Source organism: Phodopus roborovskii, unplaced genomic scaffold (genome assembly GCF_943737965.1).
Source record: "Phodopus roborovskii unplaced genomic scaffold, PHOROB, whole genome shotgun sequence".
Taxonomy (NCBI): Eukaryota; Metazoa; Chordata; class Mammalia; order Rodentia; family Cricetidae; genus Phodopus; species Phodopus roborovskii.
Window position 1 is genome coordinate 16,982,099 of NW_026126480.1, and position 72,089 is coordinate 17,054,187.

A 72,089-nucleotide genomic window follows, 5' to 3' on the forward strand; every position below is an offset into this window, starting at 1 on the left:
AAAACAAACTGGGCTGGTATTAAGTAGTCACCAGTACTCCAGATCCTATCTCCCTGCTACTTCCTAATTGTCAACACTCAGTGTTCCTTCTTTTCAGTAGAGAGAAAGGGAAGAACATACACACTATGCCAGCAAGAAGTAAAGTTCATTCTTGTAGATTAGTTTGGCCTTATGAGGACCTCATGGTAAGAACTTCAGCATGGGCTGAGATAAACATAGAAACAACTACCATGCTTAATGGAAATGGTCAGAGGAAATTAAGCAGATAAAGCTTCAAGTTTGGAAACACTTTTGCACAAGTTCCCTTCTCTGTGTCACTGCTCAGAGTGGTCACTAATTTTAATTGATTTCAATTAGCTTTTCTGTGTTATTTTCATACAGGAGACTTCAAAGTAACATTATATAGCCCTATTTTGTGGTGGTTTTATTCATTCAGGATTCACATCAGACTCCAGAAATCCAGGAAAATTCAGCTGAACCAAAGGTAAGCATTCACAGTTTTATCAGGAACCAGCTTGGGGAACTCTCATACTCTCATAACTCAGTTGTGACCAGAGGGAAAGAATGATTTCAAGTGTCCAAAGATGTAAGAACAATTGTGTTTTTAAGTCAGAGGAACCAGAAAGTCTGCGACAAAGAAGTGTGCATCTGATGGTGTTTCTCAAGGCGTTTGACCCCCAACACATTGCCTGAATCAGAGACAGAGCCCTTACCTTTAATACCAGTAGGCACAAATTCCAAACAACACCAAGTGCTGTGAGTTCCTTTCAGTGCTGAAAAGATTCTCAATGCTGAAGAGAATAGATATGCTTCTTGTAGCAGTAGTCATTAGGATCATAAATCACATAGTCCTACAGTCAGTCACTGCCACTGCTGGTCATTCCTTGCTGTGAAGGATACGGGTGCAAGCTGAGATTTAGCACAGAATCCTGAGGAAGGGAGTGACTGAATACTTTAGCATGGTTCTCACCTTTTCTGAGCCCTGAAATAAAATGCTGACTCAGGAGGACTCACGTTCAGTGTCCATAGCTGTCAGTGAAGTGTAAGTTAAGACTGCACTGAGATTCCATCTTACTATAGTCAAGCCATTGCATATCATATAATCAGCTGGCATCAAAAACCAGTAATCCCATCTGGTGTTTTTAGTCCATAAACTGACTTTTATATCTCTTTTCCTGCAAGGGTCCATGATATAAGATAATCACACAAGGAATTTTGAGAAAGAGGACTAGGCAAGGCTGTTCAAAGACCAACCGCTGCGTAGTCTGATTGTCCCTGGAGCAACAATGAATATTATACTTGTCCTGAGGGAGATTTAACTGTCTTCATCCCAAGCGGCATGACCTTCCCTGAAAATGCTACCCATGGAAAGTAGATTTAATGAATCCTCCCAGGCACGTCCCCCTTGCCTAGAATTTCTGCATACTTCTTCCTTTAAAGTAGCTTAGGCTTGGCTTTGCCCAAGATCCCCTGACTAAATATACTGCACTAGAAAGTCATAAGCATCAAGAGAACACATTATAGCCTCTCTCTTATAACAAAAGTATCTTACTCCCCATGTGAGGGCTCCATTCTCTACTTCCCTCATGTGCTTCTTGAGTTAGCCAAGCAACCAGCTGATAATAAGTCTTCCTTCATTGATCTCTAAGTAGCATCAACACTCTGATAGCTTCCATTCTATTATGTCTCATTTCTCCCCTCTCATGCATGTACTCAAATGAATGTGTGCCTGTATAGCCTGCAAGCAAAGATCCATTGCTCAGAATTCCCAGGTAACAGAGAGCACAAGCTCTCTGGGCTGTGGGTCAGGCCATTCTCCTCTCTCAACCAGTTCTTTCCTCATACTAATCCTCTTTTCTCAGTCTTTAATCACTTGTTCCTCTAGAAAGTACTGGAAATGGTTCCCAGAGACTCTGTGGCTCTTTATTTCCAAGTTATAAAAAGTAAATGCAATCATTTACTTGCTGATTACAAACATGACTGCACAAGGTCAGTAGAAGAATATAAAGTCTGTGGCTTTATCATTTTAAAACTGACATAGTCTTTCTGATGATTTTTTTCCTGCTGTGATTATTAAATTCTGTCAGTTCTGTGTTAACTCCATGTCTGATGTTTCTTCTTAGAATACCATCCACATTGCTAACCTCAAGTATAGTAGTCATGTAGCTCTGTCAGTTTTAGAGCATTTGTTTAGAGGGTACATTTATTTCCTTTGTGAAATTTCTGTTGTATATTTATTGGATTTAAAAATGTTTTATACAACATGTTTTGATCATATTCTTTCTATTCCTCCAATTCCTCCCAGATCCTCAAACCCTCCTCTCCTCCCTACCTACCCAATTTCATGTTCTCTCTCCATCTTTCTCTGTTTTAGACACACACACACACAACAACAACAACAACAACCCAAAATTCAAAGCAACAAATATATAAACAGAAACAAAATAATAAGAGCACATAAAAACATGTAGTCTGTTTTCAGTTGGTAAATTACTGCTGAGTATGCATCCTCCCCTGAAGTATAGTTGATACGGATATTGATATACTTAGTGTCACTTTATTAAAGAAAACAGATTTATATTCTTCCAGCATGTATTCACTGCAAATAGCTTCTTGGTCAGGACTGGGAATTTGTACCCACTTTCCCATCTTTCGGATTTTTTTTCCTGCCTTGAACTTGTGCATGCCCTGTGTTTGATATCACAGTCTCTGTGAGTTCATTTTGTGCATCAACCCTATTGTGTTCTTTGTAGTCTCCTTTCACCTTTAGCTCTCTCAATTTTTCTACCTCCTCTTCTACAGAAAGAAAATATATTGCTATACCCCTCAGAGCCACTCATGTACCCCCTTTTATGAATAATTTGCACCTTTAGTCTCATCTGACAACATTATCCCATACGTCATTTAGAACAGTGTTCAGCTGAAAACCCCTCTCCTTTTCCTACTTTGAGTCTCCTACCTACCTGCATCTGTGTTTCAACAGGGTGTTTCCTTCATGACAACCATCTATCAATGACTAATATCCTCTATGATCTTGGTTCTAATTTTCACTGATTTCCCCCAAAATTTTGCTCCTTTACAATAATTTTCCCCGAAACTGTTTCCTCCATTGCTCTTAACTATAATTATTAAAATATAAAAGTGTGCTAATTATCTCAGTATCAAGCATCAAAATTCCTACAACCTTTCAAATATTGGAGGACTTTATAGAGTTGGATAAAAGCCTGATGCAAGGGAAACCCCCATGAGTCTACAAGGATGACCCTAGCTAAGACTCCTGGAAGCAGTGAATGTGTAGCCTGAGCTGGCCATCCCCTGTGATCAGATTGGTGACTACCCCAATTGTCAGTAGAGAATCTTCATCCAGTGAATGATGGAGGCAGATTCAGAGACCCATGGCCAAACATTGTACTGACTCATGGAGCCGTGCTGAGGAGAGGGGGAAAGAATTGCAGGCACCAGGGGGATCAAGGACATTGCAGAAAACCCGGCAGATATGGCTTTCCTGGCTCAAGGGAACTCACAGTCTAAATCAACAGGGAACCTTATGAGACTGAACTAGGCCCCCTGCATAGATGAGACAGTTGTTCAGCTTGGCCTATTTGTTGGACTTTTGGTAATGGGAGCAGGGGATGTCCCTGGTGCTTTGTCTGGCTCTTGTGAACCTGTTCCTTATCCTGGATTACCTTGACCAGACTGGAGACAGGAAAGGTGTTTGTTCTTACAGCAGCAGATGCTTCACACAGCTGAGGTCTGCCCTTTCTGAGTCAATATGCAAGACAGGTGTATTGCTAGAGGTAGAAGAAAGGATGGGGAAGGAGTAGGAAAAGAGGAAGGAAGGGAGGCTGTGATCAGGATGCAAAATAATTAATTTTTAAAAAGAAATATCACAAAATGAATTTATATCCACTTTCTTCTCCACTGATTATCTAGTTCACATGAACTCAATCCCAAGGAAGTTCTACTTTTCTTTTACTTCTTTCTAATTTTGTTCTTTTAACAACTTCATAATACAGATATAGTACATCCTTAGTACCATCACCTACAACCCTCTTTTATTCTCACACCTATCCTCATTATCCCCATCCCCCAAATTTCATCTATACATTCATGGCTTTTTGTTTTGTTTGTGATTCGCTGAGTTTAACTAGAGATCTGCAGGTTTGCTACTATTCATGAGAGCATGGTGAGTACACAACTAAAGACATTGTCTCCTCCTCTCTCAGAATTCATTAGTACTTCAGTTTAGCAAGAAATGGTTTAGCTTGACTGGCCAAGTACTGTCCAGGTTCATTGTTGTCAGTAGCTGCTGCTGTGGGGGTCATTATTTTATTGGCTCTATTCTGCACAGAAGTTAAAATACCATACTGCAGCCCTCCCTCTATTCCTACTATTACACTCTTCCTGCCTACTCTTCCATACTGTTCCATGAAACATAGAATGAGTGGTATGACTGTCCTATTGAGGGTTGAGCACTCGACTTTAACTTATGCTCAATGTCTACAGCATCCATGTGTCTCTACATTCAGTGTCTTTCATTGCAGAGAGAACAGTTTCTCTGATAAAGGCTGATAGGAGTATTTGTCTATAAGCATAAATATAAATATTTCAAAGGCAAATGGGATCTACGACAACTTATCTAAACAACAATAGTAAGTTTCTTCTTAGAGGCTAACATTCCCTTAGCCATGCTATGGGTATATTTTTGTATTTTTAAAAATAATTTATGTTCATGAGTGTTTTATTTGTGTGTCTGTGTGTCTGTATGTCTGTGTGTCTGTGAGCAATCATTATGTTCATGCCTAGTGTCTGTGGAGATCAGAAGAGGATGTTGATTCTCTTGGGCTAAAATTACATATGACCTTGAGATACCATATAGGTGCTGGGATTAAAAATTCATCCTCTGAAGTAGTTTGGAAAGAACGATGCCCAAATTCCCAAATATTGTGTATAAATGTTAGTTTTCATTTAATTGGACTTTGTTATAAAAAAAATTAAAGAAAATAAAAAAAAGAAAATATTGAACTAAAGCCAGACATAAATCCAGGAATACAAACTCTAAATTCTGCATTTCAATGTCTGATATAAAATATCTAAAGAACTTCTCTTCCTTCCAGCTTTATTGATTCCAAAACTCTTCTCTCTCTTGGCTTGATGGCATACTCTGTCTGAAGCTCTCCTTAGCAAGGCTCTTGGATCTCCAACATCTTGGGGTCTCCAATACAAACCAGGTTTTACTTTCACCAGTTTTTATATGATGGCTCTTTTTTTTTTTTTTTTTTTTTTTTTTTTGGCCATTCATGAATGAACTCCCCTGCCACATGCCTGACCTCATAACCCTGGAGGAATATTATACAACCCCTTTCATGTATCCTTCTTGACTCTGTATTTAGAACCATTTTGGCAGTGTTCTTTTTGTTTCTATTTTCAAGAATAATTTGAGGAGCACTGGCATCTGGCATTCTCCTTTGAAGGTCTGGTAGAATTGTGTACTGAATCCATCTGATCTTGGGCTTTTTTGTTTGATAAATTTTCAATTACTGCTCTATTTCCATGGGAAATATGGGTTCATTTAAATTGTTTATCTGATCATGATTTAACTTTGGTAGGTTGTATTTGTCAATAAATATATCATTGCTTTTTTAGGCCTTCAAATTTGGTGGAGTACAGATTTTTAAAGTAGTTCTTATGAGTGTCTAGGGTTTTTATCTCTTAAATCTTTGGCTATCATTCATAGATTTGGTCCCTTTATAATGTCCCAAGTTTTCTAGATGTTTTGTGCTTGAAGTATTTTAGATTATGACATATGCATCCATTTCTTCTACCTTGTCTTCAATGTCTAAGATTCTCTTTCCATGTCTTATACTCTGTTGGTGAGGCTTACTTCTGTGGTTTTTTATTTGACCTCATAAAATTTTTATTTCCAGTTTTAACTCATTTTGAGTTTTCTTAAGTGACTCAATTTCTATATCCATGTCTTGGACTGTTTTCATTAAACTGTGTGTTTGTGTTTTTATGGACTACAGAAAGGAATTTATTCATATCTTCATTAAAAACCTTAAACATAAAAAAATTCATCCTCTGTAAGAAGAACAGCTCTTAATTATTACCATTATTATTATTTCTTATTTTACATATGGATCCCAGTTCCCCCTCCCTTCCATCCTCCCACGTCTCCCCCAAACCCCTTATACCATTCCCTACCCATTCCACAGGAAGGGTGAGGCCTTCCAGGAGGAATCTCAAAATCTGTCAAGTCATTTGGAGTAGAGACTAAGGCTTCCCTCCTGTCTCTGGGTTAAGGGAGTATCCCTCCATGGGGAATGTGTTCCCGAAGTCCTTTCATGGAACATCCTGGTTCCACTGTCAGAGGTCCCATTGACTGCCCAGACCTTCTAACTGAGACCTATGTACAAGGGGTCTGGGCCGGCTCTATGCTGGTTTCCCAGCTATCAATTTGAGGTCTATGAGTTCTGCCTTGCTCAGGTCAGCTGTCTCTGTCCATTTCTGTAGCCTGATCTTGACCCCTTTGCTTATCACTCCTCCCTCTCTGCAACTGGGTTCCAGAAGTTCAGCTTAGTGTTCAGCTGTGAATGTCTGCTGCTGTTTCCATCAGCTACTAGATGAGGGCTCTAGGATGGCATATAAGATAGCTATCAATCTCATTATCAGAGAAGGGCATTTAAGGTAGCCTCTCCACTATTGTTCAGACTGTTCATTGGGGTCAGTCTTGTAGGTCTGCAGACATTTCTCTAGAGTCAGTTTTCCCTTCAAACCTATAATGGCTCCCTCTATCAAGCTCTCAATCTTCCTAGCACCTCATGTTCTCTTCTCCCCTTCTCTTTCTTCTAACTTCCTCACCACTCACTGTCCCCCCACCACTCCCAATATGCTCAGGAGATTTTGTCCCTTTCCCCTTCTCTCAGGAAACTTGTATGACTTTCTTAGGGTCCTCCTTGTATCCTAGCTTCTCTGGTGGTGTGAATTATAGATTGGTGATCCTTTGCTCTGTGTCTAAAATCCATATATGAGTGAGTACATACCATGTTCCTCTTTTTGTGACTGGGTTACCTCATTCAGGATGGTTTTCTCCAGTTCCATCCATTTGCCTTTGAATTTCAAGATTCCATTGTTTTGTTTTGTTTTTTTCCACTGAGTAGTACTCCATTGTGTAAATGTACCACATCTTCTTTATCCATTCTTCAGTTGTAGGGCATCTAGGTTGTTTCCAGGTTCTAGCTATTACAAATAATCCTGCTATGAACATAGTTGAACAGATGTCTTTGTTGCATGGATGTGCATCTTTTGGGTATATGCATAATAGATCAGTATGGTGGTTTCTCAGGAAAATGGGAATCAGTCCATCACAAGAACAGCAGCTCCTAACCATAAGCCTACTCCATATCTCACCTGAGATGTATGTGTGCAAAGAATATCTTACTTATAAAACCACTGAAATGAAGGATTTGTTGGTTTGAGTTGCAGAGATGGGGTAAGCCACTATGGTAGAGAGGTGATATCAAATCTCTCTATTTAAATAAAGTTTTGGGATATTTTTAGATTTGTTTATTTTATTTTAAGTGTATGAGTGTTTGTCTACATATATGTATGACCACCACATGCACATGGAACTGACATATGGAAGGTTGTTTGCTCCCATGTGAGTCCTCACAATGAAATCAGAGTTCTCTGCAAGTGATCTTAAATGCTGAGACATATCTCTACTTTTATTCTGACATATTTGATTTTGTATTGTCTGTGACCCATAGTTGACCAGATATTGGGACAATATGGCCCAGAAAGCTTTAAATGTTTATTTTCTGGTATTTAACAGAAAATTTTACATTACCTATATTCTAGAAAGTATTAATTTTAGTAAAATTAAAAATGTAGAATTTTTTATTATATTAATTTACAATCTAAGGAAATTTTATCCATAAGAAAATAATTACATACTTAACTTTTGTCCAAAGTTTTTCAATTTAAACTAATGACAAATTTTAATTATTTGATAATTTTTAGTTAGGATGTAATAATTATACATCCTTATAGCTGATACTAAGAAGGAATATATACAAAACATATAGTCACCCCAATTCTGAAATTCAGTATACTGTAGTTGTTCACATAAAACATTAACTTATATTCTCATATTTTATTTATTCTTTAAGAAATTTATACAGTATATTTTTAACATATTCTTTCCCAGCTCCCAACTGTTCTTAGATCTTACACTCACTGCATACCTATCTATCTTCATGTTCACGTCATTCTTCATGACCAGAGTACAGAAAATCTCTCCCAGTAGCTCAGATTGCATAACACAATATTACTGACCATATTCAACACCGAGGTAACAGATTAACATGTATTTCTCCCAAGTATGAACTATTATATAATATTTTATTCTTTGAATATTTTATACATCTGTTCAACATATATTGGATCATATTCCTCCACCACTAATTCCCTCCAACTCCCTATAATACCTCTTCTCCAAAATCCTTCCCAACCACACATCTTCTTTTGTATGTTATTATCCTTGAATAAAATCACTGCTACCTAATGTTCTTGTATATGTGGCCATGGACTGGAGTATGAGCAACCTATTTGCAGTAATAATTACATTGGATTTGTTTCAAACACCAATTTCAAGGGTCAATTGCATCACCTTGTCCTGTTTTAAGAAATACAGTTTTTAGTAATAAGCTGAGAAACCACTATAATCACATTATGTACTCCATGATCTTTTTAGTATACAATGTTTAAAAAGTCAGAAAGCATCTCTTAGATGTCCATTTCTCAACTTATCTTCTGTCCCACAAATCTGCCAGTCTTCAGCTTTGTTTCATCAGCTGGGCACACTCTGCAATATTGAATTCAATGACCTTTTCAGTTGAGGCCATTCAAGTGTGTTTTTCAGTATTTTCCTAACTACTAACTCAACAATATCAACCATTTTGACAAATCTGCCAGTCTTCAGCTTTGTTTCATCAGCTGGGCACACTCTGCAATATTGAATTCAATGACCTTTTCAGTTGAGGCCATTCAAGTGTGTTTTTCAGTATTTTCCTAACTACTAACTCAACAATATCAACCATTTTGATCATGTGGTGCTCAATGGTAGAGCAGCAACACAACATTCTGGGTTTGACTACCAGCACTGTAAATAAAGACCAATTCTCCCATATAATTCTTATCATTTAGATGTGTTCTCTCTCCAAATGCAGAAATCCTTACATTGAATCTTTCAGAGAAGAGATGTAGGAAAATACATTTTAAAAAGGTAGAGGAATACCATAAAATTGGTAAGTTTACAAGAAAACACCTTAATTCCAATCTACTTAACTATTTATCATGAAGATTATATTTTCTTCCTTAGAAGTAACAATAAAGAAATTTTATTAAGGTTCTTCTACTCCTGCACTTAATAGTCAACATGGATTAAGTACAATTTGTGAGGTCTCAATATAAATATGAGCTACTCAAAACCTCATGGAATCAGGCTTGCTGTGTTCATGTTTTTTTGAAATCTGCAACCTGAGATACACAAATTTAAAACTAATGTTCAAAGATTCCAGATGACAAGGAGGACAGCATTCAGTCATAGACTCTGCACCCCCATTCATCAATACTCTAAAATATTCCATATTAAAAATTGATAAGATTCCCTGAGTTTTGCCAGGCATTGGTGGTGCACACCTTTAATCCCAACACTTGGGAGGCAGAGGCAAGTAGAACTCTGTGAGTTCAAATCCAGTCTGATCTACAAAGCTAGTTCCAGGGAAGGTTCCAAAGCAATAAATAGAAACCCTGTCTCAAAAGACAAAACAAAAAAAAAATCCTTGAATTTTAAATGATAAAACTCACTTATTATATTTACATTTAAATTCAATAGAACATGTGTAGGTGTCATAAAAATAAAAGGGAAGCAGGTATTTCAGTATAAACTGATTGACTTTTTGTTGATTTGGGGAATTTGCTTTAGTTCTTAAATTATTGTTTTGTATAGATTAAGCAATTTAAGATTAATTATTGTTTTTTACAGATTAAGCAATTTTAGTTTTGTATAGATTAAGCAATTTAAGATTACTTTAGTACAGGTATCAACAATATGTAATCTGTATATATTAAGGTATTTTAGGTTTTGCACTCACAAATTAAAGTTCTCAATATTTCTTACATCTCTTCCTACATATGAATAATATAATAAAGTGAAACCTGATTTATTTAGATAGAGTGTGTTAAATAGTTTATACACCCTTTCCTGTGGACACAGGCACATAATACACTTACCTCGATAGTATGGGCTTCCAAATCTTGAAGAGATTTTTAGTGAAGAGCATATACTGCTCCATCAGAGGATCAAAGTTCAGCTCCTAGCACCAACATTGGTAAGCTCACAACTCTAGCTCCAGGAGATCAGGCACCTCTAGCTTTCTCAGACACCTGTACTTATGTATATATGCCCACTCACACTCTGTCTCACACAGACACACACACAAAATTAAAAATAAAACATTTTAAAAGAATTTGAGTTCCATGTAATTTTTTTAATGATTCAAATTTATTTATGTATCTGTCAGGATATATATATATATATATATATATATATATATATATATATATCTGCATTTCTAGCCTTTCAAAACATTTATACATTCAATTATGTCTTACTTATTTTCCACCTGTAATCTTATGCCACTTTACAAATCATTCAGTTAAATATTTCAACTAGAAATGATATATCCTATGTTTAATCTTTTTTGTACTACAATAATTTAAGTTCTGTGCTTATAACATCAATGTGAACATCTCTCAGATCAAGCATGTAACTGTAATAACACACCTATTATTTTCTTCACGAACTACTTTCTTCTAAAGAAATCCAAACTATCTTCTGTATATCTTTATCACTATTTATAATTAAGAATACAGATTATTGTGAGTAGAGTACTTAGAGGCTACTGGAGACTGCTCAGTTCAAGGCTAATGCTTTGTCTCAATGCTACATGAGATTGAAATAGAAAATGAATGCAAATCATACCTACTTGGTATTTATCTGGGTGCTTCCCAACTACCTATTAAGGCCTAAATATATAATGTATGTATGTATGTATGTATGTATGTATGTATGTATGTATTATGAGGTACACAGTAAAAAGTAAAGGAAAACTTTTAAATTATACATATCATCTCATACACCTACTATAATTCTTTAGCATTATGTCAAAGAATGGCCAAAAATGATGATTAGTTTGGAGAAGAAATGGTGAAAGGCAAGCTATACATCCTCCTTAAAGACTGGGGTGTACTGGCAGAGTGTATCTGCCCAGGACCCTTCTCAAAGCCCCAATAACCTCCTTATTTCTCAGGCTGTAAATGAGGGGATTCAGAGCTGGGGTGACAATTGTGTAAAATACAGAGATGATATTGTCTTGCTTGGTGTTGTGCAATGAACTAGGTAGGACATACATGAAGGTGGCAGCTCCATAGAACATCCCAACCACTGTCAAGTGGGAAAGGCATGTAACAAGGGCTTTCTTTTTCCCTTCATTTGAGGGCATGTGCAGTACAGTGGACAGAATTAGCACGTAGGAAGTAACAATGGCAAAAACAGGGAGTAAGAGAAATGTCACCCCTGTCACATAAACCATGAGCTCATATTGAGAAGTATCTACACAGGAAAGCCTTAGCAAAGGGAGGATCTCACAGAGCAGGTGTCTAATTTCCTGGGACATGCAGAAAGGGAAATGCATAGTATACACAGTATGACCTACTGCAGTCAGAGATGCCAAGATCCACGATGTGGCCACTATGAGCCAACAGATCCTAGGACTCATGAAGATCATGTAGTTCAGAGGATGACAAATGGCCACATACCTGTCATAGGCCATGAAAGCCAGAAGGAGGTCCTCTGCACTGCCTAGCATCAATGCTAGAGCCATTTGAAGGGCACAGCCTCCAAAAGATATGGTGTTGTCTCTCAAAAGAAAATCCATGACAGCCTTGGGAGTGACAACTGATGTGAAGAGGAGATCAATGAGAGAGAGCTGTCTAAGTAGAAAATACATGGGCATGTGGAGCCTGGCATCCACTGTGATGACCAGGAGCAGCAGTCCATTGCTGGTCAGAGCCAACATGTACAAGGTAGTAACTGTGACACAGAGCAGTTCAGGAGATCCACTGCCATCCAGAATTCCAACCAAGATGAAGCCACTTCCCAATGTGGAGTTCCAAAGCTCCATTCCCAGTAGTCTCTGTAGATGCCTAGAAATAGATGGATTCTCAGTGGAAGCCATTCTAAGGGAGTTAAACCCACATTTGAATTATTGCAGGTCAGTGTGGTATGACCAACAGGAATAGCATTTGATGTGTTTTCTATCTTCTGAATTATGATCAACCATTAGATAAATGGACAACAGGCATGTCAATAATTGCAAGTCATGGAGAATTTCCTTTATGCAAGGCATTATAAAGAATAAAACAGGTTAAACCATCTCTGAACTGGAATGGTTGTGGAGGACATGAGTGGTTGGAGGGCCCAAGTGTGAAATTCTTTAAAAATTAAATTAAAAAAGGAAAAACACAACTCTCTTCATATATAACAAAGACATTAGATATTGATTCAAAATTCATCTGGGCCAAAGTTTAAAAACTTTCGAAGAGAAACAAAGCAGGATTAAGTAAAATAGCAATATCTGGAACCCTGGATCCTACCACTACCCTCCCTTCAGCTAGACTCATACAGCCAGTCCTGTTCTCTTCATTGTCCCTCTGACCCCCTAAAGAGAAATACTAGATGGTTCACACTTGGCCAGGTGAAGAAAGCCATTTCTAGGAAAATTATGAATGTATTAGGGACCTCACATCAAGAGCTGTCAACAAAAGCTGAAAAAGATGGAGGACCATTGCTAAATTTCATGAAAATAGTCAAAGGAAACTGAGGAAAGAAGGCTGAAAATTTAGAAGCATGTTTACATAAATATTTTTCCATGTGACTACTCAGTGTTTTTTAATTTCAAAATTTATTCATATTGGCTTTCCTGTGTTTCTTTCAGAGGCAAGTAGTCACGTAGCTCGAAGAAACTCCAACTGGTACTAAGTAATTTTGCTTTGAGGTACTATTAATTTAAGCATCTTCATTAGACTCTTGGAGTTGTAGAAATCCAGATTTATCAAAGGTAAATACTGAGACTCATTATCTGGGCTTAAAATTCTATTAACAGAAGTCTGCTTAGAATTTCACAGTGGCTGAAGTATCAGTCCCCATCCCCCACTTGTACAAGCTGGTGTGCATGCAAGGTGTGTAGAGAACAGATAGGAATAAGTCAAAGGACAGAGAATCTCATAACTGACAGGCCACTGAGATCTTGAATCTATATCTGGACATTCAAAGCCTCCAAATACATTTGCCTAAATCAGAGCTAGAACTCTTACCTACCTTAAAAACCAAAAGGCATAGATTCCAGATCACACCAAGTGACTTGGGGTTCTTTGGAGGATGAAGTTGACAAAAATGCTGAGGAAAAGAGAAGGTGGTGCTTCTGAAGGGCAGGGTGAAAACTTGTTGCTATCACTAAGATCAAAGCACAAATATTCCTCTCTGCTGGCATTTATATTTCTTCCTGGAGGGAGACTGGTGCAGATGATCATCTGAAAGTTCAGCATGAGATACTCAGGAAGCAAGAATATAAATCTTCCATTATGTCTCCCATCCAATCTCTATGTGGGGGAGTCTTATTGAGTCCTGCAGTTCTGGATGTATTTTTGAGTCAATGAATTGAAGTTTTCATGTCTTATCTCCTGGCAGTTTCATGATCTAAGACAAGCAGTAGTAATTAGGGGAAAGAGGTATGGGTAGGGCTGCTCAAAGAAGACCAATGCTGCCTAATCTCACTGTCTCAAGGGTAGCATCGAAGCCCCAGTTGTATTCTGAGGGAGGTTTCACAGTGTCATCCTCCCAGATGACAAAGTCCATGAAAACGCTACTGTAAACTGGATTTTAATGAATCCTCGCAGGCATGGAACTTGCCTTCTACTCTCTACACTTAATTCACCACTTTGGCTCTTGGTGTGAAAACCTATTCTGTCCTACATGGTCTTGATCAGGAGAAGCCTGTGGAAGATCTGGTGTTAGAAGCTGGCCCAAACAAGGGACCTCAGTGGAGCTTTTGTCAAGTTACAAGGGGTTTCTCAAGACCTCCAGGAGGGCTCCACACTCCATTCCCCTCCTGTACCTCATGAGTGGGCTGTTGTCAGCTGCATGGAGGCAGACACTCACTCCTGCTAATACTAAGACTTCTTCAATGACAATAACTTTTTTCCTGCCCTTGTTCTTTCAAGTCTCCTCTCCATTTTTGCGCTCTCACACGTTCCATCTCACACTCTTTTTTTCTTTTTCCTTTTGGTTCCTTTTAATCAATAAGTCTAGCTGTAAATTTTTAGGCTGGAAAGTTTATATATTTTGTTCCAACTTAAGAAAAAACCAATTAACTCTGTTCTTTTATTGTGCTAAAGAGAGCAATACAAGTAATTATTATACAAAAGCAATAGAAGAAACAAGTTAGTTATTGATTTTTGTCACTTTAAAGGCACCATAGTCAAAAGGAAGTATATTAATTAAACTTGAATTTACAGTAACAAAATACCTGAAAATAGCACTTAAAATGGTTGAGTTTGGGTTGGGGATATGGTTCAGTATCTGAGCACATAGCTCAAAGGCTGATCACTTGCCTATCATGTACAAGACCCTAGATCCATGTACAAGACCCTGGTGACACAAGGACTAAGAATAATATAGGTTTATTTTAGTTTTCAGTGACTAATTTCTTAGACTCTGTGACAGTGTGATAGGAGATGCTAGATGGCTACTGTAGCAGGTGTTGTAAGACCCTCAGAATGAGGAGTCTTCCAGGTTCGGTCGATACCCCAAGAACTCAATGTCCAGTCCAGTTGCTGCAAAACGCAAGAGGCTTTAATGAACAGGAAATGTCTGCGCAAATGGGCTCCTCCAGCATGCAGGCTAGGGAGAAGCCCCCTCCCCTGGGCCCAGGTGTTTTTAAAGGCAAACCCACAAGCTTAGGGAGGGGGTGGGACCCTCTGTCCATTGAGTACGTGACCCTTGGAGGCCAGATGGTCTGCTATTAGGGTCAGCAGGCCTTAGGGCCTCAAGTGTGCTAATTAATCTTGTCTGGGCAAACCAGAGTTACAGCTATCTCTTGATCCTATTTACCACCTGTTGACTCACAGGAAAGGAGGGGCAGTGTGAATTCTTATCTCAGGGCCCTGTGAGAGGAAGCTAGCAAATTCCAAGGAACAGATATTGGTTCTAGGTTAGTCCATCATTAACATTACTTTTTAGGTCTTTCAGTGTTAGGGTTCAAATCTTATCACAAGCATGACTGGAGAGAAAAGGCATAGAAAGCAGGCATAGCAATTTTATATCCAACAAATTAATCCCAATACAAAACTAATCATAAGAAGATACTAAATACTCATTGTTAAAAATAAAATCTATGAAAGGAGTATTTCAATTCTAAACATTTATTCAGCAAACACAAGAGAACCCAAGTTCATAAAAGAAATACTACTGTACCTAAAATCACATATTGACCCTCACACAGTGAGAGTGGGTAACTTCAAACCCAACCCTCATGAAAAGGCAGGCCATGCAAGCAAAAATTAAACAGATAAATGATGCAGTTACATATAATGATAAATTAAAAGGACCTAAAAGACATCTACAGGGCATTTTACCCAAATATGAAACAATACATTTTCTTCTCAGCAGCCCATGGAACTTTGGTCAAAATTAGCTACATACTAGGATACAAAGAAAGTTTAAAAGCTATAGGAAAACTGAAATAACCCAGTGTCTTATAAAACCACAAAATATTAAAGATGAATATTAACACCAATTGTAATGGTAAAAAGAACACAAATTCGAGGAAATTAACTCAAAACTGAAGAAAAGTTAGGTCAAGATAAAAATTAAGAGGAATTACATACTTTAGTGAATTGAATGAAAATGAAAACAGAGTGTATGCAAATTTATGTGAAACAATGGAGGAAAGTTCATAGGAAAAGTGAATTTTAATTCAGTATTTTTGTGATTATATACCAGGAAGTTTACTAATGATTTGAAACCACTTTTCAATCCACATACTATTCCTTACTTTTAATTGCTTACAGCCATTTGATTAACTTTATTTTTTAATTTCTCAAATTGTAATATTACAAAAAACTTTTCCTCCTACTCCCTACCTCCTAACTCTCTCATTTTTTTTTTTGAAGAAAATTTCTGCTCTCCATTTCAGCTTCAGAAAGTGTTATGTTCAGGATTACAGACAGTGTTATCAATACAACACTATGTTTATATCTGAAATTTATAAATGTACCTGGAATATTTAATATGCCTTAGAATATTATATATATATATATGTAATATGATATATAATGTTTGACATTTGAAGGAAAGAAAAAGGAAATCACTGCTAATCTAAAACATGTTTGCATTTGTGATGATTGATTGTTACAACTGACTTTTTTGTTTCTTTTTTATTTTACATATCAATCCCAGTTCCCTGTCCCTACCTCCCTGCTTTCCTTCCTCCCTCCCTGCCTCCCTCTCACCTGCCCTCCCACGTCCCCTGACCACCCTCTCATCCCATCCACCCCATCCTCCCCTCATCCCAGACTCCACAGGGAGGGTGATGCCTTTCAGGAGGGATCAACAAAATCTGTCAAGTCATTTGCAATAGGGACTAGGCCCTCTCTCCTGCCTCTAGGCTAAGGGAGTATCCCTCCATGGGGAATGTGCTCCCAAAGTCCTTTTGTGCACCAGGGATATATCCTGGTTTCACTGTCAGAGGTCCCTTAGACTGCCCAGGCCTTCTAACTGAGACCCATGTTCAGGAGGTCTGAGTTGGTCCAATGCTGGTTTTTCAGCTCTCAGTTTGGGGGCCCATTAGCTCCCCCTTGTTCAGGTCACCTGTCCCTGTGTGTTTCTGTAGCCTGGGCTTGTCCTCATTTTCTTATCACTCCTCCCTCTCTGCATCTGGATTCCAGAACAGCTCAGTATTTAGTTGTGGGTGACTGCTTCTGATTCCATCATTGACTTTTATTTACTATTTTATATAGTTACACGCCTAGTTACTCCATCCCCCATTTCCTTCTTTTCTTTTTTTACCTTTGATACTATTTCTTTAGGTCGAACAATACACTGTACTCTAGAAAATCAATCTATTGACCTAGCTGGAAAAGCACAATACAAAAATTAAATTTAAATTAGAGGAATGGATGAATGTGGAAAAAATTAAAAACCAAAACTAACATATTTTGTATCCCTAATGGTAAGCAGCTCAAAAGTCCCCATTCCCTCAACCAGAACTATTTTGCAGTTATTCTCCTGAGAGCCCCTTTGACATCCTTGTTCCTCAGGCTGTAAATGATGGGGTTCAGCATTGGGGTCACTGCTGAATAGAACACAGAAATCATTTTATCCTTTTCATTCATTATCTTGGAGTTTGGTCTCATGTATGCAAATATGGCTGAGCCATAGAAAAGAACAACAACAATGAGGTGGGAGCCACAGGTGGAGAAGACCTTAAGCCTCCCCTCCCCAGACTGCATCTGGATCACAGTGGAGATGATGTTCCAGTAGGAGATGAGGATGAGGGAGACAGGTGCTAGGAGGATTATCACACCCATTGCAAAGATGGCCATTTCTGTGCTGTAAGTGTCTGCTGAGGCCAGCTTCAGCAGAGCAGGAGGTTCACAGAAAAAGTGGTTAATGACATTGTTTCCTCGGTAAGGAAGACGCAATGTGAATGTGGCATCTACCAGGGACACAAATGCACCACTGGCCCAGGACCCTGCAGCCATCTGGACACAAACCCAGTGTGTCATGATGGAGGAGTAGTGCAGAGGCTTGCAGACAGCCACATATCGATCATAGGACATCACTGCTAGGAGTGCACACTCTGTACATCCCACCAGAAGTAGCACAACTATCTGAGTTGAGCATCCAACAAAAGAAATGGTCTTTCTCTTCACCAGGAAGTGGATGAGCACCTGAGGTACTGTGGTGGTAGAAAAGCAGAGATCAGCAAAGGACAGGTTTCTGAGGAAAAAGTACATGGGAGTGTGGAGTCTGGGGTCTGTGTGGATGAGGAGAATGATCAATAGATTTCCCAACACAGTGAGCAGGTAGATGAGGAGAAAGAGGAAGAAAAGCAGGACTTGGGTCTGTGGGTCCTGTGAGAGGCCCAGGAAGAGGAATTCTGTCACTGACGTTCTGTTGTCTTCACCCATGTATCGTCATTTGTCTCTGTAGAAGAGCATCAAGGAAAGAAACACATGTACATGTGTTGTTTCAGAATATCTACATAACTGGTTATTTGATTGATTCAAAATTTGACCAATGAGTTCTCTAAGACTATTTCCATGTTCTGAAAGACTGAATTTTCTTTTGGATTGTGTGGTCTGACAGCACACAATTCTCCTCTTGAATTTTACAGTGGCACCAGTAAGAAAAATAGCATTCTGAGTATGGCATCACTAATGCATCTCTCTTCCTCCTAGGGAAGTGAGAGGCCTGTGGTTCTCCTCAGAGTATACCCAGCTTTTGTGTAGGTCTGAGGAGCCATCATCTTGAGGTGACCTTAACTAGTTCTGTCTGACATTGTGAACTCTGTTATAAGGTTTATGAAGCTTGTCTGTTTCATTGTTTGCAAAATAATTCAATAGAATCACTTCTTAGAGTGAGGAATAATTAGAAAGTTATGAAAAGTGGATTAGTATTATGTGATCCTGTTTATCACTGAAATTCATTTATCTCCAATGTAAAGAAATCTTTGGATTATCAATAAAAATAGCTGCTTCTTTGGCTGTTACACTTTGCATTCATCAAGGCTCCAAAGTCTGTCTTTTGCACAATTTTATTTTTTATTTGTTTCACACAGTCCTTTAGCACTAATGACACCTGTATTCATCAATTGGTATCATCTGATGGCCACCATTGGTAACCATTTCATTTCATTCCTCTCTAATCTATTTTACTTATGTAATATGTAATTAATATCATTCCTAAATTACAGAATATAAAAATTATTCTAAAATGGTCTCATGCTAGTAACTCTGAGCACTTTAGACTCTCTGCATCCTGAGAGCTTTATTCTTCAAGCATTACCTGTATAGAAGGTTAGTATCTTGTGAGCCCTTTCTGCCTATGGTTCATATCTACTCTTGCACAAACACAGACATCTTATCTTTCTTCACAGTATACACCAACCTTTCTTGATGAGTAATCAATAGACTTGAAATAACTGCAAATAACAATTTTGTTTTATTTCCAGTGCTTTAGTGTTACTTGAGAATTATTAAGAAGGCAGATTACAAAATGAGGCAAATGCCAGTTGCTGATCATTTCATTGTAAGTCTTTAAATATCCAAGCCAAATCTAGATATACATGATGGAATAGATCATGGAAGAAATCAGAATGAGAAAAATGTAAAATTATAAAAATAACATAGTTGTGTATGAAATTCACAGAAAAAAATAAAATTTTATAAAACTCTACTACTTTGATCCTTATTTTTTTAAAAAAAAACTTTTTCTTCAATTTGATTGTATCTCTGCAAGACAAATTGACATTATCATATAAACATTAAACTACACATTAAGATTTGCCCAAAGTTAGAAATAAAAAAGTAATCTTTGGGTATATATTATGGATTCCAGTTGTGTTTTTATGGGAATTTTGTGTGCTTCTACATCAGTATGTGTTTATTGTCCTTTATTTGGATGTTTCTTTTAATATTTTATTTTGTTCTAATTTGTTTGTAATTGTTTTATCTTATTTTATTATTATCCTTTAGATACCTGTTTGTTTCATAAAGAGGGACAGAAAAGTTTAAGATTCATATGGAGGGTTGGAGAGGATTTCAAAGGAGTAAGAAAAGGGGAAACCATAATCAGAATATATTATATGAAAAAAATATTTTTAAATAAAAGAAAAATAGGAAAAAACTAAAATATAAAAATACCTTTATTGAGGATCCTTAGAAACTACTCTTATGCCCTAGAAAAATAGTTCACGCATAGTTAGCCAACCCACAGCAAACACTTTGTTATAAAATAGTGATGATCATTAGGGTGGAGGAACCTAGGCAACAGGAGACATAGCATAGGAGACATTTACTCTACTTTGTGCTTATATATAGTGATTACTTTAGTGTCCAAATTAGTATACATATTTTGAGTAAAAAGAGACAAAGCAGCCCTACAGACTACAGCCAGGATTTCTGAATCTTCTTCGGATCCCCCATGACAGCGCCCCTTACCAGCAGGAAGTAGTTTGGAAAGAACGACGCCCAAATTCCCAAATATTGTGTATAAATGTTTGTTTATATTTAATTGGACTTTGTTATATAAAATAAAATAAAATAATAAAAAAGAGATAATATTTTGAAATAAGAAAGCAGTTATAAGGAAAATATAAAATATACAAGAATTAGAAGTACATAGGTCACCAAAAAAAAAATAATGTCAGAGTACTTCAAACAGATGCTGTAAGTTGGAGCAGGAGTCAGTCACAAAAGACTGAGGATTAGGACTTAATTGGTCAGTCACATAGTATGAATATAAATAAAACACCACCAAATTCTATAATTAATGTGGAAAATAAAATACTGTTTTATTTAATCACAGTGTGAGATAGAAATTTTTCTCTGAAAGATTAAAGCTATATTGGCTACATGTACCTTTTAGTCTATGTTTTAACTATTGAATTCATCATGTACACATTCAGTACTCTCTGCTGATGTTTTTATGATGCACACCATATACTTCTGAACATTTTATATCTCACTTGCTCCCTAAGTATACTATAATCATGATCTTTTTTTTAAATAAAAGCAAAGATCTTATCTCATCCCATAGCTTCCTCATTTTCTATGGTGTGAAAACATTTAAAATCTTTCTTAAAACCTCTGCTGCCTTTGGTCACTGGACATCCTGTATTAGTGCCTTTGTTTTTGTAATCTACCACATCTTCAAAATTATCATCTAATATGTCTTTAAATATTTGATTAATGTCTCTATGTCATTTTGTCAGCATCATGATTGGGCAGAATTTTCACTATAAAATGTTAATGGTACTGCTACAAACTTTGAAAATCTATCTGAGGTTATAGAATATTTGAGGCATTATTGAAAACACTGAACTTGTAGTGTACAACATGACAGTGATTAGGTTACTTAATATTCACATAATCGTCATTCCATTTTCCCTCAAGTAAGAAGACTTAACATCCAGATTATAGCACAGAGTAAATTACCTGTCTCTAACATGACAAATAGTAACTGCAAAGAACAACACCCTGTATAAAAGGGGCTTAACACTTTGGTCAGCCTCTTCTACATCTTTTCTCTATTTCATGTCTTGCCCTAATGTGCCAGTTTGTGAGTATCATGACTTTAGACAATAGACAGGGCATAAATGTTTACCTCTCCCTCACTCTCTACCCCAGATAAAAATTCTCTCTGATTCTTCAAAACTGTGATTCACAGTCCTTAAATTGTTTTTTGGGGGGAGGGTCCCACTGGCATTTTTTCTTTACAGTAGACTTTTATATGTCTGCTTTCTAAAGTTTTCTACTCAGCGCACAAGCAAGTTGGCTACTATTTTCATGGAATTCATAGAAATGTGCACATAGTTCTCAATTTCAATTCCAAGACTATCCAATATATGTTTCTATGATCTTAGAATGGCTTGCTGCCTCCACATTATTTAATCATGCATTTATTTCTATCAATTGCAGTTCAACATTGTCTGACACATACTACTGGTTAAATAAAAGCCAGCTTAATGAAGCAATAGATTCTCATGCACAATAGCACACTAATAAAGACTGCACTAGAAAAGAAGGGATGGTGTTTACTAACTCATTTCCTACATGTTTTTCTAGTGTAGGACTATCAGGTTGTGTACTGAACATGTCTGACTCCAAATTCAAAATGGAAAAGAAGGTAAGGAAGGAATATCAAAGAGGAGACATAGATAGAATGAGAGACAGAAGAGAATATGGAAGCTCAGAGATAAAAACCAAGAAGACCAGAGGATAACACCTCTTCCTATGGGAAGGGAATCAAGAATCAGACTCTCTGGAAAAAGTTAATACCCCTCAATACCTTCCCTACCCTCACCTGAAGCACTAGTAGCAGTGAGACCAGTGAAGGATGGAGAGTAACAAATGGAGGTGTAGTTTCTGCAGCCTGTTTCCTTATCTTAATGAGTAACCTTCATTGCTGTTTCCAAAATATGATGAGACTTTTACATCACCTGGGCTGCAAGTCTTACTCTATCCTAATGTAAGGAGTACTGTTTATGAAGAGATTCAACTTCAAATCTACTAAGACCCATCAGCCTGGAGGAGGTTCCTCCAGGAAGTCAACAAACCTGAGGTCCTAAGAGTTGCTATTACCAGACCATTCCCTGGAGCATTTGGGCCGTTGACTTTTTAAAATCATCCTACAGGAAGAGATCCCAAGGGGGTTAAAAATAATCATCTGTGACTGAGTTACTTTAATTTCTTTTGATGTCAAACCAAATCACCCTGTGATCATCTGGAATGTTCAAGTCTTTGAACTTAAAGTAGAACATTCATTGGGATGGTAACATAAAATGCAGCTGAAAGTATTGAGTTCATGCCTTAGTATTTGCAAGGAATTTGTTCCATTGTGTTTTCAGATATCATCTCTTGTATAATTAACTAATATTTTCTTATAACCTGTGCATGCAATCCTTCCACTAATTATTGGTTATAATACATAAAATAATCTTTAAATTTTTTTCGTGTGTGTGTGTGTGTGTGTGTGTGTGTGTGTGTGTGTATAATCTACAAAACTCAATTTGATTTATGGTTGGTGAATCTGTAGGTACAAGGGACAGGTAGTAGACTATTCAAACCCTGGATGATTCTCACAAATTAAGAGCTTTCAGAGAATTCTAAGCATTCATTTTTGGTATCTGTTCCTAAAATTCCCCAATCTCCTTACAGTCATATGGGAAAATCATGCTATAGGTACATAGTACAGAACAAGATGTTCTCACTTTTAGATGGAAGATTCATTTGAGCCCCTGAAACAGATTACAATGAGAACCTGGTCAACACTCAAGCTTCAGTGGTGAGCCATAGTCTGGACAATGTTTGGGTCCACACACATTTAAAACTAGCAAATGACAAGATGAATATGTCGGATCTCACAGAGATGGCTCTGCTCAAATTAAGGTCACAGAGTTCAAACCCACTATTGCTTTTAAAAGGTTAAACAACAGAATGTTTGGCCTAAGGTGTGGCTAAACTAATGGATATCTTACCGTGACAACAGGATATTTGGCTTAAGAAGTAACTAATGAAAGTCTTACTTTAACAACAGGATATTTAGGCTAAATTTATGTGGCTATTGTCTGTCTTGCCTTGACAACAGAACACTTGGTTTAGGGTGTGGTTACTTGATGTTTCAGGTATTGAGAAGGTAATTGAAGTTACTTGTTTTTTAAATCTCAGCAAGAAGTCTCTTTGCCTTCCCCCACTTTTAATTGTGGCATATAAAGACGGTTTATAATTAAATTGCAACTTTTTCCCAAATATTCACTGGAGCTCCCTCCCAATTCTATCTAGTGTCTCTGTCTTTTCTTTAGCACCTATAGTTTTTTACCTGCCATTTTTAATTCACATGCTTCCCTACATGTGACTGTACAAGTAGTCACAAGCAAGGACTGGATATATAAAGTGGTCTCCCATACTACATGAATGATACCATCCTTGGTCACATTAAGAATACAGGAAAATAGAAAAATTAATTAGTTCCAAATGAAATGTTAATATAATAAACAACTATAAATTCCAAGGAATGATCAGGGGAGAGGTCCCATAGGAAACAAAAAGCACAGAAATAAACAAGAGAATTGAAAAATGAGGTGAAGATTTGAAAATGAAAAGACCAAAATCATTTTCCCCACAGCCAGTAATTTGTGCCACATAAAGACAGCATCCAAAATATCTGGGTTAATCACTACTATTGTGATATTCAAAATATTACCTTAATTTTCATTCTAACTTTTACTTCTCTGGTAGTACCATCATTTACCCTGTTGTACACTGTGTAAATCAGAGATCTCTTGAACTTATTAAGCTTATTGTGTAGGATGGCAGCAGTTTTATTAGCTGTATTTCAAAGCAGTGTAAGTCACTAAGAAATAACCCAAATAAAACTAGCAGAGATATCCAAAGATGAAACATCAAAAATCTTCACTGTGACTTCTTCAAAAGATCCTTTTCACTCCTCAACTAATAAATTCAAAGATGCCAAGATGTGAAAAATAATAAATGAAAGTCAGATGAAACTCAAAAAAGTTTAGTACTAAAAGTTACCTATGTATGATATGAGAGGGGTATAAATTAGCACATGAATTAAGTAAGGAAATTGGCCAATGATTGAGAGAACAGTCAGCAAGTAAAGAAAAGCACTCAGAAAAACTGATGTGAAATCAAAAACAGGAATGGAAAGACAGAAACAACTGAGAAAAGTAAACAAGGATATTTAGAATTTGAAAACAAAACAGGAATGTTGTAAATAAAATGGCCTATGTGATTCAAATAGAAACCATAGTGGAATCATGACCAATAAACTCACCCAAGTTAAAGATTGTAACTATGAACATACACATGAATTCCTGCCTTTACCAAACCTACCACACTTACCTTGAGTGATGGGTAGACTTCCTAATACTACGGTTACAAAAGTAAAATTCATACATAATAGCCTAGAAGAAAACCTAGATTAGGTTCCTATCAAGAGATGAAGAGGTGAAGAAATTCATATAAACATAACAGAATTTTACTCAGCCATAAAGAAAGATGAAATGATGCCATTTGCAATAAAATGCATAAAATTTGAATTCATGTATTAAGTGAAATAAGACTAACTCAGAAAGACAAATGCCGCATGTATTCAGTCCTCTGTAGAACCTACATTTGATAATGTGACACAGCAGAAGGTGAAATAACAGCAATGAAATGTGTTAGAAAAACAAGAAGAGGACAGTAGAGAAAAGGAAAACAAAATGGCTGCATGTTTTCTTTCATGTACAAGTGTGTGTGTGTGTGTGTGTGTGTGTGTGTGTGTGTAAAGCATAAGGTGAACTATTTGTAGGCAAAAAAGATCATTACGAGAGGGAAGTGAACAGATGGGGAGATTTGGTGGTGAACTTGAGTGAAGTGCAACGAAACTGTTATAATGGAACCCATTAGTTTGTATCCTAATTAATAAACTTTATTGTAAAAGTATCAAGACGAAAACAATGTTTGTTCCACAGTTGTCAGATTGTGTGAAATGTATATTGTATATCCCAGTCCAGGGATAGTCTGCAATCATCAGCAAGGAACATATGAAGGTTACATTCACATGCAGGCACATGAGACACAAATGTGCTCATTTGCTTTTGTTGGTTCATTTGCTTTTGTTTACCTGTTTTTTCAAAGTGATAGAGAAATAATAGATATGGAGATTGGTGAGTAGGGAGTGGGGAAGACTAGGAAGAGTTGGGGGAGGTAAAAAGAATGAACAGGATATATTTAGTGAAAAAATGCAAAACAATTGTAAAAAGTAATTGTCTACATTGTAATTTCCAATATGAGGTTTTTAATTAATTAATTTTAATTTCCTTTTGCATTCAAACCACAGTTCTCCCTCTTGCGTCTCCCTACCTCCCCTCAGCCCATCTCCTATCCACTCCTCCTAATGAATAATGGCTCCCATGGAGAGTCAACAAAGTCTGACACATTAAGTTGGTGCAGGACCAAGCCTCTATCCCCTGAATTAATGCTGAGTAAGCATGACATCCCACCTTAGGGAATGGGCTCCAACAAGCTAGCTCATGTACCAGGGTTAGATGCTGGTCCTACTACCTGGGGCCCCTCAGATAGTCTGAGTGTCACAACTGTCTCTTACAAGCAGAGAGCCTAGTTTGGTCACATGGAATCTCCACAGCTATTGGTCTAGAGTTCATGAGTTTCCACAAGCTTGATTCAGCTATCTCTATAGATTTTTTCCAACATGATCTTGACCTCTCTTGCTTATACATTCCCTTCTCCCTCTCTTAAGCTGGATTCCCACAGCTCAACCTCATGCTCAGTTGTGGATCTCTGCATCTTGTTCCTTCAATTACTGTATGAAGGCTCTACGATGATAATTGGGGTGGTCTCCAATTTGAGTATAGGGGAAGGCCAATTCAGGCAACCGCTCCACTATTGCTAGGAGGCTTAGCTAGAGTCATACTTGTGGATTCTTGGGAATTTCCCTAACACCAGGTTTCTCATTAACCCCATAGTGGCTCTCTCTATCAGTGTATCTCTTTCATTGCTCTCCTACTCCACACACACATAAGACCATCCAGTTCCTTCATGTTCTCATCCTCCTTTCATTTTTTTTTAAATTACACTCCTTTGTCCCTCTTATTACACTTCTTTGCCCCAGTTTACCCAGGAGATTCCAATTTCCCTTCCGAGAGGGATCCATGTGTCCCTCTTACAGTCCTTCTTGCTACCAAGCTTCTCTGGCTGTGGATTGTAGTCTGGAGATCCGTTGCTTTACATCTAATATCCACTTATGAGAGGGTACACACCTTGTTTATATTTCTGAGTTTGGGTTACCTCACTCGGGATGTTTTGTTGTTATTGTCCCATCCATTGAAAATTTCATGATGTCTATGTTTTTTTACAACTGAGTAATGCTCCATTATGCAAAAGTACCACCTTTTCTTTATCCATTCTTCAGTTGACGGGCATATAGGTTGTATCCAGGTTCTGGCTATTATGAATAATGCTGCTATGAACATTTTTGAGCAAGTGTCCTTGTGGTATATTCCCAAGAGTGATGTTGCTAGGTATATTCCCAAGAGTGATGTTGCTAGGTATATTCCCAAGAGTGATGTTGCTAGGTCTTGAAGTAGATTGATTCCTAATTTTCTGAGAAACTGCCATAATGATTTCAAAAGAGGCTGTACAAGTTTGCATACCCATCACCAGCACTCTACATCCTCTCGAACATAAGCTGTTCTTCGTATTTTTGATCTGAGTCATTCTGGCAGGTGTAAGATGGTATCTCAGAGTCATTTTGATTTGCATTTCATTGATGATTAAGGGTGTTGAGCAATTTCTTAAGTGTTTATTGGCCATTTGACATTCTTTGATGAGAATTTTCCAACAGTAAGTTTTTGTTATTGTTGTTTTAATGTTTGCATGATTCTGGGTTGTTATATTTTATTGAGACAGGGTCTCACTTTAGGGCACAATCTGTCTTCAAACGTAAGGTCTGCATACCTCAAATTCTTGAGTTCTGGGATTACAAGTTGTCATAGTTATGTCCCATTCATTTCCTCTTCTATGAGCAAGGAGAATGCTGGATGCTGGATCAATAGAGGCATGAAAATGAAAGTGAGAAAATGAAAGGTAGTAAATGTTTACCATTCCCTTGAAATTGACCTCTCATTCTGAGTTGTAGTCTAGGAGCAGAGCTGTAAGTTGCTCTGTTCTCACCATGGTCTGAGGCCTAGAGCCATTCTAAGGCTTGTTACATTATGATGACTAGACGTATATAGGAATTTCTACATCAACCTATCAGAAAAACTTTATCTTGTAAATGTTATAATTTCTAAATGGTGGTATTTACTTTTTCACCTTTCCTTCTTTTTAAACCTTCATTTTATATTTGAGAAAACAGACATGTGTCTTTTATAAAAGTATGGGTCCATAGACTTGCAATTTAAAAATAGATTGGTCCAACACTGGAAATTTCATAAATGTGTTACAAGTATGTGAAACTAGATTTCAATAAGGTGTAGTCTACTTACCATTAAAAACTTACATAGTGTTGTCTGTGTTTTGGTGGTTATGTCTCAGAAATCATTGCTAAGGTAAAAGACACGGTCAATAAGAGAAAAAATAAACAAATAAATGGAACCAAACTAGTAGATGTAAACCAATGAAAGTGGTTTGTTGAATGGCAACAATCAAATGGGCATCTATAGCATGGTAAATAAGAATCTGGAAAACAATAGGCAGATGGATGTTTATTTAGGAAGAAATCACTTACACTAGAAACAGATGACTGCCTCAGGTTCTCATCCCAAGGATGCCTCCAGATGCTCTCTATCTCTGACCAGGAAATAAGAGAGTGAGCTGGGGTCCTGGACCACAGATTTAGTCCCCCCCAGGTCACGCCCTCAATTGCCCCCCCAACCCCAATGGGTGTGATCAGTGAAACAATTGAGGGCAGGGTGGATATCTCACTAGAGGAACCACCACTGATTTTTAAACCATATATGTAAAAATAGGAGGTGATTTTTATTCTTGAATATAAGAGGAATACTTACATGTTGACAAATAGTTTTCAGTGTTGAACAGAGAAGTGATAAGAAAACACAATTGAGAAGTCAAAAAAGCAATCAGTGGACCAAGTTGTAGCTCAGAGTTTGAGGACTAAAAAGAGAGTATAATAATGGAGAGGAGGTTTTAAGGTAGTTAAGCACATAGGCTGTGTAAAATGAACACAGCTTGTCCAGTCTTGGCCTATAAAATCCATGCCTGATGCAAGAGACAAACACAAGCTAGTTGGGTAGGCAACTAGTTGGGCAGTTCTCTGTTGATTTGTTTATTTGGGTGTGTGCTATATGATGACTTCAGCAGTGATATGAAGCCTCTATTGAAATGGTCAGACTTGGAGACTTCAGATGTCCACAGAGTGTTTAAAGAGACATTGGTGTAGTATAGGGCAACAGAAGAGACTGAGGTATATCACTTAGGAGTTATAATATTCATTGCCATGGGTTCTCTTATTGTGAAATATTTTTTAAGTTAAACACTGGGATTACACCAGAGAGTACCCTATTAGAACAGCACTTAGAACCTCAGGTTTGAAGACTTCCTGGAGGAAAATCTTCCAAACCAAGGCTGGTCATTTTGCAGTAGATTTGGGAATAAATCCCCTTGCACATCAGCATGCTTGCATCAGGATAGAGTAGGACTCAGCCCAGATGATGTCTCAGCTTTAGCATTTTCAGAAGATGCCAATAGAGATCACTTATTAGGTAGGATTAGGACAATTAGGCTACAGAAACCACACTTTGCTTCATTTTTATGCTCTCCATCCCTGGGCTCACTGTCCTATGTTTATACCTATTATAGCTACCTGTGCTCCAGGTGAGAGTGGGGAAAATGCTAATGGGTGATTTCTCCTTCCAATCAGCCTGAACCATGATTCTCTTCACACAGTAAGAAGCTTTTCTTTTGCAGTGCACTCCTGTTTCCAGGGGTCTGTAGAGAATGTGATCTTCATGAACCCTATTCTGAGGAATCTTGAGATGAGACTGTAAGCATGTGTAGCCATGCTTAAATATGATACCATTATTAAAACAAGACATCTTATTACATGGTGAACAACTAATTATTTTCTTAAATTCTTTAAACAGCTTACATTTTATGAATCTTTATATCAACAGTGTTAGATACATATAATTTGTGTTACCATTTTACAGCTGAGTTAAACTAAGCAAAGCAAACTGAGTTATTTGTTGTTGGCCACACATCGACTACATAAATCAATATTGAAAGACTTATTTATTCATTTATTTGTTTATGTGTGTGTGTTCACACATGCATGTGTGCATGTACTGTGTGCGTGTGTGTATGTGTGTGTGCGTGTGTGTGTGTGTGTGTGTGTGTGTGTGTGTGAGAGAGAGAGAGAGAGAGAGAGAGAGGTATGTAAGAAGATGTTCATGTAAGTCAATGAAATTTCCAGATATTCTGATTCTGCTGTTACAGGCAGTTATGAGCTGACAATCAATTCTTCTGGGGATTGAGTTCATGTCCTCTGGATAAGCAGAAGGCCTAAAAAAGCCAGGATCTCAACACAGAAGTTGAGTTATAGAAACCCGATGCTAATCAGTACGTTATGCTGCTTCCTTCATCTTACAGCTGCTCATGGTCATTGGATACTTGTATAAAAGAAATGTGTATAAAATAAATGCATATTGTTAGTGAACATATAATCCCAAACAGATCCATTTACACATCATCTAAAAATTTATTTGATATGTTATATACAGAGTGAAAATGTTTTTCACTTAATATTCCATCATAGTTACCTTGCCATATCATCATAGATGGAAATTACAACATTTAAATTTTTACTAGGAAGGCACAATATCATATCTGATATTTTATTGTTTCAATAAATATATTTGATTCACACTTTCTGTGTGACTTTATTTTTGCAAACGGGAGTTAAATGTTTTACTTATTTACACAGGATTTTTTATATTCATTATTGATATTAATAAATTATTAGCAATTAGGAATATCACAAATTCTTTTTTTTTCTTTCACAAGACATTCTTCAAATTCATTACAGAAACAACAAGTCCAAAGATGAAAAGCACTATTAAATGTGTCATTATATTGTCAGGAAATTCACTCAGCTCTGCATACATGTGACATCCTACATGATTATTGTATCTTTTTTTTATATATATAACAAAGTCCAATTAAATGAAAACAAACATTTATACACAATATTTGGGAATTTGGGCGTCGTTCTTTCCAAACTACTTCCTGCTGGTAAGGGGCGCTAGAATATCACAAGTTCTTAAGTGTATTTGGAAATGCTTTCTAAATTCTAAAACATATTAGGTTGATTTTTATTGTGTTTATGTTAGCACTTTATACTAAGTGAACTGTCATCTACATTATAAAGTTCAAGTGTCCACGTATCTTGCTAAGGTCAAGAATAATTTGCCAGGCTTCGTGCTGTGAAATTAACTTCATTCTCTACCATTACTTCTATGAATCTCCCAATCTACAGTTACTTCATAATTAGAAACTAGTTAGATTCTCTAGGAGTAAACTCAAGGGTCTTCTCATCCAGATAGTTTACATATTGCTATATATCTAGTGTCTTAAAATTATAAACACTAATGATATCTCTTATTATTCTGCTAATATACTATCACTATAATTTCAGAAATTAATATAATTTTTATTAAAATCAATGCCAGAAAGACAACATCAGTTTTCATGTCTATTTCCCAAGTTTTATAACGGGCCTCCCAAAACAGAATATATCTGCAAAAATAAATGTAAATGCATGTATAAATGACTCAAATTAACTTCACTGCCAGAAACAGTTTTTCTTTGTGAACGATTACTATTCCCTTCTCTTTGTTTTGTTTTGTGTTTATTTTTTTACAGATGCTATTTATTGTTTTTAATTTCCATATTAAATATATAAATTTTATAAAAAAGATTAGCATCCCTTTCCCTCTTTTTCCCTCCCTCTTTCTATAACATATTCCACTGCTTCCTTTATTCCAGTTTCTCCCTTTCTCCATCTGCAAATCAAATATTGCCTTTCTCTTTTCTCCCTTTTTTCAGCTAATTTTCCCCCTGGTCTATTTAGATCCCTTTCATTTAAATGACAATTGCATGGAACTGATAAAAATTATGTGAATATAAGAAAATGTAAAAGAATGACATAAAAGAAGAAAAATCTCAGAGAAAATTCCTTCTCTCTATATCTTTGTCATTCTCTGCACAGTTACATTGCCATCTCAGAAAATGTTATCTTGAAGTTATTCTCCTGAGAGCCCCTTTGACATCCTTGTTCCTCAGGCTGTAAATGATGGGGTTCAGCATTGGGGTCACTGCTGAATAGAACACAGAAATCATTTTATCCTTTTCATTCATTATCTTGGAGTTTGGTCTCATGTATGCAAATATGGCTGAGCCATAAAACAGACCAACAACAATGAGATGGGAGCCACAGGTGGAGAAGACCTTAAGCCTCCCCTCCCCAGACTGCATCTGGATCACAGTGGAGATGATGTTCCAGTAGGAGATGAGGATGAGGGAGACAGGTGCTAGGAGGATTATCACACCCATTGCAAAGATGGCCATTTCTGTGCTGTAAGTGTCTGCTGAAGCCAGCTTAAGCAGAGCAGGAGGTTCACAGAAAAAGTGGTTAATGACATTGTTTCCTCGGTAAGGAAGACGCAATGTGAATGTGGCATCTACCAGGGACACAAATGCACCACTGGCCCAGGACCCTGCAGCCATCTGGACACAAACCCAGTGTGTCATGATGGAGGAGTAGTGCAGAGGCTTGCAGACAGCCACATATCGATCATAGGACATCACTGCTAGGAGTGCACAATCTGTACATCCCACCAGAAGTAGCACAACTAACTGTGTAGAGCATCCAACAAAAGAAATGGTCTTTCTCTTCACCAGGAAGTGGATGAGCACCTGAGGTACTGTGGTGGTAGAAAAGCAGAGATCAGCAAAGGACAGGTTTCTGAGGAAAAAGTACATGGGAGTGTGGAGTCTGGGGTCTGTGTGGATGAGGAGAATGATCAATAGATTTCCCAACACAGTGAGCAGGTAGATGAGGAGAAAGAGGAAGAAAAGCAGGACTTGGGTCTGTGGGTCCTGTGAGAGGCCCAGGAAGAGGAATTCTGTCACAGACGTTCTGTTGTCCTCACCCATGTATCGTCATTTGTCTCTGTAGAAGAGCATCAAGGAAAGAAACACATGTACATGTGTTGTTTCAGAATATCTACATAACTGGTTATTTGATTGATTCAAAATTTGACCAATGAGTTCTCTAAGACTATTTCCATGTTCTGAAAGACTGAATTTTCTTTTGGATTGTGTGGTCTGACAGCACACAATTCTCCTCTTGAATTTTACAGTGGCACCAGTAAGAAAAATAGCATTCTGAGTATGGCATCACTAATGCATCTCTCTTCCTCCTAGGGAAGTGAGAGGCCTGTGGTTCTCCTCAGAGTATACCCAGCTTTTGTGTAGGTCTGAGGAGCCAGCATCTTGAGGTGACCTTAACTAGTTCTGTCTGACATTGTGAACTCTGTTATAATGTTTATGAAGCCTGTCTGTTTCATTGTTTACAAAATAATTCAATAGAATCACTCCTTAGAGTGAGGAATAATTAGAAAGTTATGAAAAGAGGATTAGTATTCTATTATCCTGTTTATCACTGAAATTCATTAATCTTCAGTGTAAAGAAAGTTCTGTGAGTTATCAATAAAAAAATAGCTGCTTCTTTGGATGTTACTGATAGCATTATTCTTCGAGTAACCAAAGTTTGTCTTTTGCACAATTTCATATTTTTTGCACATAGTCCTTTTGCACTAATAGTTTTCATCTATTGGTATCACCTGGAGTCTATCATTGGTAACAGTTTCATTTCATTCCTCTCTAATCCACTTTAAGTTTGTAGTATATTGTTTCTATTATTCCTATATCACAGAAATAAAAATAAATCCAAAATAGTCTCATGCTAGTAACTCTGAGCACTTCTGACTCTGGATCCTGAAAGCTTTTTTTCTTTCTTCTTCGAGCATTTCCTGTAAAGAAGGTTAAATTCTTGAGAATCCCTTCTGTCCGTGGTTCTTATCTAGTCCTTGTACAAACACAGACATCTTATCTTTCTCCAGGGTGTACAGCAATCCTGTCTGGCAAAGTACATCAACAGGCTGCAAATAGCAATCAACCATACTTTTAGTTTTATTCCCAATGTTTTAGTGTTGCAATGAGAATTATTAAGAGGGCAGATACTGACAAATGAGACAAATACCAGTTGCAGATAATTTGTTTGTGGGTCTTTTAAAACCCCAAGCCAATTCTAGACGTAAGTGAGGGAATAGGGGCTTATGAGAGCCATCAGCATGGGACAGACATGAAAATTATGAAAATTCTATAGTCATGTATGAAATTTTCAGAAAGATAAAATTCTACAATTTTTATCCTTCTGTATTATTCTGTCTCTGAAATAGAAATCAACATTATTATATGTTTGAAACTAGACATTGATATTTGCCCAAATCCATAATGAAAGATAATCTCTCTCTCTCTCTCTCTCTCTCTCTCTCTCTGTGTGTGTGTGTGTGTGTGTGTGTGTGTGTGTGTGTGTGTGTGTGTGTTCTGCCAGTTGTATTTTTATGGGAATTTTGTTTTTGCAAATGTGTGTGTTTCTGTATCTATGTGTGTTCCTTGTGCTTTCTTTGTCTTTTTGTTTTTCTTCTTCTGTTTGTTTTGTCCTACTGATTTGTTTATTTCTGTTTTATCTTATTTTATTATTATTTCTTAGATGCCTGATTGTTTGCTAAGAAAGATAGAAAGAATGAGTATGCAAAATGGGGAACTGAGATTGGAAAGAACTGAGATTGGAAAAAAACTGTGATCAGAATATATTTTATAAAAAAAATCTATTTTCAATAAAAGAAAAATAAAAAATCAAAAGTTAAAATAATATGATAAAATATCCATATTGAGTGTCCTTGGAAACTACTATTATGCCCTAGAAAAGTAGTGCATGCATAGTAAGTCAACCCACAGGAAGCACTCACTTAATGAATAATGATGATCCTCTGGGTGGAGGAACCTATTGGGAACAGGGTCATAGCTCAGGAGAGCTTTACTCTTCTTTTTACTTACATATAATGATTACTTACAGTTTACCCTACATATTCTGAATACAAAGAGATAATAAGATATTTAAATAAGTAAAGCATTAAAATGAAAATTGCAAGATTTAGAAATAGACATTATAGTCACAATGAAAATAATAACAAAGTACATCACAAAAGAAACTGTAAGTCGCCATAGGCGTTAACCAGAAAATGCTGCCTGAGGATTGAGTTAATGTTAAGATTAGCATTTCAATAAGAAAAATTAATCTACATCATTATGTCACCCTTAGTTAAATAATTTACAAGATAGAGACAAATGAAAAGTGCTCATATGATTTTTCACAGTGAAAACATATCACTGGTTTTCAGAATGTTTACCTATGCATTGCAAACAGAGAAATATACATAAATTGTCTACAAGGAGTACAAAAAATCTAGCCTGACTACAAAAATTCAAATTTCAAAAGGAACTGATAACATTGACTAAAAGGCTTAGGTATATTCTCTGCCACAAAACACAGTGAAATAAAGAAATGAAGAGGCAGGAGGGAGGGCCTAGTCCCTACTCCAAATGACTTGACAGATTTTGTTGACCCCTCCTGGAAGGCACCACCTTCCCTGTGGAGTGTGTGGGGGGAATGGGTGAATGGGATGGGAGCATGGTAGAGGGGTATGGTTTTATTATCGGAATACACAACAATAAAAGAAATTTTTGTATTTGTGATCAGACAATATATAGCATTTCCCACTGGCCCCTTTAGAATCTAGCTTTTGCTTATTCCATCAATGTTCCTCTTTCCAGCCTCCCCTCTACATTTTGAATCTTTGTAAACATCTAGTGCAAAGTTGGTGTTGGGTGGAGGCCTAGTTTTGAACTCTCTGTATCTTCTCATCTAAGAGAAAGGGTAAAGCTATTTATGCTAGATGATTCTTTCATTCATGCATATCTATCTTCTTTTAAATATTGAATCCATCAAGTACATATTTAGCACTCTATGTTGATGATTATAATGCACATCATTAAGTTGTTAAACATTTCAATCTCATTTGCCCTCTAAGTACACTAATTGTGATCATCTTTTTTTCAAAGCAAAGCTCTTACCTCTTCCCATAGCCTCTCCATTTTCGATGGTATTTGGGATATTGAAGGGAAACTACTACTGAAAACCTCTCCTGCTTTTGGAAGTTGCACATCCTATACTAGTGTCTGTTTTTGCAATCTACCATATCCTCACCATCATCTTCTGATATGCTTTCAACATTTATTGATGTTTTTATGTCATCTTGTCACCATCATGACTGGAGAGGAAAATCACAATAAAATTCTAATGGACATAACAACAGACACTGAAAAATGCAGAGTATCTTCAGGTCAAACTTTTGAAAACCTGTACTCCACAAAATTCGAAAATCTAAAGGAAATGGACAATTTTCTGAATAGGCATCACTTACCAAAATTAAATCAAGAACAGAAAAGCAATTAACATAATACAAGATTAAGTAAAAAGAAAAAGAAATCAGTGGCCCTACTATATACAGATGATAAAGGAACTGAGAAAGAATCAGAGAAACATCACACTTTTCAATAGTCACAAAAAAACATAAAGTATCTTGGGGTAATGTTTACCAAACAAGTGAAAGACCTATATAGCAAGAACTTTGTATCTTTAAAGAAAGAAATTAAAAATTAAAGAAAATACCAGAAAATGGAAAGATCTCCCATGTTGTTGGATAGGTAGGATAAACATAGTAAAAATGGCAATCTTCCCAAAAGCAATCTCCAAATTCAATGCAATCCCCATCAAAATCTCAGCACAATTCTTTACTGACCTTGAAAGGATAATAATCAACTTTATATGGAAAAACAAAAGACCCAGGATAGCCAAAACAACCCTGTACAATAAAGGAACTTCAGGAGGCATTACCATCCCCGACTTTAAACTCTATTATAGAGCTATAGTACTGAAAACATCCTGGTATAGACAGGTAGACCAATGGAATTGAATTAAAAATCCTGATATTAACCCTCACACCTCCAAACATCTGAGTTTTGACAAACAGCTAAAAGTATACAATGGGGGGAGGAAAACATCTTCAACAAATGGTGCTGGCACAACTGGATGATGATGTGTAGAAGACTGCAGACAGACCCATGTCTGCACAAAACTCAAGTCCAAATGGATCAAAAACCTCAACATAAATCTAGCCACACTGACCTCTTAGAAGGGAAAGTAGGAGGTATTCTTGAACAAATTGGTACAAGAGACCACTTCCTGAACAAATTGCCAGTAGCACATACACTGTGATCAACAATTAATAAATGGGACCTCCTCAAACTTAGAAGCTTCTGTAAGGCAAAGGACACAGTCAACAAGACAAAATGACAGCCCACAGACTGGGAAAAGATCTTCACCAACCCCATATTTGACAGAGAACTGATCTCCAAAATATACAAAGAACTCAAGAAACTAGTTACCAAAACAACAAATAATCCAATTAAAATATGAGGTACAGAACTAAATAGAGAATTCTCAGTAGAGGAATCTAAAATGGCTGAAAGACACTTAAGAAAGTGCTCAACCTTAGCCATCAGAGAAATACAAATCAAGGCAGCTCGGAGATACCATCTTACTCCTGACAGAACAGCTAAAATCGGAAGCATCAATGACAGCTTATGCTAGAGAGAATGTGGAGAGAGGGAAACACTCCTCCATTGCTGGTGGGAGTGAAAACTTGTACAGCCATTTTGGAGATCAGTGTGTCAGTTCCTCAGGAAAATGGGAATCAGTCTACCACAGGATCTGGCAATTCCACTCTTAGACATATACCCAAATGATCCACATCTATGCAACAAAGACATCTGTTCAACTATGTTCATAGCAGCATTATGTGTAATAGCTGGAACCTAAAAAACTGAAGAATGGATAAAGAAGATATGGTACATATATACAATGGAATACTACTCAGTGGAAAAAGAAAAAGAAACACACACACACACACACACACACACACACACACACTAGAATGTTGAAATTCTAAGGCAAATGGATGGAACTAGAAGAAACTACCCTGAGTGAGGTAATCCAGTCACAAGAAGACAAACATTGTATGTACTCATTTTTATATGGAATTTAGGCATAGAGCCAAGGTTTACCAGCCTACAATCCATACCACTAGAGAAGCTAGGAAAAAAAGTAGGACCCTAAGAGAGACATACATGGTCCCTTGGAGAAGGGGAAAGGGAAAAGATCTGAGCAACTTGGGAGCATGAAGGATGAGAGTGGGATTTAGGAGAAAGAGAAGAGGAAGGGAAAGGAGGACATGTGGGACCAGGAAAATTGAGTTGGGGGAAGAATAGAGGAGAGCAAGAAATAAGATACCACAATAGATGGAGCCATCTATTTCTCCAGATTTAAGAGAAATCTGTAACTAGGGAAATGTCCAGAGATGTACAAGGATGACTCCAACTAACAATCTCAGCAATAGTGGAGAGGCTACCTTAAATATCCTTACCCAGTAATGAGATTGATGACTACCTTAGGTGCCATCCTAGAGCCCTCATCCAGTAGCTGATGGAAGCAGAAGCAGACACCCACAGCTAAACACTGCACCTCTTGAAATCCAGGTGCTAAGAGGGAGGAGTGTTGAGCAAAGGGGTCAAGACCAGGCGGGAGAAACCCACAGAAACAGCTGACACGAACAAGGGGGAGGTCATGGACCCCAGACTGATAGATGGGAAACCAGCATTAGACCAACCCAGTCCCCTTGAATGTGGTTTTCTGTTAGAAGGCCTGGGCAAGCTATGGGGCCTTTGGTAGTAGATCATTATTTATCCCTACTATACGAATGAACTTTGGGAGCCAATTCCACATAGATGGACATTCTCTCAGCCTAGACACACGGTGGGGGGGAGGGCTCCAAATGATATAACAGACTTTGAAGATGACCCATGAAAGGCCTCACCCTCCCTGGGGTGCAGGAAGGAGATGGGATAAGGGGTCAGTTTAGGGCAGGGGAGGAGGAGGAGAGAGAGAGGTATCTGGGATTGACATGTAAAACAAACTTGTTTCTAATTTAAATTAAAAAAGATAAAATTCTAATGGTACTGCCACAGACTTTGAATGTTTATCTGACATAGAATATTTGAGGCATTATTAAAAAGACTGAGCTTGTGGGGTATAGGTTGATAGTAATTAGGTTACTTAATGTTCACATAGTCATTACTCCATTTGTGTTTCAAGTAATAACATTTAACATCCAGATTATGACACAGAGTTAATTATCTCTGCCTAACATGACAAAAAGTAGCTCTCAAGGAAAAAAAAAAACTATGTATATGCAAGAAGTTTAATACTTTTAATCATCCTCACCTACTTCTCTTTTTAACTTCATGGCATCCCCTAATTGTTCCACAGTTTGTGAATGTCATAACTTTAGACAATAGACACAGCATAAAAATTTACCTCTCCCTCACTCTGTATCCCAGACAAAAATACTCTCTGATGTTCCAAACTGTGATTCAGTCTTAATCAGATTTTTCTGGTCCCATTGTTTTTTTCCCTTATAGTCAGACTCAATTTAACTGCTGAAAAGTATACTTAAGTTTTCTACTCAGTACACAGGCAGGCTGGCTATTATTTTCAGAGAATCCATAAAAGCTTGCACATAGCTCTCAAATCCAGTTTTAAGACTGTCTAATATTTTTCCAAGTTCTTACAGTTGGTAGCTTCCCCTACATTCCTTAAACATGTATTTATTTATATCAGTTGTAGTTCAACATTGTCTGACACATACTACCGGTTAAATAAAAGCCACCTTAATGAAACAATAGAGTCGCTTGCACAATAGCATAATTAAAAAAAAACTGCACTAGAAAAGAAGAGAAGATGTATACTAACTCATTTCCCACATGTTTTTCCAGTGTTATAGCGTGTTCCATCACTGGACATGTCTGATTCTAAATTCAAAAAGCAAAAGAAAGTGAGGAAGGAACAGCAAAGTGGAAACATTGACAGAACAGAAGCCAGAGGAGAATATAGGAACTCAGTTGTAAAAGCCGGGAAGAGCAGAGGATAATGCCTCTTCCTATGGGAAGGGAATCAAGATTCAGGAGCTTTGGAAAGCATTAATCGCCCTCAGCATCTTCCCTACCCTCACCTGGAGCACTGGTAGTTGTGAACACAGGAGACTGAGATTGGTAATGAGGTGTTGTTTCTGCAGCCTGTTTCTTTATCCTAATAAGTAACCTCCATTGCCGTTTCCCAAATATGGTGAGGCTGGAACATCATCTGGGCTTCTCATTATACTCTATCCTGGTGCAAGGAGCACTTTTTGTGAAGAGATTCAATAACAAATTCAACCACCAGTCTGGAGGAGGTTCCACCAGGAAACCGTCAAACCTGAGGTCCTAAGAGCTGTTATTGCCAAAGCTTTCCCTGGAGCATTCAGGTTGTTAACTTTTTGAAAATAGTTTTACAAGATGAGTTCCCAGAGTGATTAGAAATAATCATCTATAACTGAAATACAGTACTCTCATCTGATTGGAAATTGAGGCATCCTGTGATCACCTAGGACCTCAAATCTTCAAACTCAACATTGAGCATTCAATATTGATAATAACATAGAATGCAGCTGATAGAATTTTATTTATGCTTTAGTATCTGAGGAATTTTTTTCAGTATGTTTTCACATATAAAAATCCTGGAGAACCCATCTATTATCTAATTAACTAATATTGACTCATAATATATGCATGCACTCCCTTCCTCTTTAAGTTCTCTATTTAACACTTATAATAACTAAAATAATCTTCAAAATTTCCAGATATATATTCAAAAATCAGTTTTTATTTGTAGTTGTCAAATATGTGAATAATGAATATATAGTTAGTAGAGGCAGATTGTAGCTTGTTCAGCTTCTGAATGAATCTTCCCAAATTAAGAGCATTCAGAAGATTCTAACCATTCATTTTTTATACATTTTTTTATATTTGTGCCTAAAATGCCCCAACTTTTTTACAGTCACATGGGAAAATCATGCTACATAAATATGGTACAGAACATGATGTCCTCACTTTTAGATGGAGGATTCACTAGAGACCCTGAAACAGATTAGAATGAGAACCTGTCAGCACACAAGTTTCAGTAGTGAGCCACCATCTGGACAATGTTTGGGTTCACACACATTTAAAACTAGCAAATTGTGGCTTTATGCCAAAAAGTATTGGAAAAGTAGCCTTCTAAATAGCAAGATGAATAGCAACATCCTTGATCACATTAAGAAATACAGGATAACAGACAAATTGATTAGTTCTAAATGAAAGGTTAATATAATAAACAACTGTAAGTTCCAAATCAAGATAAGGGGAGAGGCCACATAGAATACAAAGAGCAAGAAATGAACCAGGGAATTGGAAGACGGGGTGAAGATTTGAAAAAACAGAAACAACAAGAAGTATTTTTCCCACAAACAGTAGTATGTGATATGTAATGCAGACTCCAAAAATACTGTGGGTAATCAATATTTTATCGTAATATTAAAATATTATCTTAATTTTTCATTGTAACTTTTAACCATCATTTACCTTGTTGTTCACTTTGTAAGTCAGAGGTACTCTGAACTTCTTAAGTTTATCATCTAGGGTGACAGCAGTAGTTCTATTTAGCTGTATTTCAAAACAGTGTAAGTCACTAAGAAAGACCCTTGATAAAACGAGCAGTGATGTCCAAACCAAAAGATAAACACAAAAAAGCACTGTGACTCATTCAAAACCCCTTTTCAGTCTTCAACTAATAAATTCATAAATGCCAGCGTATTTAAAATGCTAGATGAAGGTCAAATAAAGTTCACAAAAGCTCAGTACTAAAAGTAACTTAAGAATGATGTAAACTAGCACATGAATGAAGTAAAGTCCATGATTGAGGAGGAAAGCCGTTAAGAAAAACTGATATGAAATCAGCAATAGGAGTGGAAAGTCAACAAGAAGACAAAAAAGTCATTAAGGACACAGAGAACTTGAAAACAGAAATGTTGTAAATAAAACGGCCTCTGTGAACCAAACAGAAAACTTGGAGGAATCATTACCAATAGACTCACCCAAGCTAAAGCCGTAGCTCTGAAAATACCCATGAAGTCCTGACTGAAAGTCGGGGTACCATCCTACCACACTTGCCTTGAAATAACTATACATTTCCTAATGCTATGGTTACAAATCTAAAATGCATTCACAATATCCTAGAAGAGGAACTACACTAGGTACAAACAGAATTTCATATGAACATAATAAAATTTTACTCAGCCATAAAGATGATGAAATTATGCCTTTTGCAATAAAATGCATAAAACTTTATATCACTTTAAGTGAAATAAGACTGACTTATAAAGACAAAATGTTACATGTACTCAGTCCTAGGTAGAACCTACATTTGATAATATGACATAGTAGAAGGTGAAATGCCAGCAATGAAATATGTTAGAGAAACACGAAGAGGGCACTAGAGAGAAGGAAGAGAAAATGCTGCATGTTTTCTTTCATGGGCAAGAATCTGTGTGTATGTGTGTAAGGCAAAAAGAGGGCTATTTGGAGGTGGAATAGTTCAGTAAGAGAGAGAGGTAAACAGGTGGGGAGATTTGGTGTTGAATTTAAATGAAGTGCAATGAAAGCATTATAATAGAATTCATTAGTTTCTATCATAATTAATAAACTTTATTGTAAAAGTATCAAGGACAAAAATAAAAGTTTGTTCCACAGTTGTTATAGTGTATATCCAAGTCTAGGGATACTCTGTGGTCATCAACAAGGCACATTTGAAGGAATATTCACATACAGGCATATGAGACACAAATGTGTTGGTTTGGTTTTGTTAGTTTGTTTGATTTTTTTTTTTTTTGGCCTTGGTTTCTTTCCAAAGAGGGAGTAAAATAGGTATGGAAATGGGAGAGTAGAGAGGTGGGGAACACTAGGAGAAGTTGGAGAAGGTAAAAAGCATGATAAGGATATAGAGTATGAAAAAGATTCCAAAAATATCTATAAAAAGCAATTGTCTACATAGGAATTTTTGAAAGTGATAGTTTTTTAAAACAATATTTTCTTGATTCTGGATTGTTATGCTCTATTGAGACAGGGTCTCACTACATCATATAGTCTATCTTCAAACTTGTGGTCTATGTACCTCAAATTCCTGAGTGCTGGGATTAGAAGTAGGCATGGTTATGTCCAATTCATTTTCTCTTCTTTGACCAAGGAGATTGCTGGGTGCTGGACCAATAGAGGCATGAAAACAAAGTGAGAAAATCAAAAGTATCAGATGCTTATCATTTCCTTGAAACTGACCCTGCATTCTGACTTGTAGTCTAGGATCAGAGCTGTAAATTGTCCTGTTTTCACCATGGTCTAAGGCCTGAAGCCACGTTAAGACATTCTGATGACTAGAAGTACATAGAAATTTCTACAACAGCCTATCAGAACTATTTTATCTGGTAAATGTGATAGTTTTTAAAATGTGTTATTTATTTTACACCTTTTCTTCTTTTGTAATTTCATTTTAAATTTGAGGGATACACATATATCTTTATGAAAGTATGAGTCCACAGACATGAATTTAAAACAAGTACTGGTCCAACACTGGAAATGCAATAAATTTAATATAAGTATATGAAGCTATATTTTGATATAGTATAGTCTACTTATTATTACAAACTTACATAGTGTGGTGTTTTGGTGGTTATGACCCAGAAATCATTGCTAAGATTAAAGACACGGTCAGTAATAGGAAAAACTAAATGAATATATGGTACCCAACTTGTTGTTGTAAACCAATGAAAGCAGCTTGCAAATGACAACACACAGAGACAACCCATAGAATGGTAACTGTTAGTATTCAGGCATCTTACTGGCCTGTCCCTGGGGTTCTGACAAGATACACCCTCAGCTGCAGCCATTGAGACCATCACCTGTACACACTCACTATGTTTCCTTTTAAAAGGGCCCTGCCCACCTCCCATCCTTCCCTCTCTCTTTCTGTCTCTCCCTCACTCTGTCTCTTCCCCCCCTCTCTCTTTCTCCCTCCTTCCTCTCTCTTTCCTCTTTCCTTTCTCCTCTCTCCTAATGCTCCTGTCTCTGAAAGTCATTCTCCCCCTTCCTTTCCCTCTTTGTTTGATCCCTTTCCCTAATTTAAAAAGCGAAACAAACAAACAAACAAAAAACTCTCTGCTTGAATCCTGTCACATCGTATCTTTCTCTCATGAACTGCTTTTCTTAAATTACAACAGGAACCACTGTTGATTTTTTTAAACAATATATGTAAAAATGGAGAGCGTTTTTATTCTTGAGTATCAAATGCATAGTTACATGTTTGACAAGTCATTTCCAGTGTTACACAGAGAAGTGATAAGAAGCCATAATTAGCAATTTTAAAAAAATGCAATCAGTGAGACTAAGCTTCAGATCAGAGGCTGTGGTCTGAGAAGAGAGTATAGTAATGGAGAGGTGTTGATGTGGCTAAAAAATAGGCTATGTGTTTGGTAAAATCAACACACCCTGTCCAATCTCAGCCTATAGAACCCATGCCTGATGCAGGAGACAAAAAAAGCTATTTGGGTAAGCAGTGGGCAGTTCTCTGTTGATTTGCTTATTTGGGTGTGTGCTGTATGATGACTTGGCTTCCATTCTAATCTGTTTCACCAGTGATATGAAGTCTCTATTGAAATGGTCAGGACATCTGGTTGTTTACCATGTGCTCCTAATATGGCTTTCCCATATGGGAAGAAGATAGCTGGAGTGTCTGGAGCACAAAGGTAGACAGAGGCTGTATTCACCTGGGAGAAGCCAAAGGTTTCACAGCCTGTTTCTCCTATCCACATGTTCTGCACCCTTAGTTGCACTACCTAATTGATGTTAGTTTAATTATGACTTTACTGAAAATGTAAAGATATATTAGATATTATAAACAATAACTGAAAGATTTAAAATACAAGAGGATGTATGCATGGATTATATATTAATACTTGTGAAATATTAAGATATGGTACATTTTTTTATGCTGTGGAATATTTAACAGTGCAATAATGTGTTGCAATCTTTTATGTTACATTTCTTTAACTCTATAAATCTATGTTGCTTTGCCTGTCTAAAACACCTGATTGATCTAATAAAGAGATGAAAAGCCAATAGCAAGACAGGAGAGGAGATAAGAAAGGCTGGTAGGCAGAAAGAATAAATAAGAGGAGAAATATGGAAGGAAAAGTTTGAGTAATAAAAGAAGGGGTCAATTACCTAGCTTGTCCCAGACACAGAATAAGAAATGGGAAAAAAAGATATACAGAAATGGAGAAAGGTAAAAGCCTAGAGGGAAAAGTTAGATGGAATAATTTAAGTTCAGAAAAGTGGGGAAAAAACAAGTCAAGCTAAGGCCAGGCATTCAAAACAAGGCATAAGCCTCCCTGTCTTTATGTGGGAGCAGGATGGCCTGCCTCTCAAAGAATAAAGAGTAAAAACAAACAATTATAAATACTAGTTAAGTATAATAAGATATGTAAATATTCATTGATTTGTATATCTATGAAGATCCCAGAAGAATTGCTCCACATTGAGATGAATATTGAGGGATGAATACATTTTTAGCAGCTACATTTTACACTATCAATGTCGAAAATCCTCTGGAATCTATCAAGGCAGACCTGGAGAATGCAAATGTCCACAGAGTGGTGTGATACGCATTGGTAGAGTACCTAGCCACAGATGAGAATGAGGTATGTTGCTTAGTAGTTATAAAACTCAATGCCCATGGGTTCTATTGTTGAATTTTTTTTTAAAAAAAAATTAATCATGGGGATTACTCCAGAGAGTACCCATATTAAAATAGTGCTTAGAGCCTCAGGTTTGAAAACTTCCTGGAGGAAAATCTTCCAGACCAAGGCTGGTCATTTTGCTGTAGATTTGAGATTTGATCCGTTGCCCATCAGCATGCTTGCATCAGTATATAGCAGGACTCAGCCCAGATGATGTCACAGCTTCAGCATTTTCAGAAGATGCCAATGGATATCACTTATTAGAATAAGGACAATCAGGCTACAGAAACCACACTTTCCTTCATTTTTACTTTCTCCATCCCTGGGCTTGCTGTCCTGTGTTTATACCTATTATAGCTACCTGTGCTCCAGGTGAGAGTGGGGAAAATGCTAATGGGTGATTTCTCCTTCCAATCAGCCTGAACCATGATTCTCTTCACACAGTAAGAAGCTTTTCTTTTGCAGTGCACTCCTGTTTCCAGGGGTCTGTAGAGAATGGGTGATCTTCATGAACCCTGTTCTGAGGCTTCTCTGGGTGGGGTTAAGTCTTGATTAAAGGTAGCAGAGTGGATTCAAAGGCTGTGAATAACCACATCTTCTCCATAGCTCTATAAGAGAAACTCTTTTGTTATCCTCTGCATCCTTGATTCAGTGCACCCTTTTTTCACCATTTCAGTTTATTACTGAGAGAGGAAAAATATGTGTGCCGGAGCCTCTGATCCTAAAGAAACAGCAGATAATTGATGACATCTAGGTTTCCTGATGATCATAGAAGACTGTGTGTCTACTGATGCTGTGGCACATACTGTAACTCTGTCCCTTTCCTCAGGCAAACTGAACTTCCATTCTTTCCTGAGATGTGCCTGAGAGTTTATTAGCTCTGTGTAACTGGAAATCAATCCTAGGGTTTGAAGGTCAAGACTTTTCCATCATCCTAGTCAGATGTTCATGTCTCAGTATGCCTGGTGGCTCCTTTTCTCAAACATGGTTCTCTTGGCATTAGTGAGTTAATGTGATATTGCTAGCATGAGCTTCTTTATGTATTCACTGAACCCATTTCTATTACACTATGACCTTGTTCTAGGAGATCTTGAAAAGTACAAATTGTGTGACTAAATTACAGATGTTTAAGAATCCTAAAACAGCAATGCAGCCTGGGATCATACAGACTTTAAACCTAATCTTAATGCTGTATGTAAGAAATGTGTGTGTTGTTTTTTTTATAGATAATACAAAAATAATGGTCAAATCTAATTCATTGTGTGTGCAGAAAACTTTAGAAAGCACTTACATAGAATCTGACTATATAAGAAAAAGCCAAAGGGGATGGAATGTTCCTGCAAAGTCTAAAGAATGGAAGGAGGTTTTTGTTTTGTTTGGGGGGGGTTATTGTTGTTTATTTGTTTGTTTGTTTTATGTTTGCTATTTTTTGCAGAGGCTCATAGAGGACGTAAAGGAAATGTGTGGTTTTCTCTGTACTCTCTGATGATAAGAACTGAATAATAATTAAGTATGTTACTTTTAAAATGCTTAAGATTGTGTATATTTATGTGTATATGTGCAGTGAGTGGACACACTCTAAATGCCTCTGAATGTTTATTCTGTGTAAATTCATATTGACACATGTGTTACCTAACCAATGATCCTAATGTAAATTAGCTAATGATGTTAGTTTTCTGGCTTATGGAAAATGCTATTTTCATGGATGACCTAACTCTTAAGCAGTTTTTCTGATCTTGTAGCTTACCAGACCCAACGTATCTGTTTTTGCTGCAAATCATCATTGTTTACATTCTGAGTTTATATTACCTAAACGTTAATTCCTTCGTATTTTATTTAATATATTCACAAATTTCAAAGATTTTATTTTATCTTTTTAAGTAGCAATTATAGGCTAACTTGTAAATTAGATCAAGTAATACACATAAGCATAAAAAAGAGGAAGTTTCTCCTCTGGCCTTTCCCCTTTCCCTAGAATCCCACTTCCCAAGGGTTACCACTGCTAACCAGCTCTTCTTTGTGGGTTGACAACAACTTTTTTTTAAGTATCCTTACTGTGGTTATTGAATCTTTGAGTTTTAACTTTAGGATAAAGTTTTTTATTTAAGAACTTTGGAGTAATGTTAATCTATTTTTGGAGTTTCAGCAATGGAGTATTTTAACAGTGGGGTTTTTTTTATCACAATCAAACTAGTAAATCAAATGATCAATTAATTCAAACTTATAATCACATCGGAATCTTACTAATAGGTCCTTACAGTTTTGTTTTGTGGTCTGTCTGAGTTTGTGGGCTTAAAACTTCTCATAACAATGCAGTTCCAAAAACAGAGTGAAAACACTGGTTAAATCTGAGGCTTCCCTTTGCTACTCATTATTTGTACATTGAAGTCCTTGGTTGTCCCTTACTGATTTTAACCATAATTTAGAATTTTTCTGTTAACATACTTCCACTCTCAAAGGATAAACAAAAATAAAGGGATATAAATATGAAAAACAACTGATGAAAATAATCCTTGTCCTAAGGGAAATACAATAAATCTGTCTCTCTGCTCTCTACCAGCCATTTTCTCAAGTTGCAATAGCAATGGTATATAGACCTTAATCTTGTTTTTATCATTATTATGTGAAATTTTTGGCACAGGGTTTTACTATGTAGCCTATTTTGGAACTTATTATGTATACCAGACTGGCCTTGAATTCACAAAAATCCAAAGGCTCCTGTTTCCCAAGTGCTATGACTTTTAAGCATGATCCCATTATTATAATGATACGATATAATGTGGTGACTATGCTGACTGATTTTGTGTGTCAACCTAACACAAGCTAGAGACATTAAGGGAAGGAACTTCAGTTGAGAAAATACTGCAAGAGATCCAGCTGTAAGATATTTTCTCATTTAGTGATCAATGTTGGAGAGCTTAGCCCATGGTGGGTGTTTCCATCCCTTGGCTGTTGGTCTTGGATTCTATAAGAATCCAAGTGGGCTAAGCAAGCACTAGAAAGCAAGTCAGTAAGCAACTCTCCTCTATGGCCTCTGTATCAGCTCCTGCATCCAAGATCCTCACCTTTTTGAGTTCCTGTTCTGGATTCCTTCAGTGATGAACAGTAATGCTGAAATGTAAGTCAAATAAACCCTTTCCTCTCCAACTTTCTTTTTGGTCATGGTGTTTCATCATAGCAAAAGAAACCCTAACTGAGACAGTGAACAATTTATTATCATGCTAAATTTTTAAAATATCTTACATTATTAATCTTTATACAAACACTGTTAGATATATATGTGGTTATACCTAATTATATCTTGTTTCCACCCAGCTAGTTAACTTCCTGTCTGTATGTACGGACCTCCAGACCTCTATGATTAGATAGTGCCAAACTCCATTCTCTGACCTTCAGACAGGCTTTATTTGTACAAGCAAGATATCACCACATAACTGTAATTTGCATTACCATTTTACAGCTGAACAAAACTACACAAAGCAAACTAAATAATTTGCTGTTGGCCACCCATCAAGTAGATAAACCAGGATTTCATGAGAGAGAGAAAGAGAGAGAGAGAGAGAGAGAGAGAGAGAGAGAGAGAGAGAGAGAGAGAGAGAGAGAGAGAGGAGAATACCAATGGGTTCCAGAGAAATTTCCAGATACCCTAGATCTGATGTTACAGGCAGTTGTGAGCTGACAATGAATGTTCTGAGGATTGAACTCATGTCTTCTGGATAAGCAGAAATCATGGACAAGCCAGGATTTCAACACAGTAGTTGAGCTCCAGAGACCTAATGTTAATCAGTAAGTTATGCTGCTTCCTTACATAGCTGTTAATGGTCATTGGACACTCACAATGGAGAAATGCCTGTAAAGTAAATGCAAATTATGAATGCACACATACACATAAACAGATCTATTTACATATCATGTCAAAATGTAAGTGACATGGCATATACAAAGTGGAAATACTGGCTTTTACTTAATATTCTGTCATTGTTATCTTGCTGTATCATCACAGTTGGAACTTTCAATCATTTAAAATTTACTCAGAAGGAAAAATATCATATCTGATTTTTGTTGGTTTTGTAAATATATTTTGATCCACACTGTAGGTATGGCATTACCTATTGTGCAAATAGAGGTTTAATCTTTTATATGTTTTCTAGGGAGTTGTGTGTATTCATTAGTAACTTTAAGTAATTGTCATCAATTAGGAATAATGAAAACTTCTCTTGAGCATATTTGCAAATATTTTCTAAGATCTAAAAATATTAGGATGGTCTTTATTGTTTATTTAAGATATATAGCATAATATTTCTGATACAGATAGCACATGTTGGCAATTCCTGTACTCAGAAGGCTCAGGCAGAAGGATCATGTGCTGAAGTACACACAAACTTGGCTAAACAGTGAGCTACGGGTAAACCTAGGTCACAGATTTGGAACTATCCATTAGATAGTAGTGAGGTAACTACTGGCTATACAACCTAAGACAATGAGTGTCCCTTTTCTAGAGTCCATCAGCTGCCAACAACTTGCTAAGGAATGGTAGAGTCTTTTAACACTCAATTATCCATAATAAACAGTCTTTTGCATGTCCTGTTCAGGAAACTGAGGCTATTGAAATAATGTTGGCAAAGGCTATTTTATGCTTTGGCTATAGCATTTCACAGCCACTTTCCTATATCCGAACTCTATATCCTCCTCCTCGTCTTCCTCCTCCTCTTCTTCCTTCTCCTCCTTCTTCTTCATCCTCTTATTCTGCTTCTTCCTCTTCTCTTTCTTCTCCTCCTTCTCTGTCTCTCCCACTCTGTTTCCTGAGACTCACAGAAGTAATATATATGTTATGCTTAGCACACAATAGTCATTCATCCTCAGCACTCTTGTTGGCATGAGTCAACATTCCCCAGGGTTCACTTCAAAGAAAAGCCTTTGACTAAGCCTGATACTAAGATATGCCTATGAGTATACACATAAATATTAAGGGAGCAATTGGACACCATGCAAATTAAGCTAAATGATAGCTGGAAATTTCCCTATAGGGCCAATGACTTCCCTATGCATAGAGTTTTGAAAACGTTTACAATACCAGGCATGTATTCCCTGGATTGGCCTGAAAACCAGGGAGCAACTTATAACATCCATAAGAGTCATGCCACTATCACACCACATCTGACCAGGCAAGTTGGCTTTGTAGATCAAAGTGTTCACAGCTGGGTAAGACCATTTTTTTCTCTGGGAAGCCCGTTCATATCTTTTTTTTATTTTTTTATTTTTATTTTACATATCGATCCCAGTTCCATCTCCCTCCCTCCTTCCCTCTTTCCCTCTTTTCCCCCCCTTACATGCACCCTGACCACACTCCTCTCCCACCACCCCACTCCCCATGTAGGGTGATGCCATACAGGATGGGTCATCTAAATCTGTCAAGTCATTTGAAGTAGGGACTAGGGCTTCTCTCCTGTCTCTAGGTTAAGGGAGTATCCCTCCATGGGGGATGTGTCCACAAGGTCCTTTTGTGCACCAGGAATACATCCTGGTTCCACTGTCTGAGGTCCCTTAGACTGCTGAGTCCTTCTAGCTAAGACCCATATTCAGGGGTCTGAGTCAGTCCCATGCTGGGTTCCCAGCTATCAGTCTGGGGCCCATTAGCTCCTCCTTGTTCAGGTCAGCTGTCTCTATGTGTTTCTGCAGCCTGGTCTTTTCCTCTCCCTCTCTGCATCTGGATTCTAGTTTGACTCAGTGTTTAGTTGTGGGTGTTTGCTTGTTTCCAACAGGTACTAGATGAGGGCTCTATGATGGTGGATAAGTTAGTCGTTGATCTCATTATCAGGGAAGGGCATTTATGGTAGCCTTTCCACTGTTGCTCAAATTGTTAGTTGGAGTCGGTCTTGTAGGTCTCTGGACATTTCATATATATATATATATATATATATATATGTATGTATATATGTATATATACATATATATATATATATATATATATATATATATATCCAAGTCCATTTAAATGAAAACAAACATTTATAGACAATATTTGGGAATTTGGGCGTTGTTCTTTCCAAACTACATCATGCTGGTAAGGGGCACTGTCATGGGGGATTCGAAGAAGATGCAGAAATCCTGGCTGTAGTCTGTAAGGCTGCTTTGTCCAGCTGTTTTGAATGTAGGATCACCTGGTACTCTGTTTCAGGTGGTCTGGCTTGATCAAGCCACATTAGTCTGGAAGGAATCCACATCTTTTCATTTTCTGTGGAAACAAAAATAGAAATCCTTTTCCCCAGTAACTTGTCCTTGAACTTAAATTTTTGAGTCAAAACATTTTTTTAATTTAATTTATTATTTTACATGTCGATCCCAGTTCCCTCTCCCTCCCTCCCTCCCTCCCCCCAGCCCTCCCTCCCTCCTTCCCTCCCTTTTACCCTCTCTGCCCTCTCACATGCACTCTAACCACCCTCCCCTCCCATCCCCCCACCCCAATTCCATATGTAGGGGAATACCATCCACTTGGGGTCATGTAAATCTGACAGGCCATGTGAAGTAGGGACTAGGGCTTCTCTCCTGTCTCTAGATTAAGGCAGTTATCCCTCCATGGGGGATGTGTTCACAAAGTCCTTTTGTGCACCAGGGATACATCCTGGCTCCACTGTCTGAGGTCCCTTAGACTGCTCAGTCCTTCTGGCTGAGACCCATATTCAGGGAGGCCTGAGTCAGTCCCATGCTGGGTTCCCAGCTATCAGTCTGGTGGCCCATTAGCTCCTCCTTGTTCAGGTAAGCTGTCTCTATGTGTTTCTGCAGCCTGGTCTTGTCCTCTCCATCTGCATCTGGGTTCTACTTCGACTCAGTGTTTATGTATGGGTGTTTGCTCCTGTTTCCAACAGGCAATATTTGAGGGCTCCATGGATAAGTTAGTTGCTGATCTCACTATCCAGGAAGGGCATTTATGGTAGCCTTTCCACAGAAGCTCAAATTGTAAGTTGGCAGCAGTCTTGTAATTCTCTAGACCTTTCTTTGTGTTCAGTTTTATCTTCAAACCAATATTGGCTCCCTCTTTTATGCTCTCTCTCTCTCTCTCTCTCTCTCTCTCTCTCTCTCTCTCTCTCTCTCTCTCTCTCTTTCTCTCCTGTCTTCTATTCCTAACCAGGCTCAATCTTCCTAGTCGCACGTGTTTTCCTTTCCTCCCCCTCGTTTTCCCTACTTCTCTCTCCATTCGCTGCACCCCCACTTCCCCTGAGCTCTGGAGGGCTTGTCCCTTCCCAGTTCTGTGAGGGACTTTATATAAATCTCTTAGAATAAACCTTGTATCCTAGTTGCTCTGGTGGTGTGAATTATAGGCTGGTGATCCTTTGATCTAGGTCTAAAATCCATATATGAGTGAGTACATACTGTGTTCCTCTTTTTGTGACTGGGTTACCTCATTCAGGATGGTTTCTTCAAGTGCCATCCACTTGCCTGTGAATTTCAAGATCTTCTACATTATAGAAATAAAAATGATCTCATGTGGACTTCAAATGACAAAAAGTGAATAAAATGAAACTGTTAATAATGATGGACAATAGGTAATACGAACAGACTATAGTTAATGACATTAATACATAGAGACCCTGCAGAAACAAAAGACAGATTGATGAAGATTTGAATTGTATTACCAACTGCCAGAGCCAAGGAGTAAACCTTTTAACTAATAAATTCTTTATTTTTTAAAAAAAAATTAATGTGGGCAATTATAAGGATGACAAAATACTATTCCATTTGTCTTATTTTTCAATATTAACAAGATGGTTCTTCAGAATTAAATCAACATGCTCATTAAATATTATAGAGTTTATAGCAAAAAATATAGCTAGTTATAGTCATAAGAACTTGCTTGCTTCTCTGAGCAACCCCACAGACTTCTCTAAATATGTTTACTGAACCAGATGAGGTTTAGACATTTAGCACATTCCAAGTGATTCTGACTGATAATGCTAAAATGTTTAAGAGAAAAATAAACACTGTGTTTAAATTCATTAGAACTACAGAGAAAACAAAAATTTCAGTCTTTTGGAGTATGGAAGCTACGAAGAGGAAAAACATCAATATGATTGATAAAATGCATAAGTTCCTTAGATGTTCTGCAACAAAATATGTGTGTTTCTTTCCTTGATGGTCCTCTACAGAGACAAATAACCATATATGGATGAGCATAACAGAACTTCGGTGACAGAATTCTTCTTCCTGGGCCTCTCACAGGACCCACAGACCCAAGTCCTGCTTTTCCTCCTCTTTCTCCTCATCTATCTGCTCACTGTGCTGGGAAATCTATTGATCATCATGCTCATCCACACAGACCCCAGACTCCACACTCCCATGTACTTTTTCCTCAGAAACCTGTCCTTTGCTGATCTCTGCTTTTCTACCACCACAGTACCTCAGGTGCTCATCCACTTCCTGGTGAAGAGAAAGACCATTTCTTTTGTTGGATGCTCTACACAGTTAGTTGTGCTACTTCTGGTGGGATGTACAGAGTGTGCACTCCTGGCAGTGATGTCCTATGATCGATATGTGGCTGTCTGCAAGCCTCTGCACTACTCCTCCATCATGACACACTGGGTTTGTGTCCAGATGGCTGCAGGGTCCTGGGCCAGTGGTGCATTTGTGTCCCTGGTAGATGCCACATTCACATTGCGTCTTCCTTACCGAGGAAACAATGTCATTAACCACTTTTTCTGTGAACCTCCTGCTCTGCTGAAGCTGGCCTCAGCAGACACTTACAGCACAGAAATGGCCATCTTTGCAATGGGTGTGATAATCCTCCTAGCACCTGTCTCCCTCATCCTCATCTCCTACTGGAACATCATCTCCACTGTGATCCAGATGCAGTCTGGGGAGGGGAGGCTTAAGGTCTTCTCCACCTGTGGTTCCCACCTCATTGTTGTCATCCTCTTCTATGGCTCAGGAATATTTGCCTACATGAGACCAAACTCTAAGACAATGAATGAAAAAGATAAGATGATTTCTGTGTTCTATTCAGCAGTGACCCCCATGCTGAACCCTATCATTTACAGCCTGAGGAACAAAGATGTCAAAGGGGCTTTCAGGAGAATAACTGAAAAATAATAGGTTTAGAATGTGTGTCATCATTGAGTTGACCATTGTTGGAACAGATTTTTCTTATAATGTTTTCCTGCTTTTACCCTGTTTTTGCAGTTCCTTCTATTTTTCTCTAGGCAGTCTATGGGCCCCTTGTTAATGTAACATTTATACCTAGGATATGAATGGATATTGGGAGCCCACTACCCATAGAGAGATACTCTCTCAGCCTAGACACATGAGGAGGGGCCTAGGCCCTGCCCCAAATTATGTGAAAGACTTTGATGATTCCCCCCATAGATGGCCTTACCCTTTCTATGGATCAGAAGAGGGGTGGCATGGGGATCAGTGGAGGGCATGGGAGAATGAGAGGAAAAAGGAACTGGGATTGATATAAAATAAGATTGTTTCTAATTTAAATTTTTAAAAAGAAAAAACAGCCTATAACTATGTGACTACATTATTCTGTTGTAATAGTTTTTTTCTGTGTCAATAATGCTATGAATAACTATTTAAACTGCCTTTTCATCTATAATGCATTAGGGTAGCTGAGAGTTCCTTCATGGAAAGCTTCTCCAGTTGCCACTAATGAACACTTTAGTTTAATATTTAATATAACTCTTGCTGCACTGAGGTTAACTATTCTTCATCCCTTTGCAATATTGATAAACCCCACATTTTTTCTTGTACTTTTCCTCATGGTCCTTCAAGTATCATCTAGGACTGACTCATAAAATAATGGTAGGATGCAGTATATATGCCTCTGTGTTGCGCAAATCCTAATTGGCCTTAATAATAAAAACATAGAATAAGACATAGGGGTTAATGCTGTAAGATCAAAGAAGCAGAGAAGCCAGCCACTAATTCTTACCTCTAGTGAATCCTCAAACCAAAGAGGAGATCCTGTCCCTACTTTTCCTCAGACTGAATGCACAATCCTGTCTCTAGTAATTCTCAGATTGAAGGCTGTCTCATTGAAATCTCGGGATGAAAGCTCTGCATGCTTGTCTCTTCTCTCCTTATACTCTTCTGTCCTCCAAGCATTATCTTTCACTCCTATGTCTACCTTCCTAGTGCTGGAATTAAACATGTGTGATCCCAAGTGCTTGGACCAAAGGTGTTGAGTTCTGCTTATCTTTTAGACTTAATCAATCTCTTGTAGGACAGGGTGGCCTTGAACTCATAGAAATCCATCTATCTCTGTCTTTTTAGTGCTGGGATTAAAGGTATGGGTCACTACTGCCTGACCTCTATGGCCAACTAGTGTGGTTGGTGGGATTAAAGGTGTGTGTGCCACCATTACCTGGCATCTATGGCTAACTAGTATGGCTAGCACTGCACTCTGGTCTTCAGGCAAGCTTTATTTGTTGCAACACAAACAAAATATTAACACACTTCTAAAATTAAAAAGGTACAACTAATATAAAATTATATATAATAACTATATATAATATGTACAGACAATAAATACATCAATGCCTATTCCATTTGCATTTGAAAAATTCAGAGAACCCAAAATCTTGTACCTAATTCACTTTCTATTCTAACTTGCTATATTTCTAACATTTCTATATCCCCCCTTTTCTTTTTACAATGAGACCCATGAATCTAATCTCTTTTGTTCAGCTTTTTTCTTGACCATTACCAATAACAACTTGTACACGACCACCCTTAAATGATAATAAATATCCATGACCCATCTTTTGGAAATGTGAGTCAGTTCTCTAGACTACTTCCTACTGATTGAGGGTGCTGGTGATCTTTGGAGGACCCTGAGAAAATTCAAGATTATGGTCAAGTCCTGACTGGAAAATTCTGTGAGGGTGGATCATCTCAGCCAGCAACCTTGAAGCTATTCTAGATGTAGAATACAGAGGAAACTACAACAGAGGCACTCTGAAATGTTGGATCATCTGGACCATTCACTCCCACTGGAGATTTTTCAGGGGGTCTTTCTCAATCAAACCTGATTTTTCTTAACCCATAATTAATCCAGAGTCTCTCATTTCCTCTGAAAATAAAAGCAGAACCTCTTTTCCAAATAGCTTATATTTTTAAATCAAGACATTTTCAAAAATATATAGGTTAGATTAAACCAGGAACATTTATAATCAAATGTCTCTTAGCAGTTGTTGCTCCTTCCTCAGAAATCAAACAGTTCAAAGATAACACAATAACATACAGTATCCAAAATTTCTGTGCATTTTTCATCTTTATGTGGCATTTTGATATTACTTTATCCCCTTTTCAAGGACTTTGTTTTATTATTTTAAAACTTAATATTTCCTATCAATGACTGTCTATACGTTCTCTTTACTCTACCAAGCCTATGTATGTTTTTAAACACACTGTAAACCCAATTATAGGTTTTGTAACTGAAGCTACTTTTACTGCATATCTGTTTTTTCCTGATTACATAAGGTCTTAAACTGCTAAGAGATGTGGCTGGGACTAACGCTGTGGCTTTAGTGTCTGGTTCCAACCTGCTCCTTGGTTCTCTGAGAGGTTAGTCTCATGGGAGATGTATGTTTACAGCCAGCTCAGGGAGCCATAATTACCTCCCCAACTCTGGGAAGCTTCTAGGTCAATGCCACCACTGAGTAGCATGCCATCCACTGCTCATAAACCCCACTTAGGTATTTGGTGGCAAGGCCTCTTAAAAGAGCCATCTGTTTTTTCTCTAACACTGAGTCAGGAAGCCATTTCTTAAAGGATCACTGCTTCTGCTGGCCACTAGCAAGCAGAACCCACCCAAGAAAAAGTGGTTACCAAAAAGCCAAGTTTGACTCCATTTTTTTTTTTTTTTGTGTGTGTGTGTGTGTGTGTGTGTGTGTGTGTGTGTGTTTAGAATCCTTTTTAAAGCTTTTCAAGACTTTTTTTGGAAACTTTGACCCCACATTGGAATACCAGATGTAGTAAAATTTCTAATGGGTCTTAATAATAAAAACCTAGAATCAGATATAATGGTTAATGCTGAAAAATCAGAGAAGCAGAGCACACAGCCACTAGTGTTCACCTCAATTGAATCCTCAGACGAAAGGGGCGATCCTGTCCCTATGAATACCTAGACTGAATGCATGATCCTATCTCTAGGGATCCTTAAACTGAAAGCTCTAATGCTCCTATCTCCTCATGCCTTACATCAGGCATGAATTCACAAAAAAAAGCCACTTACCTGTGGCTTTGCAGCCACTGGCATAGGCCAGAGTCACTGCCCTACCAGCTAAGTGTTAAGAATAAGGTTTTTTTCCTTGCCAGTCTTGACCCACCGCCTCGCCAGCCCCAAATAATACATAGAGACTCTGTATTTGATATAAAGCTGTTGGCCAGTTACTTGTTTCTTATCGGCTAGCTCTGTCTTAATTATTAACCCATTTCTATTCCTCTAAGTACTTCCACGTGGTCTTATCTTACTGGAGAGAGGGGCTGGCGTTCTTTTCTCTCCATCCTCCATCTTGGATCTCCTCTACTACTTTCTCTCTCCTTGTCTCCTGGACTGGTGAGGTGGTGGGTCCAGACTGGCAAGGAAAAAAACCTTACTATTAACATAATGGCATCCAACGCAGACCAAAGAACTTCCACTTAAAACTTAACAAAAGCTTAAAAAATGGTTTTTAGAAACAAAAGAACAGAGACAAGCAACACTTCTTGGTACCAGCATTTTTCTCAGTTGGACTCTGTTTTGCTAGAGACAAACAGAGACTTGCACAGATCCTTTAAGGGAGGTTTCCTGACTCAGCATAAGCAGCAAAAAAGAAAAAAAAAAGCATGGCTTTTAAGAAGCACTGGTAACAATTCATTGGTGTATACCAGAGATGGAAATGACAGTGACCACATCTCCAAGCTGGCAACACGCTGCTGGATGGCAGCACAGCTCTCAACAGCTCTCAGTTTGGATGGTAAAAGTACCCGCTGCCATCATGGATAGACCTCTGCTGAAACAACTGTGGCTTTCATTTTAGCAATGTTGTTTAGCAGATAAAAGACTTGTGGTCAGAAAAAAAAATAAAGATATACAGTAAAGACACATTCAGTATAAGGAAAACCTCTAAAGGTATACACTGTGTTTTAAAATATACATGAGCTTGGGAGAGAAAAAGAAACAGGATAAAGTGGTTTAAAAAAATAAAGAAAGAGTAGTTTAGTGTGGCAGGACATGATTTTAATTCAAGCACTCGGGAGACAGAGGCAAGCAGATCTCTGTGATTTCAAAGTAAACCTGGTATAAAGAGTTAATTCCATGACAGATAAAAGTTACACAGAGAAACCCTGTCTCAAAAAATGAAAAAATAGAAGTAAAACAAATAGAGTAATAAAAAAGCCATGTAAAGATGGAAAGCACAGAGAAACTTTGGCTACTATATGCTGTTCTGTTACCTTTAAATTGTTTGACTGCTGAGGAAAGAATAACTGTTAAAACAAATGCTGCTGGATTAATTCAATATATATATTTTAAAAATGCTTTGACTTCAAAATTTAAGTCTAAGGACAGGTTACTAGGGGAAAGGATTTCTATTTTTATTTCCACAGAAAAGGAAAAGCTATGGATTCCTTCCAGACTAATGTGGTTTGATCAAGCCAGACCCCCCTGAAACAGCAACCCAGGAGATCCAACAGTAAAAATAGTTGGGAAGAGGCAGCCTTGCATACTACAGCCAGGATTTCTGCATCTTCTTAGGATCCCCATGCCAGCACCCCCTACCAGGAGGAAGCAGTTTGGAAAGAATGACACCCAAATTCCCAAATATTGTCTATATATGCTTGTTTACATTTAAATGGTGTTGGTTATAAATGGTTAATGACCACAACCAATCTCTTTAAAGGTAAAAAAGGGGATTATGGTATAGATATGAATACTTTGTTTTGGAATGGATTTTCATTTATTGATACAAATTTAGGGTCAATTTTGTGATAAGTATATTTCTCCTCTTGTTTAGGTATTATGTTTATATAGTTCATTTAAAATGTAATGTATAATTTAGTACAGATTATAGCTAGATACCTATAATAGTCAAAAGTTGTAGTTAAGTTAGTTAGGTTTTTCTATATACAGATATATATAAAATGGATAAATATTCTTCAAACCTTTCAAAGACCTACAGTATATGGCATTTAAAATGGCTTAGGGTTTTCTTAACATTGAGACACAACTGCTCCTGGCAACACCACCTGCATCAGAAAGAAAGATGGACCTTGAAGAAATGTGTTATGGAGTTTGCTTCCAAAATAGCAAGACTAGCCATTTAGACAAGATAGTGTTCTTCTCTAGACTGTTTGACTTTATTCTGTATAAACTGGACAGGCAGGACCCACAGGGAAGTGACTGCTGATACAAGATGGACATTGCTACAGGGTTCCTGCTTTATGGAAGAGTCTGCCAGACATTCTGCAGGACACAGAGAAAAGTGACTGACAAACTGCCAATACAGGTGGACAGTTTAAAGTTTCCTGCTTTGCTGAGGAGTCTGCCAGACACACTATGGCCTATAGGCTGAAGATGGAACATTACCAAGAACTTAAGGTGCCTGATCTGGCAGCGAGATGTCTATGTCATTTCTAGAATTTACATATTAACCTTCTGTGGTCTTTGATGGAGTTGAAGACAGATAGTTATGGTTTTCCTTAGTTAGGATTAAAGATAAATTACATATAGGACTTTAGCCTCACAAAGATAGGACATGTGATGAAATATTTTCTTTAAATCTTGCTAAATGTTAATGGACTAAACATTGTTGACTGTGGTTCTTATTTAATAACTGTTGTGTGATATATCTTGCTATGCTAAGGTTAAAACCCTTCTTTTTATTTTAGACAGAAAAGAGGAGATGATAGGAGATGTCATTCTGTAAATATGTTTCTCTTATTGGTTAATGAATAAAGCACTGTTGCGCAGTTGGAAAGCAAGACGTGCAGGACTAGGAGACAAAGAGGAGAGAGGAAGTAGTAGGGAGGAGATCCAAGATTGAGGACTGAAAGAGCAGAATGCCAGCCCCTCTCTCCAGTAAGATAAGACCACGTGGAAGTACGTAGATTAATAGAAATGCGTTAATATTTAAGACAGAGCTAGCCAATAAAAAAACACTAGTACCTGGCCAACAGCTTTATATCTAATACAGTGTCTCTATGTGTTATTTGGGGCTGGCATGGTGGTGGGACCAGACCGGCAGGGAAAAACATATTCGTAACAGCTAAGTTTTCCTTTCTTCTGTCCTGGTAGGCTTTCTCTGGACCCCCTTCTCTGGGCCTGCCAAACCCACTTGGCCTTCTACTGTTCTGCTCATAATTGATCAGTCACCAATGACGGCTTATCCTGGAGAGGATGTGGAGAAAGTGGAACACTCCTCCACTGCTGGTAGGAGTGCAAACTTGTAGAGCCATTTTGGAGATCAGTATGGCGGTTCCTCAGAAAAATGGGAATCAGTCTATCCAGCAATCCCCCTCTTAGGCATATACCCAAATGATCCACATCCATGCAACAAAGACATGTGCTCAACTATGTTCATAACAGCACTATTTGTAATAGCAAAAACCTGGAAGCAACCTAAAAGTCCCTCAACTGAAAGAAGATATGGCACATCTACACAATGGAATACTACTCTGCAGGAAAAAAAATGGAATCTTAAAATTCGCAGGCAAGTGGATGGTACTTGAAGAAACCATCCTGAATGAGGTAACCCAGTCACAAAAAGAGGAACATGGTATGTACTCACTCATGTATGGATTTTAGACATAGAGCAAAGGATCACTAGCCTATAATGCACACCGCCAGAGAAACTACAGTACAAGGAGGATTCTAAGAGGTTCATATAAGGTCTCTCAAAGAAGGGGAAAGGGACAAGATCTCCAGAACACATGGGGAGTGGGGGTGGGCAGTGAGTGGAGAGGGAACTAGGAGAAAGAGAAGGGAAGGAGAGGAAAGCACGTAGGACTAGGAAGATTGAGTAAGGGGAGGAATAGAAGAAACAGATAAAGAGGGAGGGAGAGAGAGAGAGAGAGACCATAAAAGAGGGAGCCATCATAGGTTTGAAGAGAAAACTGAACCTAGAGAAATGTCCAGAGATTACAAGACTGCCCCCAACTAACAATTTGAGCAACAGTAGAAAGGCTACCATAAATGCCCTTCCCTGACAATGAGATCAATGACTAACTTATCCACTTTCATGGAGCCCTCATCTAGTCGCTGATGGAAACAGAAGCAAACACCACAACTAAACACTGGGGCAATCTGGAATCCAGATGCAGAGAGGAAGAACAGGACCAGCCTGCAGAAACACATAGAGACAGCTGACCTGAACAAAGAGGAGCTAATGGACACCTAGACTGACAGTTTGGAATCCAGCATGGGACTGACTCAGACCCCCTGAATATGGGTCTCAGCTAGAAGACCTGGGCAGTCTAAGGTACCTTAGACAGTGGAACCAGGATATATTCCTGGTGCACAAAAGGACTTTGGGGGCCATCCACTGTGGAGGGATACTCCCTTAACCTAGAGATAGGAGAGAAGTCCTAGTCTCTACTCCAAATGATTTGACAGATTTAGATGACCCCTCCTGGAAGGCATCATCCTACATGTGGAGTGGCTGGCAGGGGGGAGGGAATGGGAAGGGAGGGTGGTTGGGAGGCATGAATAGGGTGGGAGAGATGGAAAGAGGGAGGGAGTGAGGAAGAGGGAACTGGGATCGATTTGTAAAATAAAAGAATAAATTAATATTAAAAAAGAATAATCACCATGGAGGGATAACTGCCTTATTCTAGAGACAGGAGAGAAGCCCTAGTCCCTACTTCACAGGACCTGTCACATCTACATGACCCCAACTGGATGGCATTCCACTACATATGGAATTGTGGTGGGGGGATGGGAGGGGAGGGTGTTTAGAGTGCATGTGAGAGGACAGAGAGGGTAAAAGGGAGGGAAGGAGGGAGGGAAGACTGGAGGGGAGGGAGGGAGGGAGAGAGAGGGAACTGGGATTGACATGTAAAATAATAAATTAAAAAAAATGCTTTGACTCCAAAATTTAAGTTGAAGAACAAGTTACTGGGGAAAAGGATTTCTATTTTTGTTTCCACAGAAAATTAAAAGATGTGGATTCCTTCCAGACTAATGTGGTTTGATCACGCCAGACCGCCTGAAACAGAGTACAAGCTGATCCTACATTCAAAACAGCTGGACAAAACAGCCCTACAGACTACAGCTAGGATATCTGAATCTTCTTCGAATCCCCCATGACAGCGCCCCTTACCAGCAGGAAGTAGTTTGGAAAGAACGACGCCCAAATTCCTAAATATTGTGTATAAATGTTTGTTTTCATTTAATTGGACTTTGTTATGTAAAATTAAATAAAAAAATATAAAAAAAGAATAATCAAATAAACCAGTTATTTCAGAATATCTGAGCAACTTAAAATATTTTATTCATTCTCCCCAATATCAGTCTATATATTTAAGTCTTAGGTTCATTTTAATTAGTATCTTGACAGTTGGAAGTTAGTTTGAATCTTTTAGATCTTGTCATAGCACCAGTAAGAAAAAAATCATTCTTAGTATGTGAAACCATTGGCCAGATGATTTACATTTCTCAAAACCCACAGTGTTGCTGGAAGTCTTCTTGTCCTTTTAAACAAATTGGTCCTAGGTAAGCAAATTGGTGTGTCTGCAAACCAGTTTATGTTTCTGTACTGTAAAGTGACAACATTTATGAAAATTGAATTTTTCATAGTTACAATAAAATCTTAATAAGACTGGGAAAAATGAAAATTATAGTGATATCTGTGATTCTTTCTTTGCCCAGCATTTATTTTTACTTTGAAGTGAGCACTGGAGAACATTAGAAATAGCTTTCTCTTCTAAGGTTTTACTCAGTAATATATATTGAATGGTACCCTATTTGTGCCGTGTATTCATTCATCTTTTTTTTTCACCATTTGACAAAAATAACACAAACTTAATTTCTCCTAACAGCCAGTCACTAACAGTATCTTTTTTTCACTTTTTAAAAATCCACCTTTGTCTTCAAAATATTTTATAAACTTTATTATTAAAAACTTACAAATGAAAATCACATCACACTAAAATTAACCAAAAGCAAAACCTGTACATCAAGTGAGTTTCTAAACTACTAGAAAGACTATGAGAGAGGACATATAGTTAATTGTTTTTCTAGTCGTGGCTTTGTCAAGTATTTTTTTCATTTTTAGTCATAGGTAAAATATATTCAATAGTGAAGTTGAAAATTCCAGTGTGAAGCTCCATTGCTTCAAAATGTTATTCACATTCTCTTTAGAGCCTCACAAGGCTATTATTATTACCAGTATAAAGATGACAAAAAATTAGAGGTATCATTAATCTGGCATCTCTAATGCCAATTGTTATGTTGAATGGATAAAATATAGTTGATATCGAAGATAGCAAGTCATTCAGAGGAATTTCTGTATTTGAAGAAAAGTGTTTGTAATCAACCTAGCTAACAGAAAAGAAAAAATATATATATAATTAAATAGAGTTGAAAAATCCCATATGGCACTATTAAACAAATATTTGTGTATGAGTATTCTACCCCAAAAAGAGAACAGAAAAAGCATAGGAATCACATTTAATGAGGTAATAACTGAAAATTTTCCATGTCTTGAGGGAAACATAGACATCTAGATTCATAAAGCTCACAGAATCCCAATTGGCTCAAATATAAAGAGATTGTCTCTGAATCTACGAATAATCAGGCTGTCAAATACCAAAACAGGAGGGAGAATCAATCCAATTAGCAGTAAGAGACAAACATCATCACAAAAAATACAGTCCCCATGAGACTACAGCAGCAAGCAGCGGGACTAGTTTATCAATCTGGGACTCTACATGGTTTGGGCTATGCACATATACCTCCTTTAATAATGCACTCTGTATTCTAAGTTTGTTGTCTGTATTGCAATACACACTCACACACACACACACACACACACACACACACACACACACACACACACACACCAAACAATGCCCCTTGAAACCTGTTAGCAGCCTAAGTTCCCCATCTGCATCAAGTTGTACAAACACTACTTTCTGAACAATTGGGTTTTTTTTCTCCTCTTTTCAATGACCATCAACCACAGCCTCTAACCAGTTGTATACCATTCATATACAGATAACTGGAAACAGGGTTAATGCAGCCCAATCTGATTAGGGGTGCATAAACTAGAAGACAAACTATTCTGCAAGTGAACTTTTTTTTATGTTTATTTTTATTTTTATTTTACATATCAATCCCAGTTCCTTCTCCCTCCCTCTTTCCCTCCCTCCCCCCTCACATGCACACTTACCACCCTCCCCTCCCATTCCCCCCCACACTCCACATGTAGGCAGGTAGGATTTGCTGAAGGTGGCAGAGGCAGGAGGATCACGAGTTCGAGGCCAGCCTGTGCAAGTGAACTTTTATGAAAACTCTTCTATTTTCAATCTCACGCATATGTGTAATACAGCATGGATGTAACTAAAATCAGATGCACTATGGGAAGGGACATGAATAGTGGCAAAAAAAAAAAGACTTACATAATCCTAATCTTTCAAATCTAAATAGAGACCCATTCCAATTAAACAAACTCCACCTTCCTTTAGAACGCATAGAAGAAGCCACTGAGCCCCACCCCCAAGAACTCTCAATCATATGGCCTGGTGACACATTTGACAGTGTATTTCTTTCTGACCTGTACTATTGTCTTAGTTTTTAATGAAGTGTCCTGGTTATTTTGCTAATCTGTGTGCACTTATTTTAATTCCTTGAATAAGCTTCTGTGAACCTGAAAACACTCAATTAATATGACAACCATCATTATCAAAATGAGCAAATAAAAGGATGATATATTCAGAGAGATAGAAAGCTGGGGGAGGGAGGGAGGAAAAAAAGAAGGAAAAGATAGCTGCAAGTCAAGAATATTATATTGAATCAGCTTTCTATTGTTGTGGAAAAACTACCTGAGATAATCAACTTGGAAGGAGGAAGGTTTATTCTGGCTCCAGGTTTCAGGCCATGGTTCTTGTTGCTTTGGAACTGTGGTGGCAAGGTTCATAATGAAATCATGCAGCAGCTTCTTTCAGGTATGCATGTATGGTTGGTCATGTGGAAGTCGAGGGTACAATAGTGCTTACCAGAGTGTGGGAAAGAAAGACATAAAAAAGGACTGGTTAACACATACAAAAATACAGTTACACAGCTGGAACAAGTTCTGGGTTTCTGTTCTGGGACTACAGTTAATAATTAGTCATATATTTCAAAACATCGAGAAAAAAGAACTTTGAATTTTCTTCATAAAAATAATGATGAAGATTTAAGGAGATTGATTATTAAGTACTTTTGATGTTTTTATTTGTGTATCAGAGAATTGCACTGGATTTGTTAGATATGTATCTTTCAAGTAAAAATATAAAAGTAAAATCTAAGATTGGTGTAGAGAAGAACCACATGTAACAAGATTTAAAGTATCATAATTTTATATTTTAATTGTCCTTATTTGATGTAATTATACAATAAGAAGACATAAAATATTTGACCAATATATACAGAATTTCAAATGCAAACTTAATATAATAGATATATATGCATTAATGATTTAATTTCTTAAACATTTGCATATTCTATGAAATTAAATATTCTACATATTTGTCTTCCATTGGTCTATTTATCCGTCTATTCTTGCAGCTTTGATGGTAAAAAGCTTCCCTAAGTATTCACCAAAACTGAAGAATAAAGAGAAGGTTAAGAAAGCTAAAGACTTTGAGAGTTAAAATTTACATTTCTATAAATAGTACTTTTCTATATGTATATAGTAATAGATGCTACTGTTAAAAATAAAAATAGAGGGAAGGTCCACGGGTCCCCATCTGACCAAGCAATCCAGAGTCTGCTGGCATCGCAGTACTAGTCCCGCCTCCACACATCGGAAGAGGGAGTGTGTCTGACACACCAGCACCATCCTCAGACCCATCAGAGTATTGGACCTGCTTGCATCCACTGGAAGAGAACCTTGGACCCGTACCCACTAGAAGAAGAGACCCCACCAGCACCCACTGAAAGAAGAAATGGGAGGACAACAATATCAGAACACATTGAACAACAGAAAAACCAATATGATGCCACCAGAATCTAGGGACTCAACCCCAGCAAGACCTGAATATCTCAACACAGATCAAACCAAAGAGAAAAATCTTAAAACCAACTAATAAATTAAATTTTAAAAAAAATGCTTTGACTCTAAAATTTAAGTTGAAGAACAAGTTACTGGGGAAAAGGATTTCTATTTTTGTTTCCACAGAAAATGAAAAGATGTGGATTCCTTCCAGACTAATGTGGTTTGATCAAGCCAGACCACCTGAAACAGAGTACCAGGTGATCCTACATTCAAAACAGCTGGACAAAGCAGCCTTACAGACTACAGCCAGGATTTCTGAATCTTCTTCGAATCCCCCATGACAGCGCCCCTTACCAGCAGGAAGTAGTTTGGAAAGAACAACACCCAAATTCCTAAATATTGTGTATAAATGTTTGTTTTCATTTAATTGGACTTTGTTATATAAAATAAAATAACTAAAAAAAAATCAACTTCATGAAGAAGATACAAAACTTGAAAGAGGAAATGAGAAAATCCTTTAAAGACAAACCAAAAATTGCAAGAAAAAACTTCAAACAATGCAAATTCACAAAATCAGAAATAAAAAGGGAGACATAACAATGGACACAGAGAAAATAGAGAGAATCTTCAGGTCATAATTTGAAAACCTATACTCTACAATTTAAAATTTTAATGGAAATGGACAAATTTCTAGATAGATATCACTTACCAAGATTAAATCTAGACCAAATAATCCATTTAAATATACTTATAACCCATAATGAAATTGAAGCAGTTATGAAAAGTCTCCCAACCAAAAAAAAGCCCAGAGCCAGATGGTTTTAGTGCAGAATTCTACCAGAAATTCGAAGAACAGTTAATACCTGTACTCCTCCAAGTGTTCCATACAATAGAAGTAGAAGGCTAAAATTATAAACACCAATGACAGTTCATGCTGGAGAGGATGTGGAGAAAGGGGTATACTCCTCCATTGCTGGTGGGAATGCAAATTCATACAACCACTTTGGAAATCAGTATGGCGATTCCTCAGGAAAATGTGAATCAGTCCACCTCAAGATCCAGTAATTCCACTCTTAGGCATATACCCAAAAGATTCACATTTATACAACAAGGACAGCTGTTCAACAATGTTCATAGCAGCATTATTTGTAATAACCAGAACTTGGAAGAAACCTAAATGCCCCTTAAATGAAGAATGGATAGAGAAAATGTGGTACATTTACACCATGGAGTTATACTCAGCAGAAAAAAAAACAAAGCAAAACAAAACAAAACCAATAGAATCATCTTGAAATTCACAGGCAACTGGATGTAACTAGAAGAAACCATCCTGAATCATGTAACCCAATCACAAAAAGACAATCACAGTATCTACTCATTCATATACAGATTTCAGACATAGAGCAAAGGATTACCAGCCCAGAATCCACACCACCAGAAAAACTGGGAAACAAAGATAACCCTAAGAGAGACATACATGGTATCCCAGAGAAGGGGAAAGGGACAAAATCTCCTGAGCAAGTTGAGAGCATGGAAGAACTTCCTATACTTTTATAACATGTTCTATCAAATCCACTCATTCCCTCTTCTCTGATTCCTTCCATTCTCTCCCACAACTTTTTCTTTCAAACTTTATGTGCTTTCTTTTCATTACAATAAAATTTAAAACAAACAATATTGAGTCCACTTAATGATACCTTCTCTGCAAGGATATAGGAACATCTACTAGGGTATTGGCAGGCTTTCAGAGCTCACATTCCTAAAGAAATTATTCTCCTGTCCCAGAAGCCATCAATTTACAGTAGTTTCTAAGTGAGGAATGTGAGGATTGGTGTCTTGAAGTCCTTGAAGATGAAGTCCCATCTATACCAGGATTCTGACTGAGTTGATCTTGTACATATAGTCCCAGTGGCTGTAGATTCCTGCGCACAATTATTGTCTAGTAAACACTGTTTACACTCAGACACCCACCACCTACAGCACTTACAATATTTCTGCCCCCTCTTCTACAATGGTCCCTGAGCATATGACATATGACCAAATGCCCCATTTATAGTAAGCATTCCATATTCATATGAGTTCATTTTGAACATGCTCTCATATATTACATTTGATAATTTCAGTTATAAATTGTTACAAGACCCATTCGTCCTAAATTCATTCAGAATACTTTGGAAATATTAGTATAAAATAAATTTTAATTCTTCTGCTTTATATACATATTAGTTACATATTAGTAGATTTACATTTTTCAAGATCTTAACTGTGGGGAGCAAGACTGACCCAAGAGTTTCTCAGAGACCCTGATGGAAGGACAAAGGGAATTTTAGTTCTCTGTCCTTGTATGAATAGACTTGGAAAGGCTAGTCTAAGGCTAGAGCCAGAGCATCAATGTAGTCTGACTTTGGCTTTTGGGTACCTGACTCTTTCCCCTAGACTGTTGTTATCACTCCAAAGACAGTTCTGTCTGAGGTATCTTGTGTTCCCTTTGCCAGCATTGTCTCACTTAACTTTCTTCTGACCTTGGGCATTTTTCTTTCTATCTTTCTTTCTTTTTTTAAACATGAAATAAGCTATTTATCAAACCTTAACCCAAGGAGGACCAGACTAGTAAATCAGTCTTCAGATGTGACTGCTTACATATTTTTCCACCTGTGGTTTTGGAGGCTGTTCTGAAACTAACTCTTGTAAACCAGGCTGGTCTGGAACTCACAGAAATCTGCCTGCCTCTACCTCCCAAGTGCTGGGATCAAAGGTGTGCGTCACCACTGCCCAACTAACATATTCTTTTTTTTTTTTAACATATCGATCCCAGTTCCCTCTCCCTCCTTCCCTCTTCCTCTTCCTCCCTCCCTCTTATGCCCTCCCCCCACCACCCTTGCCTCCCACTCCCCCCCCCACTCTACATGTAGGATGATGCCTTCCAGGAGGGGTCATCTAAATCTGTCAAGTCATTTGGATTAGGGACTAGGACTTCTCTCCTGTCTCTAGGTTAAGGGAGTATCCCTCCACAGCGGATGTGCCCCCAAAGTCCTTTTGTGCACCAGGGATACATCCTGGTTCCACTGTCAGAAATCCCTTAGACTGCCCAGGTCTTCTAGCTGAGACACATGTTCAAGGAGTCTGAGTCAGTCCCATGCTGGATTCCCAGCTATCAGTCTGGGTGTCCATTAGCTCCTCCTTGTTCAGGTCAGCTGTCTGTATGTGTTTCTGCAGTCTGGTCTTGTTCTCCCTCTTTGCATCTAGATTTCAGTTGGACTCAGTGTTTAGTTGTGGGTGTTTGCTTCTGTTTACATCAGCGACTAGATGAGGGCTCTGTGATGGTGGATAAGTTAGTTGTCGATCTCTTTATCAGGGAAGGGCATTTATGGTAGCCTTTCCACTATTGCTCAAATTGTTAGTTGGGGTCAGTCTTGTAGGTCTCCGGACATTTCTCTAGGTTCAGTTTTCTCTTCAAACCTATAATGGCTCCCTTTTTTATGCTCTCTCTCTCTCTTTCTCTCTCCTCTCTCTCTCTCTTTCTCTCTCCTCTCTCTCTCTCTTTCTCTCCTATTTCTCCTCTTACTCAATTTTCCTAGTCCCACATGCTTTTCTCTCCTCCCTTTCTCTTTCTCCTAGTTCCCTCTCCACTCACTGCCACCAACCCACTCCCCAGATGCTCAGGAGATAGATCTTGTCCCTTTCCCCTTCTGTGAGGGACCTTATATGAATTTCTTAGAATCCTCCTTGCATCCTAGTTTCTCTGGCAATGTGAATTATAGGCCTGTGAGGACATGCCCATAAAAGTACAGGACCTTGGGCATTTTTCATCTTGCAAATAGTATACAAGATGCTGTACTTCCTTTTTCATCATTCTAGGTTTTTTCTCCTTTTATTAAAAATAGAACCCTTTCTATTGAAATGTACTCTGACTACAATTTCCCTTCCCTCAACTACTGCCTTTTCCTCTCCACCTACCCTCCATGTGGATCCACTTCTTTTTGCCTCTCCTTAGGAAAAAAAGAGACTGCTAAGAGATAACAATAACAACAAAACATAACAAAATAAAATATAAAATAAAACAAAAACTATCATATCAAAGTTGGACAAGATAAACCAATACAAGGAAAATAACCCAAAAGAAGGCACACAAATCATAGCCACACTTGTTCACATACTCAGTAGTCCCATAAAAAATACTAGACTGAAAACTATAATATAGACACAGAGGACCTGGTGCAGACCCATGTAGACCCTGTGCTTGCTACTTCAGTCTCTGGGTTCATATTAGCCTTGCTCAGTTGATTCAGAGGGCCCTCTTTTCCTGGTGACCTCCATCCCCTTGTCTCTTGCATTCTTTCCACCTCCTCTTCCACTGGGTTCCCTGAGCACTGAGGGGAGGTATTTGATGGAGACATCCCATTTAGAGCTGCTGAAAGAAGCTTCTCTGATAATAGCTGAGCAAAGCATTGATCTGTGAGCATAGCAGAATATCATTAGGAGTCATTTTTATCATTTTTTTACTGATCAATTGCATTTTGTTTTACCCTAAGTCTCTGGGCTATATAGTCTCTTGTTCTTGGTCACATAAGCAGCATCAGGTATGGGTTCCATCTCATAGATGGCCCTTAAGTCAAACCAGTCCTTAGTTGGTTACTCCCACAAGCTTTTTTTTTCCAATACAGGGTTTCACTATATTGCTTTGGAGCCTGTCCTGGAACAAGCTCTGTAGACCAGGCTGGCCTTGAACTCACAGATATCCACCTGCCTCTGCCTCACAAGTGCTGGGATTAAAGGCATGTGCCACTAAACCCCAGAACCCCTATAAGCTTTGTGCCACATTACCCTAGCATATGTTGGAAGCAGAATGATGCTATAGTTCTTAAAAAATTTTTTTGGCAGAAGTCATCAGCTTATGCAAAACCTCCTGGTTCCCCAGCTATAGCTTTTGTTGCTTTGTTTCTTGTCTTCTCTATTTTTTCATTCATTATCCTCCTACTAATCATGTTTATTCCTGCTGGTTTGGGTCACTTAACTTCAACTTCTTTGAAATACACATAGGTTAGAGATTTTTCCAGTGTCTGCTAAAAGAACTCCAACTTTCCTCAAAAGCTCTATCTCTTTCTTTCAGATGCACTTGAGTCCATGTTGTCTTAAAACATGTATATAGCAACTCAATCAGAACATACATATTGTCCATGAAGAATCACTCTACACATGATGCACATAATTCATCCAGGATATCAACACTTGAAATAAACTTCTTTGGACATGAATAACATTCTGTAAACATTGAATCTGGAATGTCCCTTTAATTTTTCCCTCTCCTTCCTCATTTTTTGCCCATAATCACTTTGTTTTTAAAAGAATGAGGGACAAGTTCCAATTATAAACAGCTTATAGGAAAACAGAGTGCTTTTTGTACTTTTCCCACTTTGTGAGAATAAAGGGGGTGTCCTAAAATAAGCAGTGATGTTATTTCATGAGAATAATCCTTACAAAGGGCCCCCTGATACAAATGTGGGACAAGATATATGTGAGACAGATATATCTAAGTCTGAGAAAACAAGCACAGAAGATGGAATGCTTCTGTATCATC

At 37.6% G+C, this 72,089-nt stretch overlaps 5 protein-coding genes across 5 annotated transcripts in view; 1 reads left to right on the top strand and 4 right to left on the bottom strand.

Moving 5' to 3' along the window:
• Nucleotides 1-11,297: 11,297 nt before the first annotated feature.
• LOC127228141 (olfactory receptor 2AG2) lies at nt 11,298-12,248 on the bottom strand. The gene has a single exon (XM_051192616.1). It carries the CDS (start codon nt 12,246-12,248, stop codon nt 11,298-11,300), a length of 951 nt encoding a protein of 316 aa, XP_051048573.1.
• Nucleotides 12,249-17,391: 5,143 nt separating this feature from the next.
• Nucleotides 17,392-18,315, bottom strand: LOC127228161 (olfactory receptor 2D3). Its single transcript, XM_051192636.1, has one exon. It carries the CDS (start codon nt 18,313-18,315, stop codon nt 17,392-17,394), a length of 924 nt encoding a protein of 307 aa, XP_051048593.1.
• Nucleotides 18,316-31,683: 13,368 nt separating this feature from the next.
• Nucleotides 31,684-32,607, bottom strand: LOC127228162 (olfactory receptor 2D3). Its single transcript, XM_051192637.1, has one exon. The coding sequence runs from the start codon at nt 32,605-32,607 to the stop codon at nt 31,684-31,686; it is 924 nt and encodes a 307-aa protein (XP_051048594.1).
• Nucleotides 32,608-53,498: 20,891 nt separating this feature from the next.
• Nucleotides 53,499-54,422, top strand: LOC127228163 (olfactory receptor 2D3-like). Its single transcript, XM_051192638.1, has one exon. It carries the CDS (start codon nt 53,499-53,501, stop codon nt 54,420-54,422), a length of 924 nt encoding a protein of 307 aa, XP_051048595.1.
• Nucleotides 54,423-66,102: 11,680 nt separating this feature from the next.
• The window catches only part of LOC127227615 (olfactory receptor 2D3), a 7,416-nt gene continuing 1,429 nt past the window's right edge, over nt 66,103-72,089 (bottom strand). The window contains exons 2-3 of the mRNA XM_051191989.1: nt 70,924-70,978; nt 66,103-66,119 (exon numbers count right to left, since the gene is read on the bottom strand). Coding sequence (XP_051047946.1) covers nt 66,103-66,119; nt 70,924-70,978 — 72 coding nt within the window. The remainder of the gene's footprint in view (nt 66,120-70,923; nt 70,979-72,089) is intronic.

Bases quoted from the DNA above. Each gene is read 5' to 3' on its own strand.
- LOC127228141 (XM_051192616.1), bottom strand. From the start codon at position 12,248: ATGGAGCTTTGGAACTCCACATTGGGAAGTGGCTTCATCTTGGTTGGA.
- LOC127228161 (XM_051192636.1), bottom strand. From the start codon at position 18,315: ATGGGTGAAGACAACAGAACGTCAGTGACAGAATTCCTCTTCCTGGGC.
- LOC127228162 (XM_051192637.1), bottom strand. From the start codon at position 32,607: ATGGGTGAGGACAACAGAACGTCTGTGACAGAATTCCTCTTCCTGGGC.
- LOC127228163 (XM_051192638.1), top strand. From the start codon at position 53,499: ATGGATGAGCATAACAGAACTTCGGTGACAGAATTCTTCTTCCTGGGC.